This window comes from Tinamus guttatus, unplaced genomic scaffold, assembly GCF_059628265.1.
Source record: "Tinamus guttatus ecotype Peru unplaced genomic scaffold, ASM5962826v1 Tinamus_guttatus_pri_ptg000198l, whole genome shotgun sequence".
Taxonomy (NCBI): Eukaryota; Metazoa; Chordata; class Aves; order Tinamiformes; family Tinamidae; genus Tinamus; species Tinamus guttatus.
In genome coordinates, this window is record NW_028288732.1 from 4,567,510 (window position 1) to 4,637,583 (window position 70,074).

Consider the following 70,074-nt stretch of genomic DNA (forward strand, 5'->3'; position numbering starts at 1 on the left):
CTGGTATTTCCTTCATTAGAAATAGAATAGGTTATGTCTGTTTAGGTAAATCCTTTTCCTTCCTACTTGGCTCTATTTCAGTCCAGACCTTACAGGTTTTTGGCTGCACTGACATATCTCCCCTGAGCTCAGGAAGCTGTTAAGTCATTCTTTTTTTAGTTTTGGGAAGAAGAGCTCAGTATGTGCAAAACATCATCTGTTTCTTCTATCATAGAAGTAAAATCAGCCTGCAAAATTGGATCCAAACTTTTCTCTGCTTTTGGATTTGTTCCCATTTGAGCCATTTACAAAAGTCATCACACTCCTCAGAACCAGATTTCGGTCTTTCTTCCCTGGAATGTGGGATTTCAAGTCACGTTCCTCTGCTGTACTCCATAAAATTTATTTTAATTTCTGCATAGCCTTGTTTTTAATTAGTCACTTGTACTTCAGGTGTGCTGTGTTGCACTTTGAAGGGCTAACAGAATAACTTCTTGTAGCTTTGCAGCGACATCTTGTGGCTTAATTGACCTAAAAAATTATTAGAGATTCATCTTTAGGGTGGTGGACATCTCATATGGCTTAAGTCAAATATTTCATACAGTGAGGAGGTAGACTGCCTATTAAAGCTGTTTAGTTAGGTAAGCGACATTTTCAATATGATAATAAATTTTACAAAAAAATAACTTAGAAATCATTTCAGATACTAACTGGAATTGGTGTCCTTGATATTTTTGAATTTTAACAAGCACTTCTACTATATAAAAATATTTTATTTTTTACCTGTTGGTATATGAACAACCTACAGCAAAAAAAAAAAAAGGAGAAAATGGCAATAGTTAAATCTACTGTAAAACTGTAAAAAACAAGTATGTAATAAATATTTGTATGTATTTTTTCAGTTTAAGTAATCTGAGATGTTATGTATTAAAGTAGCAAGTAAAATCTTTTTGAAATGAATATACTTTTTTACATTGTCAGGAGTGTTTTAGCTAATTTCGAAAAAGTAAACACTTTTTACCAAATTCAACATAAAACCATCCAAATTTCCTCAGTAAGTTTTGATGCTATGAAAAAGTATAGAAAAGTTAATGAAGAGACTAGAGGTCAACTTTTTAAAATCATTTGAGAGAAACAAATCCAAACTAATGGCCATTCTAAGGATAATAATGTTGTTGTACTTTTTTTAGAGAGTTTTAAGGAGTTGTATTTAAGCTTTCCAACTTAAGTCGTAATTTTACTTCTTCTAAACACTATCGAGTGTTCAATGAACAGTTTCTCTATTAAAGATGCCCACAGATGATGTGTAAGATGTAATCCAAACTCTCATGTTAATGGAAAGACTGCCATTAATTTCACTGATTCAGAGATGGTCAGCACTTCACATAGAAGGAAGTGACCTCAGGGTCTGTCTGTAGATCTGGAATGTTTTGCTGCATAGCATATCATGCATTTTCAGTGGGCCTTCTTGGATTTTACTGGTTAGCCCTAAAACCACAGATCCTTGTTATGTTTATGGGGAACTATGCACAGACCTGGGCTACTGTTCTAACCTGTCAATTAGAGTTCATGGCAGTTTTGAGTGGAAGCAGAATCAGCCTTAGTCTTTCTGCAGCAATAATTTGCCCTTTCAGGAAAAAATTTTGCCCTTCTCAAGATTGCAGAGCAAGGACAGTGTAATAAAAACATCTTAAAGTTACTGTTAACAACTTCACTCATCTGGAAGATCAAGCAAAGCAGTTTTAAATCCTGGCAATAATAATGTTTCAGAATAATCAACATGGCTGTTACAGTAGTCCAGGATTTCATCTGTGTACCCTGTCTATATCCTACGTACCCTCCCCAGGCACTTAAAAAGGCTTAGTTCTAGAATGGCAATGAAATATATGCAAATTGCTGAGACTAGGATATATTTCTCCATATACTGTGGTTAATTCTGTATGTTCCCTCTGAATTCTGTATATATTTTGCCATAGACTTGAATAGAAGAAGTCAGCTATGGACTGAAGGGAATCTGTGACTTGTCCTTTTCCACATACTTCTCAGCAGGCAGCAGCCCACAGGAACATGCTTAAACATGGTACTCCTTGAGTCTCTGACAGATTTCACTGGTGTCACAGGACTTAAATTTATGAAACGCTAAATCTAGCTATTAAAGATATTGATGTCCTTTTCAATGAATTGCACTTGAAAATAATTGCACTAATATTATTTATTTAAAAGCATTATTTAATGCTTTTAAAATACCACACTGCACCTTGCTGCATTTGTGGCTTATTTCATTCAACCACAATCATACAGAGGTTTCAGGCTGTAACTCTTCCCCTCTAACACTTTGTAACTAGAAGTTCTACTGTATTATTGAAAACATTTTATGTCCTGGACTCAGCTCAACTCTTCTGAAAACTGATCATCTGGAAGTCAGCCTGATTTCCAGCTGTGTCACATGAATTTTCTCTGCCATCTGAAACAATTGGTTCCGCTGTTTTTGAAGTTTCTGGGTCCTGAGAGCAGGGACTATCCAGTGCATCCCCACTGCTGTTACAGTGAAGAGGGGAGGCCATGTCAGAAGGTTGATCGGAGGATTTGCCTGGAGCAGGTGGCAGGGTCATGGACAGAGGAAGATTCATCATGTAGAACACATTGCCCAGGCGTCGAGACACCTTTAAAGACAAAAACAGAATTATAGCAATTGCTTCTTTAGATAATTAGTGCTTAGCAAAAGTGCAGATTTTTTTTTTTCAATTTCCTCTATTGCCTGTTTTGCACAGGTTTTTGTGGCAGAGGTTGGGCAGTGCTCAACATAGCCTATCTGGGAAAGGGCTCAGTGTGCTGAGTCCTGAAGGCAGCCTCCTCCTTACCCTCTAGATGCTGCAGCACCCATGGGAGGGAGGAGAAGTGTCACCCGAGAGCAGGGAAGCTGTTTTTAGTGAAAGAGGAGTGAGAGAGAGCTAGGGGTTAAAGGAAAAAGAAGCAGGCAGGCAGTAGAAATATACAGCAAGTTGGTATTTTTGGATGAAATTAAGAGCAGAAAGTTTTCAACAAAGGCCAACTGCCTGTCTGTGAAATGTGTAAGATAATATTCCCAGAAAGCTTATAGAAACTTATGTGGGATGCGTTTTGAAGGATAGGTTGAAGCAAAAGCAAGTATACAACAGAGTTGTTCCTACAAACTGGGAAGGGAGGAGGGTCAAAACTGAGTTAATCCAGCAAACACCTTTCCCGTTTCTAACTTCTAGTCTCCAGGCCTGTTGCATTCTAACTCCGATTTAAGTATTTCTCAAACTGTAAACCATAACTTCTCTTTTAGTGTCTCTCTACATATTACTGTAAGACAAAAGCAAACCATACTGGAGTTACACTACTCTTCTGTAGTGATGGAAATCTTTCTCCCCTAGTATTACTGTAATTATTTTCTCAGTGAAAAAAACATGATTTAGTTTGGAAACTACTCGTTCATATCTCTATGACTTCCCATTTCAGTGCATTTCATGATCGTACCTGAGAGCGGATTTTCAGTGCTGGCCCAAGTTTTAAGCCCATTGTGTCCAAGAGATGTTCCTCTGTTAGAAGTGGAAGGGTTTCTCCATCTATAGCGTGGTCTTTAAATATCTTATAAAAAAATAAAATGAACATTGTGGTCTGCTGAAACAGATTTCAGTATTCATACTTTATACTTAATCCTGAGACACAGACAACAAAAGGGGCAAGTCATATTTTGAAAGTATTTTATCTTCAAACTCATCTCTTAACTGCAGTGTGCTGTCTCTTTTTTGGGTGAATGGACATCACTGCCTGTACTCATGTACTTGCTCTCAGCAAGTCCGAGCTTTGTAATGCTGTGATGTTATTTAATTTTTTAATTTAAGAACAGCGATCAGCCTGCTATCAATGGAAGAATGGGTTCATCTGACTAAATCTTTCCCAGGGATATACAGAATTTTGACTTCTTGCTTACATTACTTCATTTTTAAAAATGAAATACTTCATTTTTAAAATGGAATAATGCTCTAAAGTGCTTAGGAGGGTAAGCAGGTTATACCTATATCACAAGAATGCAGAATTGCTTTCATCTGTATATAAATTGTGCAGGGCGTGTGGAGTGCAAGATGAAAAATACTTTTCTTCTACCATTGCTATGCTGATAATCTTGATGTATGTGATGACCAAAGACTGCAGACTGCAGCACTGTGCTGAAAAGTAGTAACCTGAACTGCAACTGTTTGAGCCAGGGACTGGCTCTTCCATTATGGCTGCAAGCGGCTTCGTATGTTGAAGCATAATTAAAACTACTGCCAGGTGTGTAACAGGTACAAACAAGTTCTGCTACATAAAATTTACCAGGTGGCCATTAAATCTAGAAGGTCCTAAAGACCTGCAGTTGTAGCTCTGATGAATGTTTGTAGTCACCTGGGCATAATCCGAACAGCCTGGAAGGCTAATGATGAAGTTGTACACGTCGTCAGTCGTCCACTTGCGAATGTCCTCAATGGAAGAAATGTCCTCTCCATTCAGGATCAGGCCGTGTGCTCCTTTGAGGAGAAAACACAGAAATGTTTGTAGCACTGTGCTTGGCAAATCAATAGGAAAACATTGTCAACATAAGAATTTGTATAGTTCTAGAGAAGTTCTTACATTAACAACGCTGGCACTAACAGACACTAAAGTCACTTGGTGATCAGTTGTAACTGATTCTGCAGGGCTTTCTTTGGATTGTCTTTACTGGCTTCTTTTGTTTACTCATGGTACTGTACATACCAGTCATTACGAATACCAATCTCAGTGCAGTATTTTCTCTAACAGGTACATTAACCAATGCTTTTGATTCTTTGTACCTTACTGTTATTTTCATCTAATGAAAATTCCAATAGAACAGAACTATGTTAGGCCATAGTACCTTGTGCCAACTAGAAATACTTGTAGAAAAGGGCAGAAGGGAGAGACTAGCTCACAATTTTATTCAGCAGTTTTATTTATTTTAACTGGAATGCCTTTTGCAGAGAAGTGAATGTTTAGAGTACATTATTTGTTTTTCAGCGATACAGTATGTCTTTGGTAGGTGATCCTGAACAAATATCCCATCCATCAGTGCATTTAACGATAACTGAAAACGTTTAGAAAAACATGATTCTTGAGTGGTGGCTGGAGAGACCTTTGAAAGACTGAAAGGGCTACTTAATATACTGAAACTTCCTTTATGCCAGCAGGGAAACCACTGCTTTGCTGACTGGGATCTCTCTGGTCTTTACTGTTTGCAGCACATGAACTCCCAATTTGATTTCCGTGACTATATCGTAACATGAAATGTGCTTAAAGCAAAGGGAAGAAATAAGAGAGCAAATCAATAAAAATAAACAGTATCAAGATGTCACTCAAACTAGTTTGGAGACTTGACAAACCTGAAGGTAGTAATGGGTTGCTGGGTACCGGGAATCCATATGGTAATGCTGAGAATGGGAGTGCAGAATGGTACATGTACTTGTCGTCAAATGCAGCACAAGAGTTACTAGAATCCTTCTCATTTGTGTTGTTGCAGCTGCTGGTCTCAGTAGGTATTTCATGGGTAGCGCAGTTTTTTCTCAAGCCCTGTTCAAACTCTTTACAGTTTTTGGAAATTGCAGATGCCTCACTCTGGTTTTTGCTTTGTTCGTGCTTGTTTGGTGTCTCCACCTCTGCTTCTTTCTTGTCGTCCTTCTCATCATCTGCTGCAGCAGAAGCAGGATCTGAGGTCTTGTCTTCAGCTTGGTTCTTGGTGCCGTTGGTGTTGCATTCTGCCGTTTTGTGATTCCCAGCTCTTCTCCCTGGCCGACGGCTCCTCTCCCTTTGCAGACTGCTGACTGGCGGGTATGGGCTAGTTGCCATGAGCATAGTGTTGCCATGAATTTCATCAAGGGTGGTACGATGCACATACAAGTCACTGGGAAGGTGGCTTTCAGGTAGCCTTTGTCTGCCACGGAAAGCAATAGGAGTAGCTGGCATTCCGTGGTAAAGGAAAGGTGCTTCCAGGCCCAGTAACCCTTTCCGATGAGCTTTCTCCATTTCTTTTTGCTGAAAAATAGCGTTCATCTCCATTTCCATCCTAAGAAAGACGCAGAGCACAAGCAGTCAGGGCAGCTCACTTCCCTCATCATATCTTTTTCTCCAGTGGCAGATTAAAATTAAGACAATTGACTAGATAAGAGTAGTGCTTTCCTTCCATCTCATCACTGTGTGTGAGAACTCACAAACACAGCAGAGGCAATGGCAAGCCTGGCTATATTTAATGTGTTTTCAAATAAACAGAACAAGCTAAAAAGATGAAAAAATACATATTCTTTGTGATGACTGGTTAATGTTTCAGACAAAAATGTTATTTATACACATTTGCAGTCATGGTGTTCTCTTCAGATTGGAAGAATTGTCTCTAGTGTCACAAAGGCTAAAGAAAACAAGAGACTTACATCGTTAATCAGTAAATTATATAGAAAAATGCAAAATGGCAGTGTTACTGTAAATGTTAACTCAAAATATATTATCTGTGGAACTTGTGTATGTACCCAGAGCAAGCTCACACGAATGAGTTCCTCGTGGTGTCTGGGACCTAGAGCATAGAGAGATGAGTGTCTGGTGCTGAATACTCCGCTGATCACCCTCCGGCAGGAGGATGCAGGCTGTGTGCCAGCCTCCTCGCCAGGCACAGGAGGGTTTGCCAGTGAGACGCAGACTGTAGGAGCAGTCTGTCTCTGTTGTACCAAACTTTACTGGCTTCAGCTTTCCTTGGAGCCAATTGAATGACCAAACAGAAAGCTATAGCTCTAGGTCACAGCTCTGGTGGAGCTGAGAGCTGAGTAAATGGAGCTGTTCTGCCAGGCACAAGCTGGAGGAGGGTCTGCCTGCCTTTGCTGTAAGGCGTTTTCAGTGACACTTAAGTGATATGTCTGTGAGAGAGGGCAATAGTGATTGTTTAACCAGCTGCTGATTACACTGAAATTGGTACAATTCACCAGACCCCTTTTAAGTCATCCTAACACCAAGACTGTTTGGTTAAACTAGGAAACCTGCTCACCCACAGAAGGGTGGAGGCATTTCCAGTCATCCCCAGGGTCCAGCCGTAGAGGTTCAAAACATTGTGTGTGGTAGGATACAGTTTTAAAATCTGAATCCATTCCAGACCTTTTGCAATTTCAGGGTGTTTGGATCCAGGGTGCAGGAGCTAGGTGTGAAGTGTGTAGTTTGTTTCTTTAAGTGATTTTTTTTTCCCTTAAATCATTTTAAACCTAAAAGCAGAATAAAGGAGAACAGCAAGTTCAATGGTACCAGGCTTTGCTTCACTGTTCTGGGTCATTTAAGAATGTATTTCAACCACTCTAAATTAAAGAAACTGCAAGTCTGTGACTTAACCATCCCTGTACCTCAGAGGAAAGCGTACAGTGAATTACCTGGCAATATTTTGTTTTTGAACCAGTTCCTGCCTCCTGGCCACAGCTTCCATAGATTCTGGCTGGAGAAAGCTATATCCTTAAAAGGAGGAGGAAAAAATACTTTAAAATTCTTCTAGCAAATGCAGAAACCTAGCAGCAATGAATAGACATTCTGAAATTCTCTTACAGACATGAACTATGTGTTTCTCTGGAAATCAGTGTACTTAATGAAAGTTAGGTGAGTATCTTTAATTTTAAACTGGTTAGAATCTCTGGTAGGCAGATTGTGTCTTTTTAGTCAGACTACAGAAGAAATTAATAAAAGATATCTATTGACTGTACTGATAAACTGATAAAACCCTGTCAGGAGCTGTTCACTTTCTCAGTGGCGTGCAGGCACTTTGCAGGATGCAGACGGTGCTGCCTTACCTGGGCCTGGGTACACGCGGTTGGACAGGATGGTTGGCACGTTTGTGTGCTGCGGGACCGCGGCTCCCAGCTGCGAGGCCATGTGCATCTGTCTCGGGTCAGCTGCTGCCATCATTTCAGTTGAAGGTAACAGATCTCTAAAGAGAAAAAAAAAATCAGACATGCAAAATACATTGTTTAGTTATTAATAATATAAAATCTTTATATACCACATGAGCAGTCATTCTTTAACTGCGCTATGATAATAGAGAAGTGGTGGAAAATACCTGTCTACCAAGCGAGGCTCAAACTGAGAGGGAATCGCCTGCATTCTCTGCTGGCCTGTGCCCATTAGCTGAGGGTTCACAGCCATCAGCTGGTTTCTCATTAGCATCTCTTGCCGCTGCCGCAGTTCTGACACAAAGCAGATACAGTTCTGTTGTGAATGTAGTAAAGTAGAAAGTGATTCTGCCCACAGTACAAATTTACCAGAAAAAACTCGGTGTTTTTTCTTCCTCAAATACCACCATTTTAGTGCTTATGAGTTAGCAAATCATTCTTTTTTATAGCAACAACTAAAAAAAGACTTCATTTACACCTGCCTTAACTATGTTGTTTAAATAATAGAGATTTATACAATCAAACTGCAGCTAAAATAAACAGGATATGCACAGCCGAATGAGTGAAAGGCCAATTTACAGTCAGTGATGATTCATATATCACTATTGAACAGAATAGTCGTGAATATTAAGTTCTCTGCTTGAGGCGTTTTTTTGTTTCGAACAGAATTTAATAAAAAAAAAATCTTATTAGCTGGGACCTGCACTAGCAAGTCCAAGAAAAGCAACCTGTAGTTGTGAGTAAGAGCCTCATAATGTCCAACTGTGGCTTTTGCTGCAGAAATCCTCTGTGGCCAGGGTTGCTCTTCCAGATGCTTATCCTCTCTTGAACAATTTCTGAATACCAAGAATTCCCCATGTTAACTTATAGTGGCCTTAACAGACCGTATTTCTCCAGTTATTCGTAAAGCTTGAGGTGCCTTTTTAAAGACGTTAAACCTGTTGCAGGTTGTTTCTCATGTTTTACATAGATGTTGGCAATCTTATAAACAAATGTGCAGTTAGAGTTTTCCCTGCTTACCTCCTGCTGCCATGCCACTTGCTAATCGGTATAAATGTTTTTCTTCTAGTGTTCCTTGCTCCCCCAGTATGGACATTTTTCTCATGTGATCCCGTGGAGTCATGCTGTAAGGAGACAGTGACAACTGTAAGACATTGAACAGCCCAGGTTATACAAGTTACTTCTTAGATAAGCAGGTATCTTGTGCCAGCTGCAGCTGTGACCCTCAAGGCTTGTGGGCACTACTGGTTATTGTATGGAATATATTTAGTTCTTAGGACAAAAAAAACAGTTTCAATTTTATATTGAGCTGCTCTGTGTCTTCGGATCTTATTGTGCAGGCCAAGTGAGGAGACTTGTGAAGTATCAGCTGTCCCAAGTCATTTATCACAGCAGCCCTGAGAACACCGACATGAACTCATACTCAGGAATAAACAACTTGATTTCGGAATTGTAATAGTTTTGAGCCCTCTCTACTCTATAGTAGATTAAGCATATAAAAATAAAGGGCAGAAATAAGATGTTCCAGATGAAATAATTTCCTTAAGACTGTTTAGTGAAGTGAAAAATTTGTAAGAAGATGCTTTGTAGTGATAAATTTAATTATCCACATATGTACAGGTAAATAAAGCCAGATGACCAGCAGGAATCTAGCAAAAGCTAACGTACTACAAATGTATAGCTGTATTGTTGATGTGGATTGCATCAGGATTTCCAAGTCTGTCCAAAGAAGCAGGTGGCTAGATTAAAAACAATCCTGGTACCAGGCAAATGAGTAAGACCCTGCCCAGAATTTTGGGGAATGACCTACAGCAGGGTTCTTTGTAGAGGCAGGTTATGACACAAATTAAACCTTTAAGTCACAGCCTGGATGCTAAAAAGCTGTCCTGTGGGGAATGGTTTAAACTGAAGGGTTTCTGGAGGGCTTATTCTAATGGCAGCAAGGGCACCTCACATTCATCTTAGACCTTTTTGCATAAGAATTAATTTCTAAAGGTAAATTGAATTTAGAGAGTTGAATTTCTTCCCCTCCTTAGCTTTGAACGGGATTGTTTCTCTCTTTTGAAAGATGAAAGACATAATGCTCAAGTGTGCACATCCTGTAGATAGAGAGTTCATTGAGTTCTCTTTGGTGCCTGTATAGATAACAGAGAGGTACCTTGCAAATACAGGGAGAAAATGACAGAGAGTTTACCAAAACCAGAGAGCCCAAGTGAATCGTGCCTGGAGGAGCCTTTCCATAAAGACAGCAAACAGGAGTCAATGAGGAGGAAAACTGCAGAACCAAAGGAATGGCTGTGCTGCGACGGGGAACAGGCTCCTGTCTGCTGAAGTGAATCTCGGGGCAGAGAAGCTGTCACTGACAAACTCCCAGACAGCAGCTGCCTCCCATTTTGGGCTACTGATCGCTCTGCAAAGATGTCATCTCTAAAATGGAAATGACCAAAAACAGGCAGCCCTTTAGATGGTTTCACTCTTTATGGCTTACTAATCGTTTTCTTTTTTTTTTTCTTAGCATGTTGTGTTGATGCTAATAAATTAAAATGCCAGCCGTCATGGGGAATTCCGTTAGCTGTCTTTCACTCAGATCTATTTCTTGTGTATTTTCACAATTATGCCAAACTTGCTTGCTTTGCAGACTAAAACATGTTTTCATTTTTTATACTATTTTCTCCCTCTTAGACCTCCTTTTATTGCATTTGACCTATAGATGAGTTGCAAACACTTTAATCAATCCAATCCATGTGCTTCAGGGCCTGACTGTTGTCTTGGTGCATATAACTGGCCTGAGCCCCAAAGTGAGTTTTCTGAAAAGCAGGCAAGTTAGTCACTTCAGCCATTCAGACTGAGGATAGAAGTCATACTTGGGCCAAAAAACACTGGTGTCTGCTCAAAATAAACAATTCTTTACATTTCCAGAAGGTGGAAATGCTAGATTCTGTTTTGGCCAAGATTGTGGCCTTCTTGGTAGCAGGCAGCCCTCTCAGGTCCCCGAGGAACAGCACTCTATCCTTCACTTCTGGACATATGTCTCTGAACACGTGCTGTTGGACACATTTCCATTTGTTGTCTTTTTAGGATGCTTTAGTCTTAAAGCGGTTTAGGATGAGGGGCACTTCATGAAGAGCATTTGAGCTGGCAAAGTGCTTCTGAGCTGCTAAAGCATTTTAAAGCTCAATACTAAAGCGATTTAGCACTGAACTAAACTTTACAGCAGCTCAAAAAACGCCTGGCAACTGGGGAGGTGGTAATTGCCATACCATGTGACTCATTTAGGTGGAAGAGTGACCTGTTCTGGATGCTTCAGAAAACAAAGCTGCAGCTACTAAACGTTTTTGTTCCTGGAGCACTGGGGTGGGGAATGTGAAGTTGCAAAGCAAGCAGCCATAGCACACAGAAATAGGTGGAGAAAATAGGAAGCTTTTTCCTATTTCAATTTCAATAAATGGGAAAAACAAAAAAATGTAAACATTAATAAATTTTGTCAGATGACTGGAAAACTGTATTGTTTTTGTTTTTAGGAGCTGCTAGAAAGCTCTAGTCTCCTGTTTCAGTCATGAACTCACTTTGTTCTGTGGAAGCTGTCCCTGTGTTGCAATAAGTTATTCAAGTAAAAGACACTTCTCTTTTTCAGGCCTACTAGAACCTTTACACCTTCGCTGTAATAGTATCACCTCCAATCTCCCCATAAAATCACACCTAAGACTAAACATTATCTAATACAACTTCAAAGGGTAGAATCATGGAAGAGCTCGTGAGAGAGGCCTTGTTTAGTGTGACCCAAATTCATCACCTCACTTTGGGATCAGATTTACCCAGCCTGTTTGACAGTCACTTGTCAGCAGCTGTCAGTAACTGTGATTAGAAACCATTAGTATGTCACTGCGTTGTTATTATGTAGTCTGAGTGATTCTCAAAACCAGTAAGGGTTTTTGTTAATGTAGTCTTGGATGTAAGATATATTATACTGTCTTGTTGGCAGAGAGTCTCTTGTCCATTAAGAACTGAAGTAGAGTCTATTTCACACCTTTCCTTCAAGCTTCCTCTTGAGAAGTAAAGTTTTCTCTTAATTGCTGGCAATTCCATTGAAAATAGAGTTCCCTATGCAGCAGCATACATAGTGCAGTTGATCTGTATGTATAGATAGATCATTATCTGTTCAACGACTAAAGAAATACTACGATCCGTAGAGCATCACTTTATACAACATTGCATAAGTAACATTGCTTGCAAAGAGATAGACTAGGTTGTCTATTGATTTGGTATAGAACAAGCATACTATAGTACTGAAAAAGTGATGGAATAACATGACTTAAATGTTCAGTGGTATCTTCTTCCACTAATGCTGTCACTTCCACTGGCCCAGGTTTTGAATCATCGTGAGAACGAGGGTTTGATTCCTTAATAAGGTTTCACTCTGCCAAGTTATTCTAGTTTTTGTTGCTGTGGTATCTAACTTGTCTTTTTTTTTTTTTTCAGATGTATGTTAACAAGCAATTTGATATTTCTGGCAAAATCAGGTAAAAAAAAAATCACATTTCATCTGAAATTTGAATCTGCTTCCCAAAGCTGAACTTTAGAATATCAGTGATGTAAATTTTGCTCAATGGACATATTTTGTACATAGTATCTGGCTAAATATGCTGTCTGCATTGGTTGTTTCACTTCAAAAGAAATATGGAATATATCAACTTGGACAAATATTTAGCTTAATAGCCTAATACTAAGAATAGTATGTGACCTTATGTCAGAAGAAGATACTGGTCTTGATTAACTGACTTATGTTACTTACATGCACAAAAATTCTTTTTTGGGCTACTCAAAAATTAGCTTGGGCTCTGATTTGCAGATCAAAATTAGATATTTAAGGTAAATACTATTTTCATAATAATTAGCATATTAAAAACCAACATCTGTGAAAAAGATCTCTGAGAGAATAGGGAAAGTATACTCCTGATACATATATTAGCTGGGATTTGAGTGGAACTCAAAATCTTGTAGCAGGGCACGTATGAAATCATACACACCAGCTGTCCAGCGTTACGTTCATATATGGCTCGTCTTTGATCCTATTGCACAAATCCTGGCTGTACAGCACATTACAGGGATGAAGACAAGTTAATCTCTACCTTTAGAGTCTTACCCTTAGCAAACCCTTCTTGGCAGCAGGCAGAACTACTCACCCAGTACTAATTCTGTCTCAATTTATTAGATGAGAAGTTACAAGACAAACTTGGTGAAACAAAAGCATTTGCAAATCTAATCATGCTATATGCAATTTCAAAATGTCTGTAACAGTTCCGTGCTATTTATTCATTCATTTTGGCAAAATACAGATCATCTTATGTTTAAAATAGACTTGGAAGACCTATTTTTTTGTTAAATACATTAAGATGTCCATAATTAATAGTACATAGGTAATTAGGATTTTTAAAGATAACATTCTATTTAGGTTTACAGTAGCTTCACAGAATCATTTTAAGAAGCTGAATATTGTTTAAGATGTTCAAGTAAATTTATGTCAGTGAAGTCAGTTAAACATATACATATAACATGATCATGTATACATGTTTCTGAGTAAGATATATGAGGAAAAGAATGCATAGTCCCATTTAATTTTTCATTTCCTTTTTATAAAAAGTTCAGAAAAACTCCTGATTACTTCAGAAACTAGGTGATGTTTTAAAGGATAAACAAATATTCCACTATTTTTAGTATTCTAATATTGTTTACTATAATATCAAGGGTTCTTGTCCTGAAGCTATACTGGAAGTCCTAAAGCCAAAGATTATACTTGTTCAAGAACTTACAGTCAACAGAATGAATGACTGTTGGAAAGCAAGAACACAGTTATACCTACACAGGAGCACGAAGTATGTCATCTTAACTGGGGTAAGGTACCATCGGAGAGGCCGTATGGCTGAATTCTAATCCTAGATACGTGGGTGCAGACTGCTCTGAGACTGAGATTAGAGTGTAATCCTAAAACTGGATTGAGAACGATACATTCCCTCAAGAAAGGAAAATAACTATATTTATACTGTGTGTGTCAGCCAGTAGAATTTGCGTTGCATACCCTTACACTGAAAAGATGTGGATGTCTTCTCATTACTGAACTACCTAATTGTTAAGACTGGAAGCTGCATCTTATTCATATTTGGTTTAAACATACAATTCTCAGGAAGAAATCAAGGCCTAGTATTAGCAAATTCAGTCCCTCAGTAACTAAATTAAGGTGATTACAAGAATTCATCTTGTTCCAACTGAAATCTGGGGGCCAAGGGTAAACTCTTGTTTCTGCGTGCTACTAAGGCAACCACCAGCTTTATGCACTGACATAAAGCAAAGGTGGAGATGTGTTGTGCTGAGCCTAAGCACAGAGTAGGAGCCCCAGAAGCCTGCTAGGTGAGACAGACAGATGGTGGAGGAGCAAAGCAGCAGTCTTTCTGTCATTTGATGTGGCACTGGAGAGATCTAGATGCTCAAGAGCACGTAGCTGAGGTGGGAGTTGAGCTTAGCTCTTCTCCCTCTCAGCCCAGTGCTGAGATTCTTCTCTGCAAATCTGTAGTGCTGTTAATATTCAGTTGCATTTGTGACAGCACCCAGAGGTGCAGCAGGACCCCTGGGACTGAGCAGAGGGGTTGGTGTGCACACCGAATGCTTTAACTATTGCTTTTTACAAACCTGAAGGGAATAATTTATGCAAGAACTAAGGAAAAATGCTGTTCTTTGAGCAAATGTGCGTGCGTGCACGTTTCTGTATAATATTCTGCAGCCACCCTATCTCCTGACAGAGCGGTACGTGGCCAAGCTGGTTACAAGAATTGAGTTGCTGTATTATGTGGATAGGGTACATGGAGATAAAAGCATGCTGTCGTTTGTTTCCCTTGAAGATTTATTTCATAATTAGTGATGAACTTTGGCTTCTTCTGTCTGGAATATTATCATTATGTCTTTAGTTCTTTTAGAAACCTAAAGATTGCAGAGTGTGATGTAAGTGGGATCAGCTAAATAGAAACCAAACTCTGCATTTTATATATTTTAACATATAATTAAAGGATAAAGGAGAAGTTTTTTTTTTCATTTTTAATTTTTTGAATACTGGAAGTGGAAATCATGGAATGGAAAGCCTTCTAGTGACTGGGAAGTGAGGCTGGAATTTTCAGATGAAATCCAGTTGAATTTTAGGGGGATATTTGTCTTTTTTTGGACTAACTTAAGAACTAGTGCAAATGACAGTACTGTCAGTGCCAAAAGAAACCAGACAGTGGAAAGAGGAAAAGGCTTTAGAAAGACTGAAATTATTTTTATTTAACAACACTTTAACTTCACAGGCTAAGATTTTCAGTCTAGAAAACCTCTACTGAATGTTCAGTACCTTTCTTTTTTTGTTAGGATATTAGATATTGAAAGAGTGTCCCTTAGACTTCCCCAAAATCCTGAAATAAAAAACATGAGAAACTGCATTTGCTGTCTCTAGGATAAAACAAGATCATCCCTTTTTAACATTGATCTTTTCAGGCTTGCTTTACGACAAAGACAGCACAAACTCAGTTGAAAAAGTATTGACAAGTATGTTAAAATTTATATAGTTCTCAGATACCAGATATTCAAACCAATGTTATTTTCCAAATTCATATACTAAGTCACAGACTTTAATCGAGCATGTAATCCTGTTGTGAGATTAACATGTTTACAGCATCAGATCTACAATTTCACAATTTTGGATTTCAGTAGCTTCCACAAGTCCTGAACGCCTTCGGCTCCACACTTTGCAGTGTCAGACCGTGATGAAATTACTTGAGTCTGAGAGAGCCTTTATCTCTCCCTCTACTGTCTCTGAGACACCTGGGAGATAGAAATTTCACATATTCGATAACCGAGCAATTTGAAATTTTAGCTCAGGAGACAATACAATAGCCCTCAGGATGTTCTCAGTCTACGATTAATTCCTTTCATGTACAAGGAGCTCTCATCACATTATGGTGTTATTTTTACAGAATATATCACACTGCATACATTGCTGTTCCACAAAGCTGTTATGAATGTGGTTCACTACAATGACTGTGCATGTAGCATGCAATTTTAAATGCATAGAATAAATACAGGTTCATCAGATACAACATCCAAATACGTACGTGGTAGCCTTGGTCAATTCTCATTGAACACTGATTTAGAAAACACACCAGGATGCATTCGTAAAACTTTTCTGTTGTACTTTAAAAAGATAAATTCCCATGAAGATTAAGCTATATATATTAACAGCTAATTAGCTTTTAACAATATTTTGTTACAGTTAGACAAGACTGAAATGTTTCCTCATGAAAATTAAATAGCTCAGTACACATCCATTTTTTTCTAGAAGATTACAGCATGTGCAATGAATATCCTTCCCAAAATTAGAGCTCCCATTTATGAAATAGGTTTTTTAATGTTTCTAAAATGATCAACTGTATGTTATAAAAATGCAGTTTCCTCCTGAATATTATGGAGGATTATTATGCATGAGAACACATATAGAACATTGTTAGGAATTCAGCACATAGTCAATCACATATTTTACCTTTTCTATATCTCTGCTGCCAGTTCCTAACGTTACTCTATCTGCATTCCAGTGCTGCTCTTCAAAAGCACCATGGAAAAGGCTGCTTTGACCCGTGCTGTTTCTGCTGTGAGGTAAGTCTGTTCTCTCAAAATCTGAAATATCATACACTTCTCGGCATTGCTCAGCAGTCATTGCACTGCCATTTATATTAAAAACTAGAACCGTTTGTTTTTATTTCATGTATACTTACATCTGTTATGAAGACCTTAGTTTTGAGATAAATGTAGACACCATGAGCATCCAGGACTGTGTGCCTTTGCTAAAAGTCTTCTTCTCAAGTTGCATCAGTCATGTGATTGGCAGCTTTTAAAACACATCAAGATTAATATGTCAAAAACTGCCTTAACTAACGCTGACTTTACTTTAAATACAAATTGAACTTATCTTGATTAGCCCTCATCTGTGCTTCTAAGCCCTTCCCACTCTGACATCACAAGCCCTTCTCCAATACCATCCTTTAACCAGGCTCTAAAAACATAATTACAAGAAGAGCACTGCACTGATCTGATAAACCTATTTCACATTTAACCTGCTAATCCGTTGTTAGCCTTTAAGATGCTTGGTGCATTCACTTAAAATCGTCCTGTTCTGAAAAGAAATAAGAGAGAAGGTTAAGAATTGCATCAGCTCTTATGCCCTGTGTTGCCTGTTTGCACTGACTGTTAGAAAGAGCCTGTTGCTCAGAGTTGGTGAGTGGTTACCCCAGAACTGTGCTGCCCTCGGACTGTGTATCCGATTGGATTGGGGGGAACTAGGGGATGGAAATCTTGTTAAGCATATTGTGAGGCTAACACAGGGATCAGACGGTTATACTGCTCAAGCCGACAGTTTACTCTTTAATTCTCACTGTGAGTGAGTTAACTCTCTGAATGAATGCCTAATAAATGGCAAATCTAACATGTCAAAGTTTATTCTAATATCCGTTAGAAGAATGCATTATGTGAACGTTATTTGTACTATCTAGGGCAGGATTATTTTAAAAATTCTTTCTGATTACTTGGACTAGGTGATCCCTAAAGGTCCTTTCCAACCTCAACCTTTCCATGACTGTAACTGTTATTTTTGTAAACACAGATATTTCGTTGCTGTCTGGACCTTTTTCATAAAGAAGAGAATTCATACACAGAATCATTATTAGAAAGAATTTCCAATGCCAGGTTTTAAACATACCAGATTTTAACCAATACTAGTTAGTCCTGTGCCACGTGCTGTTAGGTGACCCTGTATGTGCAGGGGGGTTGGACTAGATGACCTCTAGAGGTCCCTTCCAACCTTAAGCATTCTATGATTCTATGGGGTTTTCTACTACTTTTTTTTTTTACTCTTTATTTTTTAATCAGAGACTAGGTGACTTAACATGACAGTACGTTTCATCTCGTTGTCCAGACCTTTGGGCATGCAGGCAGACAATGAATCTAAGTAGCATTGTAGGCTCAAAGATAATTTTTGTTTGTTTGTTTTCAACTCACTTAGTGTGTAGCTATCTACCAAACCACGTGACTCGAAATGTAACAAGTCTTCAGAAGAGTTCCCTTTCTTGAGTATTTTGAGACTGTTCGAGTGAGACTGAAGCAATACTTTGTAATACTTTTGGTTACCAGAGTAAATTAAAAGCAAAGTCGTGTATCAGAATAGATTTTTTATCGGGTTTGTTATTACGTATGAATCAGATTTCTTGGAAACAGAACAGAGTTTAATACCAGGAAAAACTGCTTTCTGAGGTGGAAACAGAATCAGCAATATAGCTGGGATGCTGGGAAGTTTGGAGTAACAGAGTACTGCTTTACAAGGCCCTTGGCATCCAGGCTCTGGTTTCTAGCAGAGAAGCAGGATTGCTGTGTGCTGCCGTGTGTGTGACACCCACAGTTCATAAAAACCCTTTAGCGGCCCTGTCAGGAGAAGGTCTAGCTATTCCTGACTGGATTTCAATGACAGCATTTCTGAATCATGTGGTGGTTTCTCTCTCTCTCCCCAGTTCTGCTTCACAGGGATGTGGGATGTGAGTTACAAGCAGAACAAGCCAAGGATGAGAGTATCCACTGGGCCTGGGCCTTGGGCTGCCCGTCAGCATCGCTGTTAGCTAAGATGACATAGAGCAACGTGGTCCCCTGTAGCCCCATCACACAGAGGGATCTGAGAAGTGTCCCCATTTGCCAAAGGCAAGGACAGGTGGGGCTTAGCTGGTGAGATATATAGGTCATGTCTTCAAAAACAGAAGGCAAAAAAAGTTTCATTGCCAGTTCAGGAATTACATTGTTGATGAAAATGGAATGGCGGAGTGGGCTTGTATGTCTAGAGAAGCTGCCGTGCTAGAATCTAAGCAGGTCTCTCTAATCCACTGTGTCTGAACACTGCCCATGTCATAGGTGAGGAGTCTATGGAAGTGTGATCCTGTGAAAGAGCTATTCCTTATATCTTCTGCTTCCAAAGTTCACCGAAGCAAGATTTAATTCCTTGGAGACTTATTTCTGTATAATGTAGTGAGCTGGACTGAAAAAGACCTCCGAAAACAGTTTCTTTATTACAAATCTTCCATCTTTTCTCACAAGGAGATCTTTCTTCAGATGGCCAAAATAGAAAAGACATAATAAAACTTCTATTTAAAAGCAGAATTAGAAAAAGTAATTAGACTTTGTGGTGGTACAGGTGGCTTACAAACACATGGGATCCTGCCTTTGGCTCCACTTGCGAGAAATTAAAAAATAACTAGTGAAGGTAATGGGAAATTTGTGTGTCAGAGCATCTGGCACAATCTAATTAATAACAGAGACCTGGGCTACACAAAGAGAAAGCTGAAGCTTCTGAAATGTATTCACCATGGTTGATCTCAATTGCAAAAGCCAGTGGGTGAGTCTAAGGGATGCACAAAACATGGCTAAATTAAGGTGAAGAGCCTGGATTTCCATACAAAGCATTGTAGGTTTAAAGAATGATGTCTATGAGTCAAACAGTTGAACAGGTCTGGATTTAAAACCATACAAATCAAGTTTATGAAGACCTACATTTTTGTTTGGTTAACTTTGTATCAGACTTTGTATAACTGTCAAACAGGCTAGAGGCTGAAAAAGCGAATCTGTTGGTAGAATTGCATTACCATTTTCAGGTAATAAAAACTTCTGTCTGCCGTGTTTGTGTCTTGCATGGAACTTCAGTCTTCACTCTGGAAAACATGCCTTGTACATTTCAGCAAATGACAGTGCTGAATTTTTTTTTTATGAGAGACATCTGTTCATGTTTGCTTGTTTGGAGGCTTTTTTCATTAGCCTCTGTATAGACTTAGGGTATTTTCTGGATGTGTTAAGACAAATTTCAACTGCATTGGTATCCCGTTCAAAATAGAAATTGTTGACTAAACATTCTTTTTTGAACTACCTTTTGAAATAAAACCTAGAAATATAGGGACTGAGATGCTGTCGTTTAGGATGACTATAAGAATGCTCTGCAACCAGATAAATGTCAACATAAACTTCTTCTCTCTGGCAAAACATACCCAGGTTAACCTTTCCCAGAATGAGATGGGGAGTTGTGATGAACTATACAGCCAGATGGTACCGTATGGAAGTAGCACTGATCCTTTGACTCTGTTGATTTCTAATTAGGTTTCTAGTAATTAATATAGTTTTCAGGCCTTGCGTGAACTCTGCAGATTACCCATTCATGTAAATGATTAACTGAAAGGGGATTACTGCTGGCATAAGTTTAACCAAAAAAAAAAAAAAAATTCTAGCCCTGAAAAGCTGCTGCAACAGACTAGCAGATTGTAATGGAGAATGAAATATTTAACTTATGTTTTGGTCATTATTTCATTTAGGAGTGACTTCATATCAGAGGACTAATTTTGTGTGATGCATGTTATAATCATACTCTCAGCCCTTCTGCATGAAAAATCTCCCTGAGTTTAGTGGGACTGTTCAAGGTTGCTCAGAGGGATGTGCATCTGTGACCCGAGGCTCGTATGTTCTCAGTGCCTCTTCCCATCTCTCCTGGATCACTCCAAGGTTATACCTACATAGTAACTGAGGGACTGGCTTTAGTTCTCATAATACGATGAAACTTGTTTTAAACAACTGCCGCAGTTGCTACTGAGGGCAGATTGTCTATTTAAATAAGTAGGTCAAATATTTATTTTGTGGGAAATGATGGGGATACTTGGAGACTTTGGACCAAATTCAGTCTTCAGGCGTGCATGCATGTAGGGCAGTCTGGAATGAACAGGGAACAGTGAATTGTTAATGTTGAACAAAGTTTCTGAGAATATAAGGAAAAAGTATTTGTGCAGATGGTGCTGCACTGCTGAGCTCTGCCTGGAAGTCCAGGTGTGTTTCCCAAACTCTTTTGGCAGGACACTTGCAGCTTGTCCCTGGGCCGGGGCCCTTCCAGCCCTCCTGCTGTTCTGAAGGATTTGGTCTGGCCCTGGGGCTGATACTGCTCTGTGAGTTGCCTTAGTGTAAATATAGTCCACATGAAACCAGTGGCTGGCACAGCTACCGTGAGGCTAGTAGCTCGCCGTGAGTGCCAGCTGCAGGCATCTCAGCGCTTTAGGCAACACTGAATTTTGGTGCATCTGTTATGGTTCAGAACTGGGTCAAAGCAGAAGAGGGAAGGGAAGGGATAGAGCAGCAGAGCCAGGAGGAGGGAGCTCTCCAGAGAAGGGCTTCATCCTGCCGCTTGTGCAGCATGGCTGGGAAAAACGAGGGCAGCGAGTTGTTAGAGGAGCGGGCCGCTCTCCTAGCCGCACCTGGCAGCAGCTCTGGTAGGTGTATCCCGAGCCCTTCCTCGCACAGCCTCGCGACAGGCAGCCCCGCCAGGCCCTGGCAATGCTGGCAGTGGGGTAGGAAGAATTTGTCCTTCCCCAGCAAGCTCTCGGCCCACGGCAGCCTGACACAAGCCCAGCAAGCAGGAGCCCCCCAGGCAGGGACAGTCACACAGCATGGGGAAGCAGAGCAGCAAAGAGGTGTGCCAAGGGGAAAATGAATAACCTCGTAGTGACTCATTCTACTTTTCCTATGGAAAACTCTGGAAAAGTTTCTTGTGCTGCGCTCTGAAAGTTAGCAGGAACTTTGCTGCTGCCTTCTGTGGGTGTGAGCAAAGCCGAGGAAGGGAACAATCTCATGTGGAAGTAAACAGGTGTCACCGTGCTACCAAATGGCACAGCCCCCAGAATATGAAACCCCCCTAGCAGATAAACACCCAGGTTCCTACGTTCTGTGTTAATATTGAGCCAAGTGCCTGCCTGGCACAGCTGCAGTGACTGGGCTACAGCAAGGCAGGACTTGGCCCAGCATGTTTAGGTTCTGTATTATTTAAACCAGCTGCTTTGGGGGATTGTTTTTCTTTAATGGATAATAAGAGCCATTGAAAACAGAGTTGTTGCTTTGTTTGGGTTTCATTGAAAGAGACACTACTAAAGGGAAAGAAATCCCCAAAATGATACTCAGTGATTAAATCCATAGAATATAGGATTTCAATGTTTGCAAATCCTTTTTTTCAAATCAACTTGTGGCACTAATCCTCTAATGGCATTATTTCTTTGGAATATATGCCAGATTAAAGAGTCACAATGAGGCAAAGTACAAAAATCCACAGTAATCTTTCACCGGTGGATGCTGTGTGGGAGGCAACTTTAACTATATTGTTCCAAAATCGATTCTGTTCCCATCCTCACCCCAGCTCTACCCAGGAAGAAGAGCAGATAGATATAAACAAGTGTGACACTGAGAACTCAGCAGATGGTCATAAGCCATTTAACTACATAGAAGGGGGAAGGTGCTTATTTTTTTTTTAATGGCAATAGCTAAGCTTGTCCTGTGCTGTGCACGACATGCTGCAAATGTGGGTGCCCAGGTCCGTGAGGCAGGAACTGAACAAATGTTCACGAATGTAACCCCAAGGGACAAAGAAGCCCCGAGCAGGGCCAGTCTCGCAGCGCAGAGGGCACAAACTGGACTGCTGCGAGGTAATGCTCATGTCTGCAGCCCAGGGCAGCCTCCTTGCTGCAGTCATTGGGCTTTTCTTTGGGATAACCCTGCTGCCCCCTCTTTCTGCTTGGATATTGTAAGCACAGGCAAAGATTTGCTTTCTAGGAAGAGGAGACTAGGCCACTCCGAAGCAACGTTTCCCTTCCCACCGGATTGCAGGGATGTGGTCATGGTGCCATGAGGTATTTTCACTATCATTCAACAGCCTGAAGTAGAGAAAGAATTTCTGAATGGGCAACACATCACCTAACACGCCAATGACAGGGCATTCAGGTTAGCCCAGCCTAACCACTTTAATCAGTGCTTAGGGATTTCCCTGCTTCAAGGGAGCAGAGATTATCAGATACTGCCCTCCCACATCTCCTTGAACTGTGGTGGGCATCGAGCCTCTCAGGCCAACATGTTCCCATGTTGGCATGTGTGCCCAAACAGGGATCTCCTTCTCTCCATTTCATCCCTGGCCATGGACGAGCACAACATGGAAAGTGGGAAAGAACTGTCAAATTCAGTGAGTTCCTCACTGGCAGAAATGCGTGGGGTTTCAGCCCGTTTGTGTAGCTGAGGTGCCTGAAGATGTGAAGTGAACCAGGACACGGAGATGATCTTCCCTGGAAGATGCAGAGCTGTAGCAAGGTGCAAGTATCAGAAGCTAGGACAGGGCCAGCACTCCTAGTGCCCAACACCCAAACCAACTTGGAGGTGCATTCTGTTCAGGAATAGGCACATGCACTCCATTCCTTAGGGAAATACTGTTCATCACTGCGTTTCTGTGGGTTTTTTTTCCTGCCATGAACATTTCCCAGCCTGTTACTTCTCATGGGCAGGAAGTTTTTTGCTGATGTTCGCTTTAAGGTTTTCTTCTTCTAATCTAATCCCGCTGTCTCCTAGCAGCAGCCCATGCCTCCCTGCATCGTGTCTGCATCGTTTGTACATAGACACAGGGAGGCCAGACCTGTCCCCACTGCCTGTGTCTAACTGGATGCTTTCAAACAAATGGCTGCAGTTTTATTGAGCAGCTTTAGCATTTCCTGACAAAAGCACTCCAGCTTGCACATGTCCTTAGTGCATGTGGATCAGTGGATGGTTCATTGTGTTTAAGGAAGTATAAATTAAACTGCACCAGGTGCAGACAGAGTTGACCAGGAAAATGGTAAGAGAATTGGAAAGCGCATAAGACAAGAGGAGTTTGGGTGGCTTAGCCTGCTAAAATGAAGATGTAGATTACAAAGAACAAATGAAGCTCAGCAGATCCAGGACAAATGGTCATGAATATATTTCAGCTAGAAATCCAAACATTCACCATCATGGAAACCAGATTCTTGGGCAGGCATACAGAGCTAAACCAAAAAAAAAGTTATGATGAAGTCTGACACATTTCTATGATGTATTTATTTATGATTGTATCGCAATGTTATATCATGCTGTTGCCAACAAGGAGATTGTGCCCAAATAACCTGTATCTCCTGTTTCCCCAAAACGAATAGCAGCGAGTCCCGTGGTTTCCCTCCTCACTGAACTCTGCTCACTGTGAACAACCTGCTGACACACAGGAGCGTTGCTCGGCCACCAGCCCTGCACCTGACTCCTATGGACAAAAGGGGTGGGAAAACAAAGAGCTTGTTCTTCAGGTAGTTGGGAAACCTGATCTGGGAGGTGACTCAGCCCTTTCCAACACCAGCTGTTTCAGGGCCCTGCAAGGGCTGGAGTGCAGCAGCCTGTGCTGCTGCTTCCTGATTTCTCCCTGGTTATGCTCTAAGTGGGGATGTGATCAGAGCAGTGAAGGGGATTTCTCAAACTCTCCTAGGAAAGAGGGACCAGGGAGAGCAAACTGTTTGGGGAGGCGGAATTGAGAAAATTTGGGAAGTCTCTTGTGCACAGCTGCTGATAACAAATGAAGACAGAAACAGCTTTGAAAGAAGAGTGCATGGAAAATCCTGCTAGGGAAAGAAGTGAGGTTCATTTGGATGTCCTAGCTCGCCTCTCCTGCAAGCCCTGAGTGTGAAACACATCTGCAAGGGTAACAATGGACAAGACAGGTATGTTTTCTTGGCTGTTTAAAGTAATACAAAACTGGCATTGCTTTATAGCTCAGTAAATGTGCACGTACACCTATGCACGTTGCTTTGTGTGGCTTTTGTACTTTGCTCATGAGACATGTGGCTGTGACAGGCTAAGAGCAAGACTTAAAACAGTGCATCAACTCTCTGTATGTGCTCTGTCCTGAACACTTGTATCATGGCAGGCAACTTGCTACATAAAAGAAACCCAATATATATGTATATATAGCTATGTATGTGTGTGTATATGGCTGTGCCAACACTCTACGCTTCATTTTGACATTTGGTATAACAACGTGAAAACAGTCTGTGAAAGTCATAGGGTTTCTGATACTATTCTGCACATGTGTTTTCCTTATGAGGAAAGTTGATGCTGGTGACATTATTTTTAACAGACTGATAGTAAAGCGAGCAAGTGCATATGTTCTGTGGATGGCATGGGCTTCTGTGTGCAGGTCTGTACAGATGATGGGGACATGAGCACCATGAGCACAGAGGTGTGTTTTTGAGCTCCGATGTGTTTACAGGATCAAGATCTGAGCTCACAGAAATCCTATCTGTGAGCGCAAGTTGTTTCCCCTGCAGTCAATGGCAAACAGTAAGACGTGAATCATATCTCTTCCATATAGTCCTTGCATGTCTGCTTAGTTCATGTGACTGCCCAATTAAAAGCCTGTATGTATGTGCAAATGCTAGAATTTAAACTAAGGATTAATTCAGAGAAAAATAAAGCGGCTGCGGTAACCGGGCAATATATGCTAGTGTATTACAAACAGCACCAAGGATGGAATGTATAGATTATTATGAAGCTAGACTTACATTTTTCTGAGAATTAGTCACTGAAGCTGATGTCATTGTAGTATTACACTGTTCCAAGCAGGCTGAAGGGCTTGTTTTCTTCCAGCACTGGCACACTATGGATGTTTGTCACTTCAATAGGTAGTTGTTTTCTGCACTATTTCAGCTTTGCTCTCAGGTTAATGGGGTTTCATTTGCATGTGAGCTTGTCCCCCTGTCCTGAGCTTGGGAGCGTGTGACAATGTTTGGGCAAGGGTGTCCTTGCCCCTCTCTCATGCACCCCCTCCTCTCATCTTCATGACTGTTGGACAAGTCTTTGCATGAAGAATCTCCCCTTGATGCCAGGTTTGCCTGGGCTCCCCATGGAGCAGGGATGTCTGAGCCTTGCTGCTTTAGTTTGGCCACAAGACCAAGCACAGAACTTGGAGATCAAGTGACAGGGGAGCCAGCAGGTTAGCTCTGCTACACTCAGGGACCTGGGAGGTGGCATTAGGAGCCGTCTGAATTAAGAGGGCACAGGGAGAGATACTTGTGTCCTTGAGCACTGGGACCCCGGAGGCTGCAGTGCACATACGGAGTATTACCCGGTCCTCTCGAAGGAGCAGAAATGAGTTTAGAAAGCGCTAAATAGTGCTTTACTAGTGTGTGAAGGGACAAGTAGGAAAATCTCTATGTGCCTGGCATTATAAAATAGGATAAACAAGAATGCTAAAAATTCCTCTCATGTCTGCTGATCTCTTGACAGAGAATGCTCAGATCTGCCAAGATAAGTGTGAAGAGGATATCCCGAAGAGTTCCCCGTTTGACTTTGTTAGAAAACAGTTTCAAGGGAAGAAATCTGCTGAAAAAAGAAAAGAGCAGCCTTCAGGCATCAGAAAATTCTTCGGGGGCTTTGACTTTGGCAAATTCGAAGCCAAAGGCAGAAAGGAGACTGAAGAAACAGAAATAAACAACTCTAGAGCTGATGATCAGAATGAGAAGAAAGATCTCCCTATAGAAGGTAATGCTGGTACAATAAAGAAATAGATGCACATGTGTATGTATCCTAATTTCATTTGCTTTACTTGGTAGCCAAAGTGCTGTATTTTGTTAACTCAGACTTCTCCTTTGCCCAGGACTTGCTTCTGATCAGAATATTGCCAAGGATGTGCTCTCTGATTTGACAGCCAGCAAAGATCCGTGTTGCTAAGAGGGGCAGAGGTTTTGTGTGACCTCCCTCCCAAGCTCTGCTGGGTGACACCAGTGCTGGATCAGCTCGTTAGTCACAGAGCTTATGTTGGAACTGGAGCTTCAAGCAGTAGCTTGGCTTGTTTATGGTTAAGGGCCATCCACCCTGCTGCTAAAGCAGTCTGAAGGCAACAAGAACAGATGTTTCCCACCACTTGTCACTGGTTAGGGGGAGGGGAAGGGAGTGGGAATTCGCTGTGTGTGTTGTTTTGTGCTCACAGGGGTACTTTCTACTTCCGCACCAGAGAAAATGAGGCTATTTTCATAAAGGTGCTGGAATATGAGATTTAGGGCCTCATCCTTTGAGAGTTTTGGCTAGGAATGGGAAAGTGATGAGTGGGCAGTTCTTGTGAGCAGGGATGACTGTTCTGTGCAGTTTTTGACGGCTCACTTTTGACTGTAGGCATTAGATGATACTAGTGAGACTGTTTTGATTGATCTGCTAAAGGGGTTTAGAGAGGAATGTAAGCAATTTTCCTTGCTGTGCAAACTGCATTGAAGAAGAAGCTAAATGGGGGTGGCTTTGCGAAGCCAAACACAGCAGTACTGCCTTGAGCAGAAAATGCAGGAAAATGGACATGGGCTGTCATGGAAGAAGGAGCAGGATCACTGCAGAATCACAGCTCCGCTCAGTGCTAACTGGTCAATGTGGTCCGTATTGCCACAGAACAAGAAGGGCACGGAGCTGGTTAAGTGGTAAGTTAAGCGTCCAGAACACCTGCAGCCCAGAACTTTGCAAGAATTCCTTGTGCAGATGGCTGCCCTTGTGCAAATACCCAAAGTTGCTGCTGTAAAGTAGTTTCAAGATGTGCAACAGGAGATTCTTCTGTCATTTAGTATCAGCAGCTTTGTAGTGATTTAATCTACAGTGGTCTTATCACTCAGGATATTGATCCACTTTGATGTGGTCCTCTGAATCAAAAATAGAGCCGTGTTTACTGCCGAGTTTAGTTGATTTTCTGGAATCTTCGTCTGGCATCTGCAGACAAGGTTTTGACACTGTTAGTTGCACTGTTAGTTGCAGAGGTAACCAGAGCCCTATTTCTCTGTTACACAGATGGACTTTCACATCTTATTTGTGAAGCAGAGTCACCATCTGGTAAGCAGAGATTTAACCAATTCATGCAGAAGCTGGGAAAGAAACCCAACAGCGAGAATCTGGATCTAAATAATTGTGCTTTAAGTGCAACAGATGTAACAGAGCTGGGTAAATATACATTTTATTCATCTATACACAATGTCTTTTTGTATTTCTTATTTGCCTATTCATATATTCACTCACTTCTTTGGCTTTTCTTTCTTTGGTCTCAGTCCTGAGACTTCTGCTAAACATCTCATCTGGTGGTCCAGCCCCTGAGAAATGTTCATTAATGAATTAGGTCCTCGTACAGGTCTGTGAAGCAGGTAATGTCTTTATGCTCCAACTGCAGATAACATGACAGATAACTTTTTTTTTTTTTTTTAAATAGCTTCTTTACTGCCATATCTTCCAAAGCTGGAAGAGATCAGCCTCTCCTGGAATGGTGGTGTTGGAGGGTCTTTGAAAGCTCTCACTACTCAGCTCCATCATGTGAACCTATTAAAAGTTCTTCGACTTAACAGCTGCAGGCTGACGGCTGAGGATGTCACTTCCTTAGGTACAGACTGGCATGTATTGGTACATTTATTTTCTGACTGTGTGGATCTATTGTATTCAATCTCATTATTTCCTTTGTTTTATGCCTACTGGTTACTGGACAATATAAACTCCCAGCTGTGAAGTAGTAGAAAGTACCTGGACTTATGAGTGACCTTATACCTAAGAGTAGCTCTGGCAAGGTCATTGGTTGGGACATAAAGCTTGCACAGGCAGAAGGGAGCAGAATCCTGTTCCAGATGGGAAAATGCTCTTTCCTGAAAATGGATTAGCATTTTGTGGACTAACTTTCAAGTATCTAACAGTAGACAGAAGAACTGGAAGACAATTATTTAATCATGATAGGGTCAGCTTAGGTAGGTCTTACTACTGCATGGATGGATGTAGTGCACATCACACAGAATTTGGTGAGTTGAGGGTGTCTGGAGGAAACTAAAAACCTAGGAAGCTTTATGACTTTTTTTTTTTTCTCCCAAATCTGGGAGATCTGCTTGCATCTTTGTCTGGAGTGTCTGCAAACAAAGTATGAGATCTGAAGGTTTTTAAGGTGGTATGAACTCAGGTCCTCATGCTGAGTCATTTACCACTGGGCCTGGAGTTTACTGCTGGGGCGGATCTCTGCTATGTGTCTAGAAAATGGACAAACTCAGTGAACTAGATATTCTGAAAAACTTCTGCTTATTCTGCAAGCTCTACAAACTGGTCTGGGTTAAAAAGCTGGGTTTTTTATGTTATGCAACTTCAGTGGTTTTTCAAGAGAGATTCAGGAATTTTGGCATATGTGGTCTTAAGTCAAAAGTAGCTCATATTGTCTGCTGGGGAGGAAAATCCATCTCTAAAAAAGCTGGTGAAAATAATTGGTCTGTTTCTGATGAGGGTCAAACCTGTGTTTAATTTTCTATGAGTTTTTTGCATATTTATTTTTATTTTCAAGCCCCTTCCCCCCCCCCTTTTTTTTTGGTTAACTCTTTGTATTTTACCCTCTACATTTTCAATGTATTTCTTTGCTGCCCTTTCTTCTCCTTTCTGGATTCGCCTTTGCAGAGACACACATAGCTGATCATGAAAGTTTCATTTCCATTTTGAGATGTGGAACAGCAACAGTCGACTTGCTCTTTTTTGGCTGCAGTTTTGAGGAGTATGTGTGTTTAGTGAGAATATGTTTAGATCAATAGTGCCTGCTTGACTATGTCCATATCAGTCTGTGGAAACGTAGGCGTTTGTGGACTCGGTGGGTACGTTCTGCTCAGAAAATAATGACCTCAAATATAGTCATCGTATCAGCCTGCCCTGTGTAATTGCTCTGAGCAGGTGCTGTGAGAGGCGATAGGAGAACCATTCCTTGAGTTATATCCCTTTATTTATCTTCTGGGTGGAAAATGTATCTGGAATGCTAGTCCGTTTGTCAAATAGAAACAGGCAATACTCCAGAGGTAAAAACACTCAGCTGTAGGGCATTGTTCAGAGTTCTAGATGGAGGCAACTATTTTAAATAAAAACAGAAAAAAAACAGGTAAAATATAAGACATGTCCCTTTCAAACCTGGAAAGGGACACATCCCTTTCTCCACTGACAGAGCTAATTATTTGTAAAACTTTTATCAAAAATTAATTCTGAAAACACTCAGACATGAAAGGGTTTTCTTATTAAAATGTACCTCAGTTATTAGGCCGATGACAAGACTTTAGATCAAAGATTTGCTGTGTGACACTTTGAAATTGCATTTGCATATGGTCTGGTTAATTGGTCTGTCTTGGAAACTAGTTTATGCAAATATCCATCTTCCTCTCCCTTCAGCAGAGGAATTTAGGAAGCTGGATCTTGCAGTGGGATATTCGTATTCCAAAGAGTGTTAAAGCAGTTCAATAGCAGGAGCGTCAGGGCTGGAAAAGACTATTTTTCCTGAATGTGCTCAAAATTGGTGCTGTCTTTGGAGGTCATAGGAAAGATAGTTTGGCTCAAAATAGTGCTCAGTTTGATTGATTCCTTATGAACGGAGTCAGAGTTCTGTTAGAAATCAGTTTTTTAAAGTTTAAGACGCAGCTATGAGAAGACTTCTTTCATTCTGTTCAAAATAACTTGTGTACACCCTGCAAAGGATGCTGTAAGTCTGCTAAATAAAAACAAGCAAAACTGTATGGGAGAGTAAATTCAGACTTGCTGTTTCTATTGCTTTCTTCATGGAATAGACTTTCTGGATCCTCACACAGGTCTACAGTGATGGTCAAACAATCCGGTGAATATTTGAGAACCTGCATAAATTTAATGTGCTGTGTGTGCTGTGACAATGATTTGTGATCTATATTGTTCCTGTTGGACAAGGCGAGAATTTATACAACATCCCTGCAGTAGCAACAATTCATGGCATATACCAGTTTTTCTAATGAAAATGTTATGTTTAGAGAATTAAATGGTTAACTTTCCCCTTTTATATTTTCTAAAACTGTATTTTTGTCTTGTACTGAATTTGGTAGGTAGAATGAATCACCTTAGACTTCTTTCATAGGAGAAGCATTTGAAATTGTTCCTCAGCTTGAAGAACTGGATTTATCATGGAACAGTAACATAGGTGGAAAACTATCGCTGCTGACAAAAAAACTCCAGAAAGGCTGCAAGATAAAAATTCTGAAAATTACAGATTGTAACTTGACAGCGAAGGATGGAGAATCCCTTGGTATGTGTATCCACACAGCTGACCTGAAATCCTGGCTTCACCAAAATGTAACTCATTTGACTCAGCTTATGGCCATATTAAACCCAATATTGTTTGAAAGTTCTTTCACATCAGGCTCTGCATTATAACAGTGATTACCATGCAGTGTTGGTATTTGTTGCACTTTTTTTTCCAAAGAAAAGTGGCTCTTTCTAATCATGTGAGGTAGGATTGAGAAGAACTAGATCTAAACTGCAGTCTGCCTGGCTCAGTGGTCCAGGGTTGCTGGATCTTTTGAGACCTTGAGCAAGTCATGTAATAGAGTATTTCCAGAATTGATTGCCTCAAGTTAAATAGCTAAATTTGTTGTTAGCTATAGGGTGTGAAAGAAGGAGTGAGGAATGGGAATTTGGGTGGAGTTGGCAACCACTTTCCATCCCTCCCTTGTTCTTACCGTATCTTAATCCTATGTGCTCATTTGAACTAATTGTATATTTTTAATAAATTTTCTCCCTAAGAGAAGCCCCTGTTCATGCTTCTGATCTCCAGATCAGAACATGAAGTCCTGTATTTTTTTATTAGATTTTTATTTTGTCATCCTATTTCTTCTTTGTATTCCTGCCTTTTTTTTTTTTTTTTGTCTCTGTCCTTACTCTATCTTCCTACAGGTTTTTCACTGATTTATTTGGAGTCCTCTCTTTGTTTTGCTGTATTTTTTGCTTTTTTTTCGATAGAACCGGAACTTGGTAAGTCTAAACCACACATACGGGCAAACCCAGCCTATCTCTTCCTGTTTGTCAGAGTGCTCTATTTTTTTCATGTTCTCTGACTATACCAGACAATTACTAATTCTGATTTTCTTTTCTTCCTTCCCAGCTCAGATTCTAAATGTGATCTCAAACCTTGAAGTGTTAGATCTCTCAATCAACAAAAACATTGGCTACAGTGTGAAGATTATTGCACAGGATCTGAAAAATGTGCCAGGCTTGAAAGAATTAAACTTGCATATGTGTGGGTTAAAGCAAGACAGCATCCAGGCCTTAGGTTAGACTTTACATTCAGAAAGACTTTCATTCTGCATAAACAGTACATGTGAAACCCATTTAAGAGAGGCAGCAAGGTGGCATTTTGCTAATGGTTTGGCTCTTTTTATGGACAATGATTCTTTCCTGTTTGAGGATGGATAAAAGATGACAGAGACTTGCAGTTATCTTCCCTGAACTCAACCGTGTGAAAGTCAGTGGGGAGGGTCACCCTTCACGACACTTGTCTGAGACCCATCTTAGGGAAGGTTAACAGCTCTCTAGATGTGCTTGCACTCCTCAGGCAGAGCACAGAAGAGGGCACAGACCTGCTAGCTAGCTTGCAGAGGAGCAATCCCACCTTCAGAAGGAATTCCAAATTCACCACTCTCGCTTAATGAATGTCCAGTGAAGCTGGATGAAACAGGGTTGTTATCTGTTATCTGTGTCTGTCCCAAGTGGAGATCTTATCCTTAAGACAAAAGAACTGGCTCGAAATAGCACCCCCAGTAGTAATTTCTGCAAGAGGCTGAAAGTTGAATGGATTTAGAGGGTGGACTGTTCTGACCCAGTGGATGGGCTAGCTTCACCTTCACCTGCTCCTTTGGAGAAGAATGGAGTTGCAAACTTTGTGGCATTTCTGTATAGCTGTTGTGATTATACCCTGAAGCTTAGCCTGAAAGATTTGCTTTCAATACTTTGTGCAAACTTTGACATTAAAATAAATAAGTGCTAAAGTCATGACCTTTGCTAGTGTAACAGCCATGTTCACTTTTCCATTTCAGACTCTGCTTTAGAGCACCTGGCAGAGCTAAGAAAATTAGACCTATCATGTAACAGAGAGATCGGTGGTGGCTTTAAAGACTCAACAGCTCATTTGGCCAACTTGAAAAATCTTGAATTCCTTGATCTGCACCAGTGCTGTATAACAGAAGAGGACATGACTATTTTGTGTAAGGGCATGTTCAAGAAATCCTTTAAGAATGCATGTTTTTGACTTCAGAAAATTGGCAGAAGAGATTCTGGACAGCCTAGTGTAGCAGTCTCAGTACTCTGGGGTAATGCTGTTTTGGGCAGTTCTGGAAGTGCAGTGGGGAGGATAGATTGCTCAGCCAACGCAAAATGGTCCTGTGCTATATCAAAGGGAGTCACACAGTGGCTGATGCCGTGTAGAACCAAGGGCCTGAATCTGCCAGGGTTCAGCCCCCTGATGTGAATGTAGGAACTGCCACCAAGAACTGGTTTTGAGCACTGCTTTTGTAGAGCACCAGTGATTTTGGAAATATCCAGAGAAAGTTCCTCTGTTGGTAAAGATCGGCCTGGATCCAGAGGGTCCCTGTACATGGAAATGTAGCTGCCCAATCCCCGCTTAGTGAGCACTATCTAAAGTACAGAGTGATGTGAGGAGCTCTTTTACTGCTGCTACTCTCTGCTTTATGGAGAAGCTGAAAACTACAGGCTGAATAGATCAAACTGCTCGTAACTACGAGCAGCTAGTAGGAAGAAGTACTTGTTTCCCATTTAATCACAGACAGTTGATTTTCTGTGTACTTTCCATTATCACAGCTATTCGACATGGTCTTTTACTCTTTGCAACAACATGACACAAAGCCTATATTGTCTACATATTATTTGCCATTATTAAAAAAAAAAGATAATTCAAAAAGCTGCTGCTGAAGCAATGGGAAACACTGACTGTTAGTAATATCGATTATGGTTTATTTTTAATCTCTTACACATAGTAGACCTAAGAGAGAATAACCACATTAATAGACAGTAGCAGCGAAGACTTTGGAAATATATCCCCTACTCATTTAATGCTAACTGCTTGACCTTGAAAATTCCAACAGCAAAGCCACACTCTGACACCCTTCCACACAGTGCATAGTAACTACTTTCCTACATGTTCCTACTGGGAATGAGTAAAATGTTATCCACTGTAAATTTGAGTGTCAAAACTTGGCCTTGATTTTTGGATTGATTTAGAAAGAAAAGAAATGATGTCAAATAAATATATAGTAACACATACTTTTTCTAGATCTGTGACTATCTAACAAATATTTCATGTTTTCAAAGCCCAGGTGATACCTTTACTCTCCAGTCTTCAAGAGCTGAATTTATCCTCGAATAAAAATGTAGGAGTCTCATCTGATCCTCTTCTCAGCAGGCTCAGATTTCTACCAAAGCTGAAGTCTGTGGCCATCAGCAATTGCTGTTTACAAGAAGAGTCCTTCTCGTCACTAGGTAGGAATGATTTTAAGTAGGACAGAGCACTTCGTTCTTTCTCAGTTGGACTCTGAAGATCCATAATCATATTATGCTACAGGTCCTGAATAAAAAAGTAATCACCTTGTTCTTGATTCTGGTTGTCTTGTGACAAAACCAGATTGCAAGGGATAGCTGAGCACTGGGAATACTACGGGACCAGCTGGAAAACTGTTGTAAGTCTTCTGTCATTCTGCCTGACTGGGTGAAGTCCTTTTAGTCCTTTAGTCCGTTTTCATAGATTGCCTAATTTTAAAATAAGAACCACCAGAATGTGATTTATATTCATATTAAGTTTCATGTTATGCAATTGATATTATGCTGGAATTATAGTTTGGTTGTACTGCTGTATTTGCAGCTTGCTAAGGTAAAGCCTCAATTAACATTTTTTCACCTCACTAGAGGTAGTTTCAGTAGGAATGGAAACAGTGATTGCAGTAATGGGGGAGAGATTGCATGGCTATGAAGAAAAGTCAAGCTATGCCCAATCTAACACAGGATATTTAAATTCAGCTTCATTTGACTGCTTATTGCAATCTCCAGGGGTTAGTGGCTACACTGGGCCTTTGATAGGGGGTCCATCTGGCACGTAAAAACTACATACAGAGAAATCTGTTAGTTACCGTGTGTTGTGCAGTTGGTGTTTATTATTCACTGTTTATTAGTTGTATTGAAATTCACAGCAAAACTTGACTGCCTTCAGCAGACGATTACTATATTTATATCATTGCAACTATATAAGATTGTTGTCTTGGAAATCAGTGTAAAAATATACAGTGTGTTTCATCTTACATGATGAGTTCACAGCAAAAATTGCTATCTTTAGATAAATATTAAATAGTTTAAAAATTAACTCCTTATATTAAATTGACTTGAGTGGGGTAAAGCCAGGCCAGTAACGTAGGCAGAAACAAGAGAAACCTCTTCAGAGATCCCTTAAAACCTGCTAAACAGGCTTTTGTCAGTGTTACATTCTTTAAAGAGTTCAAGAGATTTTTTTTTTTTTTTTGGTCTGGCTATTAAGATTAACTAAGTCATTCTAAGCTCAAGCTTGTTAGGAACCTATTTACAGGTGAATTGGCGGTGAGGTGTCTATTGAGGCCATGCTGTTTTCTCTTAATAAGCAGAAGTTACTGGTCTTAATCTTTTCAGCTGAGGCTGCCCTTCACCTTCCTGAACTGGAGATATTAGACCTTTCTTGGAATAAGTGCGTTGGTGGGAACCTAAAGCTGCTTTTGGAAGCGCTAAAGCTTGCGACGGAGATTCAAGTGTTAAGACTGAGCAGCTGTAACTTGGTGGCTGAAGATTTGGCACTTCTAAGTACGTATAACATGGTATTTACTAGCAGTCAAGGAGCCAGGGTATTTAAACCACAATTCTGAAGGGACTTGTTCCATGGACAGGGCAGGTTCTTGCATAAATGACATGAAAAGATGGAAAACACGGTAGTATTTTTCCCAGAAAGAGATTTCATGTTGCTGAAGGCTGTATGTCATATACATGCAAGTAATAGAGTCATTACCAGCTTTCAGTCCACTAGGTGCAACTCTGGAGTCACACAGTGATGGGAGAATTAAAATGGAAATGTTCTAGTTCACTTCTTAGCAGCTGCTGAGAAATGCTGGCAAATGGGAACCCAAAGAAAGAAAATATTCTAAGATCCTTTAAAAAAACTGTTTCTTTTAAAAACATTCTTGTGAATCTGTAGGCCCAACTCACGGCTGCTGAGCGTGGGAGGTTGGTAGAAGTTCTGTGATAGCTATTAAGGGTTGTAGTCTGAAGCCTGGGGAGATAGAGCCTGAAATATCACCTTTGCTGGGTGGCTACTTCGCCAATTGTACATTAAATTCCCAGTTCTCTTGGGGGAAAATTAGGCCCACTACCTTCCCACAGTGCGGTTGGCTGTTGTAATTGTGTGTCCTCATCTAGTTTCGCTTTCCTATTTCTAAATCTCCCTACAAGACCTGCCTGCCTTTCTCAGGTGGCACTGGATACTCCCTACAACCAGCTGACAGGTTTTCAGGCTGCCACAAACATGACAGTTTTTAACCAGATGCTCTGTTCCTTTTGAATTGCCTGTGCTTTAAGTACACACACCTTCAGCCTTTCTGAGACCAATAGCAAGTGACTGGCACGTTTTGTATTGCTAGGAGCTGAAACGTGCTGTGTTTGAATGTTGAAAGGCCTTGAATAATATGATATTAAAATACCACTCTTCCGTAACCTTTTAAAGCAATGATTTGCTCTTTTGTCTGTCATTTCTTTCAGCACTACTGACACAGGGTGGTCATCTAGCCAGATTACGGAAGCTGGACTTGAGTTATAATGACAACATCTCTGACGAAGGGTGGTCTGCCTTCTGTAAAGGTTTGTCAGTATTCAGAGGACTGTCAGAGTTAGATATCAGTCTTCGCCCATCGTCTTGCCGTGACTGTGGGATGTGGTTCAGTGAGTTGTTTGCAGCACTGACAAAGCTGCCAGCACTGGCAGAGCTGGGGATGCAAAGATGGGTCCTTTCGGAACCGCAGTGGAAACGACTGGAAAGCTTTAATGAAGACAACAAAAGAAGCGTTCGCTTTGACTGGTGACGGAGTTTGGAAGTTCCTCATAGACCTTTCGAAAATACCCGCATGTGAACTAAGTATTTTATTTCTCTGATTTTGAATACTCTCCCATTTTTAGTCATCTTTTCTTTCGAGCTCTTGAAATAGTTCCAAAATTATATAAACCTGTTATTTAACCTTCCAAATACATGGATCCTTATATTTAATAACATATTCTTTCCTGCTCTCTGGGCCGTGCTTACATTGCTATGCTGAAACATTACATGGGCTTAATTTTGGTGTTGTGAATGCTGCAATGCCTGATGTTAGAAGAGCAGTGGACATTTCAGATGGGGTGTCCCAATTCGTCAGCGGAGATGAGCACCTGTGTCGTGCACTATCACATATGGGTGGGCAGTATGAGTATGAGTGTGTATAACGAAGGTGCTTTTATATTCAAATACTTGAATCCAGTGTGTTTTAAAGTTCAGTCTCTTCTCCGTCAAAACTTTTGTCTTTTCATGAAAGTATTAAAACTACATAACTGAGAGCTTTGGAAACCATCCCAGTAACTCAGGATTATGTATTAGTCCAGTAAGGAGAACACAAGGGGAACCATACCAGCTCAGCTCTGGCCCTTGCTGCCTTCTGGTGGTATAAATGAGTCCTGGATATGGAATCAGCATAAAAATCAAAGTGAGGAAGAGTTGACTGGTGTCTCTGTAGGCCCTGAGAGCCAGGGAAGTTCTGGAGTACATTAGATAGAGTACGTCCTGGTATATCAGCAAGAATTCTGGATGCAGAGCAATCCATAAATGTTCTGGATGAGGCTATGCAAATATTTCAAGATACTTTCAGTGGTCCTTCTTATACTGGACTGTTTCAGCCTTACCCCTTTTGCACCATCTGACCCTCTTAGGAAATACATCACAAAGTCAAAACTCCAGGTTTATGGGCCTCATCTGCAGCATATCAAGGCCCATGGCAATCCCCTTAGTGCCTTCATGCTTCCTGCATTCAGGATTAATCCATTAACCTTAGCAACACCTTGTGAGGTAGGCAGTGTTCTTATCCTTGCCTTAAAGATGGAAGAAATCAGCCCAGGGAAGCAAAGTCTGTTATTCAAAGCCCCAGGACAGCATCTAGCCAGGAGCAGCACTCTGCTCTGAGCCTGGGACCCATTAGTGCAAGCACCGACTCGGGACACTTGTGTGTCTCTTTATTAGATAATTTCTTTGGGGGGGTTTTATTAGATTTGCTTAAACAAAGCCCAAATCTGGCATAATCACCCATGTCATAGAGCATGTCAGCCCACACGTGGATTCAGTGGCTGCAACGGGATTATTCATTGGTAAGATATTTTAGGAAGTAAAGATATTAGATCTGCCCACTGAGTGAGGAGTCTTAGAGAAATCCTGAGCTTGAGGGATAAAGCCCTCAATTAGCCCTGAGCATGTCTACATGTTGCAGCAATCTTCTGGAGGAAAGGCACAGCAGGATCACTCAGTGGCACTCTCCTAGTTTCCTGGGACCCTCAGCAAATTCCCACACGCAGAAACAGGTTAATACTCAGTTTTCAGACTCAGTGACTCTTCCAACATCAACTTCTGACTGGTGGGGCATAGATAGCAGCTAAGCATGCTGTGCTCGTGCTGCTACTTTGCTTAATCCCTGATTTCATGTGAAGGTCTCCTACAATTTCCTCCTTCCAGTTTCAGTTCCACTGTAAAATCCACTTGGCACAACCAGCTCTGAGAAACGTGAGATGGACCGGAGCGCCTGGTCAGAGGTATCAGGGAGGTGCTGCAGTGTGTGATCAGCTATTTCCTGCAGAGATCCTCATCTTCTGGAAGGAAGCAAAGAGTTCTGGTTTCCGTTTCATGCGGGGCTGATGTTCTTGGAGTCTTTCAAGTGGTGAATCAAGCCAGGAGAGTTACTTCTAATGCAGAAATACTGCTGTGTCTATTAAACACTTGCACACCAATCTCTTCTTGCAGTCACCTGCCTTTTCTTGGCTCTGCTTAAATAGACCTTGGGTTCAGCTGAGAAAGTGTCTCTACCCATTCTGTGAGAATCTCTCTGAAACATTCCTGTCCCATTTGAACTGGACTTGTAAGTTTAGGAGTGTACTTGGCACACATTTAATGTTAAATGTCTGTTGTAATCTTTCTGCCTTGACTGGACATCAGTGTTGGGATTTCTTGCTGTGTAATGCTCTGGTTCCTTGTTCTCGGCTCCAGAGCACCGTACAGACTCATGGTTAGCATGGTTAGCTCCCCACTTGCTTTTTATGATGTCCTCCTTGTCCTGTGTCATGATTCTGTCATGCCTCTTGTCCCAGTGGAAAGCTCTCTATTCACGTATATGTACCTTTTATCTTCAAGTCTTCTTTGAAATCTCTCTTCCAAGGTTTTCCTCGTCGGTAGTCCCTGCCCGAATCATCCTACCTATGCCTTCACTTAGGGTGAAAGGTTTTCATAAGACCCCTCCAACCAATCAAAACAGCATCAGTCACCTAGTAAAATGGAGAATTTAAAGGTAGAGCAATCCTCGTTTTCTTCAGCTGAAGTCCCGAGCTCTGTCCTAACTGGCAGGCACATTAATGAGACTTCAGTTTCAACAGATTCAAGAGCCAAACAGAAAATAGATCCATACCCTGGGTGCAGATGCAGCTCACCTCACTCAGAAGAGCAGTTTTGGAGAAGGAGCTCTAGAAAGAGCTGTGTATTAGTGACCCTGCAGTCACCACCTATTCCAGCGACCAATTTCTCTTTCTTTGAACCAACTCAGACAAGGTGAGGAAGCAGGACTGCAGTTCTGACAAGCAAATAAGCTAAATAAGAGGTTTTGCACCCATTTGTGCCTTTTGAGTCTGTACAGTGAGTGGCTGCTCACAGACTGGCTCTGCACCTTAGTTCCACTGCTAGTAAAAATGTTGAGGGTTTGGGAGAAGCACTGAACAATACTGAATAAAAACTGGACAAGAACCAGTCTGGGACAGACTGCTGTCTGCGAAGTGCCCTGGAACAGTATGGCTACGTATGTATTCTGCATGCTAGACTTACAGCAAGGAGCATCTTTTGAATAGCAGTGGTGTTACTACATGGCAGGACCCAGAATCATTGCAGAATTTTGCATTCTACAAGCTCACTGTTTTCAAATAATCTTGTTGTACACAGACAATTTACAAGTCGTTACCAAGATATCTCACAGATGAGCTATAACCCTGAGGACCTGACAGCTTGCAGTCGTGCAGATTGCTATACCTACATGCAGCCAAAGCATCATGAGCATTTCTGCAAAAGTGTAGAGATACTTTTAAAACTTTTTTCTTTCTTTTTTTTTTTTTTGACACCTCTGTGAGACAAGATGGTAATACACATTCTGATAGAAGTGCTTGCATTCTCACTGCCTAGAATCTTCTATGTTTCCAAACAAGGAATTAATCTTTTCTGATACAGAAGAAGAACTACTGGTGTATGTGGCTGCAAGTATTGTTTCACTCTAGATACAGATGTACCTTGCTGATCAGAAACAGATTTCTAAGAATTGTATATAAAATACTTTGGGATTCAGAACAAAGAACCAATCTCCTACAGATCAGATTCATTTCCAGTTAATCAGCTGTCAGTATGCTGGGAGACAACATGCATTCAGAATGACAAATCTCAGTATTTCAGAATCAGCCTCATTTATCTGGAGTGAATGTTGATAAAAGCACAAAAACAAGCCCCAAAATGATCTGTTTTCATTGTAATATTTGCTGATCCAAATGCTTTAATGATGTTTGTTCCCTACTTATCTCTGCTCACATCTGCCCTTCATGTAACAGGAAAGAGCTCTGTATGCTTTGCTGTCCAAATATCACTTTTTGGCTTTTGCTCCTTTTACAGGATTTTTTCCTCCCTTTTCCTTTACCTTTTCCTTTCCCTTTTCTTTTCCCTTTTCTTTTCCTTTTTTCCCCTTCTTTCCTTGTTTCATTAGTGTCTTAAGTGCCAGGAAAGGTCTAATCCCCTTCTTGACCATCAACCCACGCCACAGATTCCGGACCTGAAAAAGGGAGGAATAGTCTGGTTACCTTGAGGAAAAGGTAAAAGCAAACATGTGGAACAGTATTACTAATGGTTGTTATTGGTGCAAAAAGCCAGGCATATTGTGGTTTCCAAAAAATCCCTTTTTTAAAAAAATGAGTCTACATTGGCTTCAGCTAGGATGGACTGCCAGCCACCTGCCTTTTTACTCTCTAGCTTTTTTTCTGTGTGCTGTTTCTTCAAGGGAGATTCATTATCAGAGAAGACACTAACACTGTTGTTTTCCAGACCCTTTTATTAGAATAGTGAATGACCGTGTCTGCACATCTCAAAATGACACTACTTAGCCCAGAGTTTCAAAAAAACAGTTTGGGAGAAATTCATTATTTCACGGAATAATCACAGACATTACAGAGAGCAAGTTGAGAAGAATCAAAAGTTGAGAGTTTGCCTTTTCTTTCCAGCTTTGTATTTATTCTAAGTAATTTTAGTCTATGGCCCACTAGTGGTACAAATTGATCTTTTGGAAAAGAAAAAACACACAAACAAGAACAAAAAAAGTGTGTTTTGTTCAATGTGGCTGCACCCTGGAACACCAACTCTGACGAGCTGCAGTCAGCAAGAGCACAAGATGCCACCTGCAGCTAACTGCATCTTTGCATTAGAGACTCCACTCAATGTTTGGGCACGCTAACATTCCTTTCCACAGCACAAGGACCTAGGGAAAGCTCTGTAGCAAGCTGCGAGGACTGTTCTGCTCACCACATCATGGTGGGGCAGTTAGAGCCTCCTGTTCAGTTTGTGAATGATGCCCAGTGCTGCATTTCCAGATGGCTCCGTGCCCTAACATGATCAGTAATAGTCACCTGCTTCACAGGTGATGCATGCAAAGTTTTAAGATGTTTTTTAGAGTGCCCAGTAGATTGTTCTAGTAGATATCTGATTACTACAAGCTCAGCTCTGTCTTTTTGTTGCACTGACTTTCTTAACCCTTTTACCTTCAGGATCACGGCCTTCTTACGCCTTCTTTCCCGTAAGTATTCCAAGATGGGCAATGTCCCCTGGCAGCACACTTCCATTGGAGGTTCGCTCATAGGATTCCCATCCACAAGCACCAGCTCCAGCTGCTGCAGAGTGTCCAAGTCCTCGGGCAAGTGACTCAGCTGGTTGTTCTGCACGAGCAGCTTTTGCAGAGCTGGATACACAAAAAGCAGAGCTGCAGTGCGAAGAGCAGGACTGGTGCGAGATGCTGCTGTGTGTTCCCCATAAACCAGCATGTGTGAAGCCCAAACTGTTCACCTTGTGCATGTAATGAGTGTGTGCACTGAATATCCCTGCCCACTTCTAACTTCCGTGCTATTTGACCCCCTTAAAATTTCTGGATGTGCCCTGAACTATGCACTGCATTCCTTCCTTCCCTTCTCCCTCCTTTTCCTAAAATGTTTACTGGAATTTGTGGCCTTGTGGCCACAAATGCAAAGACTGTATTTCACCTTGTATTTGGCATATGGAGTCCGGGATCCGTTTAAGGCAGTTGTTGCGACAGTCGAGTATTTCCAGGTTGGTCAACAAGCCGATGCCTAGAGGCAGGTGCTCCAGATGGTTGTTCTCGATATGCAGTTCTTTCAGATTCTGGAAAATATATGAAGGGAAAGAGTCAGGAGCCAAAGCATTTGCTTTGTGGCTCACTACACCAGGCTTTGCAGTGCCTAGTCATGCAGTAGACGGTGGGGTTTGCCATTGTGCCCCAGGAGCACACAGTCTGTGATTCTGACCAAAGACTATAGTATTATGAAAATAAGTAGATTTTGCTTTCAAACGCTTGAGTTTTGATGCTATCCCTATTCTGACAGCCTTGGCCTGCTGCTGCAGCCTGTGGGCTCCTTGAAGGTTCATTGCCTTAAGAGATTACAAGAACCTCCAGTGCTGTGTTTGGAGCTGCTGAAGTCCACAGAAGTGCCATGCTGCAGCAGTCCAAGATCTTCCCCCATGTCTTGTTCCTACCTGCAGTTCCTTGATGTCTCCGGGCAGACTTGTGAGTTTAATTCCTTTATCTTGTCCCAGGTATAATCTCTCTAATGACTTCAGGAGAAATATTTCCTTCGGAAAGATACTGAATTGGTTTCCAGACAGGCCAAGGCACTTCAGATTCGCCAGTTCTTTCACCTCTGTGGGTATCTAGACACAGTCATTAAGAAGATACATTATGTCAATTAAACAGTAATCTTGGGGATTTCATATTGAGGGAAGCATCTTGAGAAAAAAGCTATGAAGCTGCATTAATGTTGATGGAGGTACATGGAATATTCCATTCATTAATACAACATTATATCTCACAGTATGGTGTAAACTTTGGCAAAAAATCCATGTTGTTTCCTCTCCTGGAAAGATTTCCTATGTGGTTAATTTTATTTCTTAGCAGAAACATTTTTTCTGCTTCTTCACTGTCTTTATATGTTCAGTGCCAGGGAGAGTAATTTAAATGACTGAAATCTGAAAGTGATTCTTTTTCATAAGAAGAAAACAGCCCAAGTGAAAATCAAAGGGAGGTGCATTGTGAGCTCTATAAGGAGGATGTCCATGATTATTGTCATTATAGCTTTAGGGTATGCAATTGTTTTTTATCAAATGAGCAGCAAATGTTAATTGTGTTAAAGGTATTAACAGCATCCTACCCATTTTCAAATTGCCCTCTGCTCTGTTTCAGTTTGTGACACATTGATTCTGCACAACTGCAACTCTTTATTTTGAAGATATGCAGAAAAAGACACAAGAAGCCTGAGCCCGTCCCTTCAGTCAGTATTTCATCCTTTCTGCTCAGTGGACAGGTCAGAGTTTCCACATTCTTTCTTTTCTCTCCCTTAGTTGAGTACTCTGTGGTTGTTGCCAAGAAGTTACGTAGGATAAGGATATCAGGATTAGGTAACAAACTGAGTGCCATTGTAATCGAGGTCCAAGGACTCCGGGGCTCTAGTGACTTTCGCAGTCATTTCAACAAACAACAGTCAGCAAAGCAAGCCCTAAAGTGCAGGATATACCAGTGTTCCCTTACTGATAATATGAGAAAGTGGGCAAATAGAGCACTTGCTGAGAAAAGCATGGGTCTTACCCATGACCCATGCATCCGCACTCAGAGCTTTTGGGCCTGATGGGACTTAGGTGACGCTTCCAGAGAAAATGCAGGGACTAAGAAGGCACACGAGGCAGCCACATACTGCATGGGTAAGTGTATGCTAAGGAAGGAGCTGCATCTAACTAAGCTGAAAAGGAGAAATGAATCTCCCAGACCTTGGACAGAAGCAGTATCATCCCATGTTGGTAGGGAAAGGTGGCACTCAACTGAAACAAAGAACACAGATTTTGAAAAAGGGAGGAAATAAATAGAATAAAAATGGAAAGAACAAATACCTCATGTATCTGATTGTCATCCAGGGCCAAAATTTCCAGATTTTTCATATCACACATTCTTTTAGGAATCTCATCAAAACGATTTTCACTCAAATCTAGTATCCTGACACTGGTTAATCTGGTGAAGGACTTTGGTACTGTGCGCAGTCCAGTGTTCCTCAAGTAAACAAGGGAAAGGGACATCCAGCTGCAGATCTCACGTGGGAGCTTCTTCAGACTGTTACCAGACAGTCCGATTTCTTCCACTCCAGGGAGATTTTTCAAGCCCTCGGGAAGCTTGTGGAGAAGATTATGAGACAGATCCAGCACGGTTAGTTTCTGGCAGTGTTGCAGTGTGTCAGGAATGGAGGATAAATTATTAAAAGCTAAAAATAGCTTAACCAAGTTTGTCAAAGAGCCAACCTCTTCAGGGATGACGCTGACTAGATTTTGTTCCAGATCTATTATTTCTAAATTAACCATATGACAAAGCTCCAGGGGAAAACTTTCAAATCTGTTTTTTTGGAGGTAAATCTCTCTGAGTTGTGTCAGGTTCACCAGTTCTTTGGGCAGACGCTTCAGGTGATTGTCAGAGAGTCCGAGCAGTTCGATATGATGTAGGTATTTGCAGATCTGTACTGGGATTTCCTGCAGGTTTACGTTATAGAGCCTGAGCTGACGGAGGGCCTGCAACTTGCTGATAACAGGCAGCGAACTGTACGACAGTGGATTGTTACTTAAATCTAAGCTCTGAAGACATTTTAGCTCTCCCAGTTCTTCACATATCTCTTGTATGTGATTCTGGTCCAGGTAGAGAACCCTCAAGTTGCTCAGGTGGTTGATGTCTTTCGGGATGCTTTCGATCTGGTTGCTCTCCGCGTGCAGCTCTTCCAGATCTTCCAGCCTCAGGACCTCCAGTGGGATGGTTGTCTGCTGCTTATTGGCTAAATCAATAAAAAATACCCTGTCTGTGACATGCATGGAGGGAGGAGCTGCCTCCTCCGGCACCTCGTTTGCTGGCATTTCTTGTGCATCCTCAACAAGGTTGTTCTCAAAATGGACGGTCCTGGCTTTGGGGAAGCGAGTGCCCTGTATGCCGGAGCTGCCTCTCTGCTGAGACTCAGCCATCTCTGCTCCTGATTTCCACTTTAAGAAGAGAAAAAGAGAAAAAGTCAACAGTACTCCAGCATCTTCCTACTCTGAATAAATATTGGAAGAGCTCAGTGTTCAGGGACAGAGTCCTTGCAAAAACCTGCTGTCCTTCACTGAGGGCGAAAGCTGAATGCACATACCCAGTGCAGAGCTCTGAGCTGCTGTGCCCCAACAAACAGAATTTGGATGGTGACATTGTTTAAGTCTGGGGCCGGATGAACTCTTGGTTCTGTATACTGATGATAAAACTGGTGAATTTTATCATGAAACGGGGGTACCTCTGTCTGTGATATGTGGGTTTCTGAGCTACAGAAATGCCAGTGAAGGGGATAAGGGGAGGGCTGGGGGGCACAAGAGATGGAGAGGGGTGACACGGAGCTGTACAGTCCCATCAGGACATTGTGCCAGGTGCTTTGTTTGTCATTAGTTCTGAATTCTCTTACTCAGGAACGACCCCTGCCTGTGGTTGGAGGTGGAGACCGTGAGTACCCAGCCCACACCCTGGACACACGGGCCATGCTAAAGACCCGGCTTTCCCAGACAGTCGTGCAAGGCATTGACCCTGCAGACGCAATTCCCCTTCTGAAATGGTGCCCCCGCATCAAAGCGCTCAAGAGGGGATGTGCGGTGCCCCCGGGCGGCATCTCCGCCTCTGGCCGGCTGGTAGTGCCACATCCTGAGGCGGCTGCATGGAAGCCTTGGGAACGCCGTTGTTTTGGGAACGCTGCCGCCTTGGGAATGCTGTGCCTGGCAGCAGCCCCCTGTCTGCGCCTCCCACACAGGCCGGGCCTCCCACTCAGCCCGTCACCGGCAAAAAAAAAAGGGCAAAAGGGAGGATTTCGCCTGGAAGGAAGGCAGCGTCGCCGTGGCGACTGGAGGGCAGTCGTCATCGTGCTCTGCCCCACACCTTCCTCCTGGAGACAGGTTGGCCTTTGCCAGATCTCCTTGGATCTGAGCGGAGCAGCTCCCCGCGCCCGCTGACGGCGCCTTCCTCGGGCAGGGCTGCTCACTAGCAAGGCCGGGTGGTTTCAGTGTCCCGTGCACCCCGTGCCGTGCGCGGGCCAGACCGGTTCGGGTGGGTCGGGACGAGGCTTTGCTCTCTGCTGGAGGTGGCCGGCCGGGCTCCGGGCCCTGGTGTCAGGTTCTCGTTGCGTTTGCATCTCCGAGGCCCAGAATCCGGCCGTGCGTTTGTGAGGAGCCGGGGGCTGCGGCCCGTTGACGCGGCGACACAGGGGGAAGATCCTGTCCAAACCCTCCACTTGGCCGCGCTCACCTTCCCGCTGCCCTGGGAGGCTGCAGCCCTCGCAGTGCGAGCCCGAGGGGAGCCCCTGCGTGCCGGTGAGTCCCGACTGTGCCGCTCAGCAGGCTGAGGCCGACCCCACAGCGCCGCGTCACGCCGACCTGCTCAGGTAACCGCAGCGGGCGCCCGATCCGCTGGCACAGCCCGTGGGGCTGGATCCGCTCCGTGAATACTCATTCTGTATTAGGCTCCAATTCAGCATGATGGCAAATCAGATGTATGTGCAGGAGCCTGCATTTGGTTCCCGTGTTTTCTCCACATATCTGCTGTACCTGTTATTTTTCTGCAACATCCTGAGACAACTCTTCTAGGACCAACCCATTTTTTATTGTTATGCAGCACCTGGCAAAACAGTTTGGGTCCTTGGAGATGTTGCTGAGCTACCGTAACGATACGAGCAGTAACAGTTTGTTTCTTTCTTGAGCAGGTCATGCCGCGTCTTCCAGGTCTTCACCAGCAGTATTTGCAGGCCTGCCAGAGCTTGAGCCAGCCCGAAAACCCCTTCATTGCTTACATGCTTCAGGAAGCTGATAAACATGATAAAACGTAAGGAAATAACACACAGCGTGATTCAGATGCTTTGGAAAGCCTTAAGCAAGAGAGTAGGAGAGAAAGTTTGTGCAATTTCAGGCTTGAACACAAATCAACCTTAGCTTTTACTGCAGAAGTTCTGGTTTAACTCATCTTGACATCATCTTGGCAGGATTTTTTAGCTATATATCCTTTCTAGGCAGCTTTACAAGCAGTAAAATCAAAAAAAGCGAAAAATGTACAGGATGGTGCCTTTATGTCCCTTAGAGAAGCCAAACTCAGTGTCTAGTCATCCCCCTAGTCTAGTCAACTCCCTTCTGTCTTGCTCCTGTTTAAAAATCTTCGGCTGCATCCATTGGTTTGCATCTGGGAATGCTGCCCTGAGCTGTCTCTATCCTGCCGTGAGCCCCCCAGGCTGTATCTCTTTATATGGCTACATAGACCTTCCTCAGAGGTGCTTGTAGGGTCAAAGCTGGCTCTTCTCTGCAGAAAGAACCCGAGGAAGAAATGTTAGTGTTGCCTTGAGGCACGATAGGCTGAATGAAAGGGAACAAGTAAAAAGGAGATGATGAGGAAGCCCCCAGGTTGGTCTCCTTCACTGCCACGTGTTCTCCCCTCCTCTTGCTCATTCCTGCTGTCGGTGTGCAGGGGCTCTGTGTGGTCAGAATATCAAAAAGGGGAACACTGGTGTGCAGCCTGACTGATGCTGCCCGTCGCAGGGCAACCCAAGCTAGCTGCACACACTGCCAGGAAACGTGCCAGGGAGGGCGAGCATAGATAGATACCCTGTCTGGAGAGAGAATTCATTTTTCTGTACAATTTTCCTTCTCCTGAGGTCCTTTCCTTTTCATGTTACAGCAGATGGACAAAAGGGATTACATTAAAAATAGCTGGAAATAATCGTTTAGTACCAGTGCAGAGAGTTACAGATGAAGATCTTCAAGCTCTTGTTGCTGTCTTACAAAATACTGTGTTTGTCACAGGTATGTTTTCTCATATTTGCACTATGACTTCAAACATACATGGAAAAAAAGAAAGCAATCTTGTTTTCAGCCTGAATTCATGCTTGTTTATTTTTGTTTAGAGATCAGTTCCTTGTAGATATGCATTTGTCGCATTCTTCATCTTTTTTAGGCTTGGACCTGCGTTATAATGTATTAACTGATGATGGAGCAAAGCACATGGCGAAATTCCTTCAGGTACCAGAATGATGTTCATCTTTCATCAACGCGTGATTTATTTGGCTATGATAATATTTATCTGCAGTGCGCTTGAGACAAGAATGCATTGTATTGGCAAAATTCCATTAATTTTGACTTTCACATCTAAATCCATCCCAGTATAATCTCAGATCACATTCTCTGGGGAAATTTGTAATTTATTTTCATGTACTGGTAGCAGAAGAGGCAGTTGTTTGACATTGTCTGGTGTGTCATGGGAAAGGAAGGTGAAATAAACGGGGGAAAGGAAGGTGGAATAAACGGGGAAGGGGGTGTCAGGCTTGCAGTTGAATTCAGCAAAGGGTGAGGTGGTAGTGTCGAGTGTGCCAGGGCCTTTGCTTTAGATACTTCATCTCTGTCTTTTCGTGGATCTAAACACTGGCATCTTCAGTGCTGCCGTCCCACTACTGAAAGCACCAAAATCCACCTCTAAAAGGTGATTTGCCGCTCGGTACCTACGTTAGTAGAGTTCAAGGAATACCATTAAGTTCACAAACTGCCTGGGGGTTTGCACCTGGGCACGAGTGCCCGCCCGGTCTGGTAATGTGGGTAGCCAGGCAGCTGCTCTGAGCCAGGTGCTGGTCATAAGCCCCAAGAGCACCCACAGCCAACACAGTTTTGTGTCTCCCTCATCATCTGATGCACGTGGATTTCTTTTAACCACTTCCACATCAGGGGTTGCCTGAAAGGCATGGAAAAGCAGAAGCTGTAAGCTTTTTCCTTTTTGAAAAGTGCAGGCATTCTACAGGGGGGAAAAAAATAATTGCTTTTTGTCACTGTGTGTTCCTTAGGAGAACTCAACTCTGCGCTACCTTAACCTGATGTTTAATGATATTGGCACGAGTGGAGCAGAGCTGATAGCGAGAGCGCTCCAGGTGAGTGTTAGTCTGCACCAGCAGTGCAGATCTAGGTGATCTGGGCAGTGGCACCTAGTTTGCTATTTTTTATTTCTGATTAACAGTACTAGATGCCCTGCCAACATAAAAGTTGACTTAAAATGTCACTCTGTCTTCAGACTACTGCTATTACACAGAAGTAATTTGTTTTTCCACAGCAGACCTCAGGGATCAGATTTCAGACAAAGTTGTTCTCTTCAGTTGCTATTAATACTTAATTATCACAACTATCCTATATCTGGGTTCTTCTGTGTGAGAAATTTGGCATTGTTTTCTTTATCAAAATGAAATATTTCCTTAGTATCCATAATTTCCAATAGCCCAAACTGCTTTTTCTTTCTCATTTCTGATCTAAAACTGCTCAATAATGCTCCGAGCTTTTTCCTTTGAAAAACTTTGTCAGTGCTTGCCTCGATTCAAGCCACCTGAGACATGTTTTCAAAACTTTGTATCACAGCAGCAGCATAAAAACATGTTATTATTTTAGCCTGGTTTCCTAAGGAAATGAGGCTTGTGCGTAAGGTTTGTTGTTTTTGTGAAATGACTCGCGTGAGCTCTTTCTTCCTCCTCCGTGGTGCTTGAACCCTGAGCTAAGTTCAGCTAAATCTGAATCGGGTCTCCAGAACACTAAGGTTCTCGAGAGGACGGTGCCACGTTGGGTGCACATGACACCCCCAGCGCCAGCTTTTCTAGATCTCCCAGGGCAGTTCTGGGTTTTGCTGGGGAGACTTGACTCCTACTAAGATGAACACATGGGCTTGACTGCGCCAGGCAGGGCTGCTATCACTGCCCTTGAAGGCAACTGCCTTCGCTGGGCCTTGGTGGCTCTGGTTAAAAGCCTCTGAAAAAAACAAAGCAAACTCCTGGTTTCTAAAAACAAACTATATTTTTGTATAAAAGCACATTTAATTGATGTAAATCAGTTTTAGTATAACTTGCATTTCAGCTGCCTATTTTGGCATAAATTTCTCCCTGGAGTATATTTCCAAGCCTGAAATTCGGGAGCCCCCATCAGAGGAACAAAAGTTCTCAAATAATCAGGCTTTCCATCCAGACTGTCATGCTTTTGATTCCGCTGTGGGGAGCCTGAGCCAAGTGCTTACTCAGCGCCATCAGCTAGACACTATTATTGTGCAGGGATGTTTTGTCTTTGTGTGACAACCGGCAGGATTCACAGGAGATAGGACAGTGTTGCTGTTCAGGCCATTGCAGAGGAATTAAGTTCTTTTTATTTATTTTGTCTAGCGGAATGAAACACTTCTGTATTTGAGAATGACTGGAAACAAAATAGGAAACAAAGGTGGGATGTACTTCGCCTCAATGCTGCAAATCAATTCAGTCTTAGAGAAACTAGATCTTGGGGACTGTGATCTGGTGAGTAACCCAGGAAAATTATCAGTGATGAGATAAGTAATAGTATCTCAAGGGTATTGCCAAGGACCTGCAATGCTTATGTAGGGGGGACAGGCCATCTGTTGCCACTTATTTTAAATACTGCATATATACTGCTGCAGCATGTGCTGGAAGGGTAAGGTGGGTTTGGGAGAGCGCCCGTGGAGTCGGGTCCTGTGACGTGGGGTCACGGCACCACTTGGCATTGGCGCTGCTGAAGCTGCCGCTCCGAGGCCGGACACCTCCCTGACGTGGTTTCCCCTTGTGGGGTGACCTCAGCGGGGCTGCAAGGGGAAGTGGCTCCCTTCCCTGCCTGGGCTACATCCTTTTTCTTGCCCTGCTGAAGAAAACCTGCTCTAACCAACCTAGAAGTGAAATTAAGTTGCGGCACTCAGTCTTCCTGTTAAAACTATTCATCCTTTGGGAGACAACAGAGATATGTTGGGCAGAAGAAGTAAGTTTGACTGTAGTCCAAGTGTTGTGACTGTATCTGGAAGCAGGGAGAGACCTGGGGTCAGGTGATAATTTTATTAAAAATGTTAGTCTCCTGAAATTACAGATTTTTTTTTTCTTTGCCAAACTAAAGCAGGAATTGTGCTTTAGAAAATGTGAAAGGTCTTGCAAATACCTGAACAAGGAAAATGTAGTCAGTGCAGATAAGATAGTGGATTTAAAGTAAAATAGCTTTAGGCATAGATAAATCTAATTGTAAAGTAGCCTAAATATAAGTTAGTAAGCAAAATAGAAGAAAATTCAAGAGGCAGGGGGAAAGATTGGCCGGTATCCTAGTCTGTATTTCATTAATGCATTTAATATGAATTTATTTAATGGATAAAAGCTAGCCAAAACTTCTACCAAAGACCTTGGAGAACATGCACAAACCCATTCTCCCATAAATCAGATGAAAAAAACTACATTATTAACTAAATGAACCAGGATTTCCTTGAGACGCATTTTTTTTCTTGCTTTTTTATTTTATGAGTTGCCGAAGCTCCTAGTCATTTATACCTCTCAGTCTGATTCCTCTGTTGTTCCATAGGGCCTGGTGTTGTCAGAAAATACATTATGTGTCTGTAAATACTTTCTAATGCACTTACACCTCTCTGAGATATGTGGTGTCAGAAGTAAGAGTATTTCCAGTCGGAGCCCACTTGACAAACAGTTCTGAGAAGTCATCGTAATTTTGTAGCTTGGTCTCTGTGTCATGGGATGGGTTTTTCTAAAGAGTTTATTTTCATTTTCAGGGTACACAGAGTCTTATAGCAATAGCAACAGTCCTCACTCCACACGAGTCTGTCAAAGCAATAAACCTGAACCGTCCCTTACTGCACAGCCAAGCGGTGAGTCAGTAGCTAGATGCAGTGGCAGCCCAGTCCGAGGTGTGTAAGTACAGTCTGTGCAGGAGTATTTGAGAACTCCTGGACTAGGGGCTTCCTGACAGAGTAATTTAAGTGATTCCAGGAAGACCTTTTCTCTTTCTGCCCCAAGCCTTGAGCAGTTACAGGTTGCTTTAGTTTAACTGAAGTGTCTGTATTTCTTTCTTCATACGTGTGTATTTGTCAAATAAAAGGCCAATGAAGATACTAATATTGGTGAACCCAGTATTTCTACTTGCAACATGGCGAGTTTGCACAATGCTCAGCAGAGTGAGGGAGAAATGATGTTTAGCAGGAAATAAAGAGAAGAACCAAAGCCTGCTGCTTATCTGAGCAGTGCACAGCAATGGCCGGGTCTCAGAGCCCCCAGGAGAGGGGCCGGCAGGCTCTGCCCTTCGCCAGCTTCAGGGTGCTCTTTGGTTTTGTTGTTCATCATGCGGACTTGAGAGCATAAATCTAGAATTTACTGCAAATGTTAACGAACCTTACAAAGCAAAGGCAAAACAGCAAAGCACTAAGGAAGAGTCGCCAGGGCTGTGGCTGCTGTGGGGGTGAGCGTGAGCACAAGTGCCCGAAGACGCCAAACAGCCCCGGGGCTGCTGCCCAGTGCTCACTGCAGAGCTGCCGGGGGATGTCTGCACCAGACCCACAGCAGCTTTCAGGTGTTCGTGGGACAGACAGTGTTTGGCCTGTGGCAAAATGAAGTAATTAAACAGTCTCCCTATATCCCCAAAGTTTTTAAGGTTGATGAATTTCAGTTGTTTCTTTCCTATTGAGGCAGCCTAAGCACTGTTTTGAAAGTCGATTTAAACTATTGCTACTGAAAATACTGGCTGTTGATTTGTTGAAGGCTTCCTCCTTGTCGTTAGTCTCACCTTCAACTCTTATCACCGGCCCCTGGGCTTTTGCCTTATTTTTGACTTAGAACTCATTTATTATCTTAACTAAATGTGACAACTTCAGAATGAACTTGCTATGTTTTACAGTGACAGGACATATTTTTTTCCCCATAGTTAATCCTGTTTCTTTTAATGAAGTAGTAGATCTGTGTCATGAAAAAAACAAAAATACTTTTAAAGTTATCAAAGGTTTACTTGAGCAGTTTTGTAAGAGTAGTGAGTGATGGAAGGGGAACAGATTAGACATAATGGTTCAAATATTGATGCTCCTGATATTTGCAGGAATGTATAGGGCTATAAATCTGGAATTATCTTTTTGGTATTTGTCGCTTTTTTTTTCCAGTATCATCACAAAAAGTTTCCAGGCTAATTAAGATAGCTATAGTATATGTAATAGAACGCTATGACAGATGAGCAAATCCTGCAGTTATTTGTGTATCTCTTGCTGAAGCAAGACTGGATCTTACACTTGCTTTTATTAAACTCAACTTAATGGTATCTTTTTAGGAAGAGACCACAGTTCACATAGCTCTGATGCTGAAAACTAACTCTTCTCTTGTGGAATTACATTTGCGCAAGCATGAAATGAAAAAATTTGGTGTAGAGAGACTATGCGAGGCGTTGTATGAAAACTGCAGCTTGAGATATCTTGATCTTAGCTGGTAAGAGTTACTACATGGCATAGACCGTAGGTTAACATTTGCTACTTTTCTTTCTTAGTATCTCATTAAAAAAAAAAAAAAAACGAACAAAACAACAAAAAAGCCTGTGTGTCTCTTTCAGTAATAAAATAACTCGTGATGATGTGAAGATTTTAGGAGATCTGCTAAAACGGAACCAAACCCTGCAAATCCTAGATCTTAATTCAAACCGAATAGAAGATGTTGGAGCTGTCTACCTGAGTGAAGCCTTGGCGTTGTGCAACAGGACCCTTCAAGCGTTAGTATTAAACTTCCCAGAAACTCTGGAGTAACACTGAGCAAAAAAGAAACAGTGGATGAACTGACCCCAGAACTGAATTTTTGGAACGTTCCTGATCAAAATAGGAAAGTAGGACAAAAAGCTCAAAACCTTTTGGTCTGAAAAGGCAAAAATGAGCACAGCAAGCACAGTGGGATTCATATCCCTGGCATAGGTGCCTTGTGCCATCTGCGGTGCCCCACGACGTGGCACGTGCACAGGGTGCTGGCAGGCCCAGCCGCAGCGCTGCGGCTGGTGGCCCCAGTGGGTGCTCTGATGCATCTCGAGGGTGCTGAGCCCTGTCCTTGGGAACTGCACGAGGCCCCTGCAGCTTTGCTGCAGCTGAAGCCCTGCCAACAAAATGAAGGGCAGAGACATGACATTCAGTCCGGGGTGTGAAGGCCTCATGTCACCTTCCAGTACTGCCAGTCCTATTCATAATTTTTATTTCCTTTTCCTCTCACCATCTTGCGTTTGACTCACAGCTTTCACAGTTTTTGCCCTTGTAAGAGGGAGGGGAAAAAAAGAGACAAATAAATAGATCTTAAGGGTTTGCTTGTTTGGTGTTTGGTGGTGTTGGGTTTTTTTGCATCCTGAATGCATAGGTCACATGCTGCACAAGGGTAACAAACCAACGTCTCCAACTCTTCCCAATATTAAGGTAATCAGATTCTGTGCAGGGATAAGGCTCTATATTTGTTGATTTTGATCTTCAACACTTAAGGCAATCCTGTGTTTAAGTTAGCTTCCGGGTGAGCCCAGAAGAGCTGTAATCCCTCTATCAGGGTAGGTTTTGTAGCCTGTGTTAAACCATGAGCCAGGAGGCTGTAAAAGCTGATCAAAGGTGTTACCTGAAGCTATTAGTTTAAGTAGCAGACTGAGGAGGTGGTGGCTGCTAGGTGCCTCTGAAAGCCTTCCAGGTTCACTAATATAAAAATAACTGCCACTCCACAAAGAGCAAAGCTTAACCTGGCTAAGTGCCAAGGCTTGGGCTTCAAAGCAGACTAAACACAAGACCTGGCCACCGTGCACTAAGTCAGTGACACTGAAGAAATGAATAGTGAATAACCTTGCTGCTTGAGTCAAGGAAGTGCTTTGAGAAATAGTGTAATTCCATAGTCCAAACTGTCTTAGCAGCCTGAGGAGGATATTTAGTAACAGTACTTGACCTGATAGATATGAATAACCGTATAAAAATAACGTGTGGGAACTTGGTGTGTTGGCACGTACCTGCACAATGACTTTTTCTCTTTATTAGGTTGGCAGTAGCAAGCAACAATATAAGCAGCAAAGGACTCATAGCTCTTTCAGACTCCATGAAAACAAATACGGAACTTTCTTATATTTACATTTGGGGGAACAGTTTTGATGAAGCTACTTGTATGGTAAGTGTTCCCTTCTGAATTCTTTTGGGAGGGCTGCTTTTATTTATTATACCAGCTAGTGTGTAAGATACCTGAGCACCCTTTTATTGTTACAATAGAGTGCTGTAATGACCAGAGATCCACTGGACAGCAATAGACTGGACTAATCAAGTACTTGCTAACCTGTTATCTTCTGGAGTCTCCTGGAGTCCAAGTGGATGGTAGAGCATCCTCCTGGAATATCTTATGGCAGGACTTTGTTTTTATTTGATTTCAGGCATTTTCAGAATTAATTCGCAGTGGCCGCTTGAAGCCTCATTGTACAGACGTGGAGCCATACGAAGTGGATGGGCACGTGCACCTCGCCGAGGTCTCCCACGGCCTCAGGAAGCATTACTACTGGACACCCAGCTGGGCAAAGGCCGAGGACAAACACGCCAACGCCAGCCTTGCGCTCGGAGCTGTTTCAGAATACTTGTGAGTAAGGTGGCAGTTTGACACACTCATGGATGCTTGAGGTTTTTCTCTCGGGCTTCTGGTAAAGTAGGCTAAGTCTACACAGTGGTTTTCTACAGCCTTCAGTATGGAAGGAATCTAAAAAGCACTTGCCAAGGGGGGAAAAAAGGCCTTAAAATATCTAAACGCATTTCTCCAGCGTCTAATGAGCTTAAAAATTGTTGCTAAACAATGTCCAACCTATTAAAAGCCTCTTGCTATGAAAACACCTTGCTCTTGCTGCAGTCCTGTCTATTGCATACATACACGCACAATCTGTCTTAATGTGATTAGATGTAGTTCTAGGGTTCCCTGGTCATAGATGAGTTGAGTGGAGTAACATACTAAGTACGTTACGCCCTTTTGAAAAGGGCTCTTCCTCTAAGAGTAGTACTGGGCATTCCTGGCAGCACTAGGGAATGCAACAGTCACAGACCACAGAGGTAACTAAAGGAGAGCCTGTGGGGGACGTTACTGCCTCTCTACAGCCTGCAGTAGAACCAGGCAGACAGGAACTTGTGCTCAGGGCAGCAGTTTTGCCCCCCAGCAAGAGAGGCTGCAGAACAAGATCCCTGGAGAAGCTGAGCAGGGCTGGGTAAATCCCCTTGTCTCTAGTGCTCTGTATCCCTGCTCACCTTTTACATGCTAATGAGCTGCTTATGGTCTTTTGCCAAAGGTGACTTTTTTTAAAAAAAAAAAAAAAATGTAACTGAACTTAAGCATTTAGTCAAAATAATGCAGGAATCTCCACTTTTTTTTTTTACTAATACTGAAGCTACTGAACATGGTTTGCTGGTATATTAATATTTTAATTAGCCTGCAGCACAGAGTTGTTTTTTGTACTATAAATTCAAAACTAAACCAGGTGTCCTGTTTTCCCTTGTCTTGGTTTAGAAAGATTCGTATCATCACAGTCAGATGGAAACACTGACACCTGAATAAGACAACATGTGCACATGAGGGTAGTTAAATTGTTTAATGGTTTTTGGATACAGCCTTTTTAAGATTTTTTTTTTGTGAATCGCTCAAGGTATTGTTTCCTTTTTTTCCCCTGCTTACACTGTTCACACCTGTAGAAGTGACCAGATCTATGCCCTAAATAGAAAAAAGGGACCATATAGGACAGCAGTGGTTTGCTGAGACTTGCACTAGTGCAGTCTTCTGCATTCCTGTACAAGTGAAAAATGAAGAGTAAGTAACAATCCCCATGTTGATAGAGTCATTCCCTCACCCTCCTGGCCTGCCAGAGCCAGCTGGGAACAGTGCTCCCGAATCCAGTTCACTCCCTGGAGCACAGGTCCCCATGTTCTCCTCCAGAGCAGCCTAACAGCTGGAAGGGGGACATGCAGAGCAGGAGCCTGGGAGCGAGTTCTCTGTGCTCTGCAGAGGGACCTCAGAGCTAGTGCTCCTTCTTCCAGTGCATCCCCACAGACCTGTGGTCCCACTGTGTGGGAACCCTCTTCTGGACTGTAAGTCTTATAAGAAAGAGCAGTGCAATGAAAACAAGTTGAGGATACACAGAATTTATTGTCTGCATGCTGTGGAAATTTTGACTCTTAACATACGTGTATTCTAAAATACGTCTGCATTATCAAAGATTTTGGGGCGTTGCTCTTGGGAGCACTGCAGATTACACCCCGAGTTGTGGCTCCAGGCTGTGTGCTCAGCATCCCTACTCTGATTAGGGAAGTTCTTGCCAGAAAGAAAAGGCATGAAAGTCATACTAGGGTATAATCTTCCCACACATCTTTCCTTCTCTTGTCTGGACTAATTTCATTGCTCAAATTAAGTCTTAAATTACATTTATGAAGGGCCTTACTTTGTAACTGCCCCCTTAAACTGCTGTGGTAACAGGGAACTAGCAGGGGTGGGGTTGTTTTTTTTTTTTAGAAGATGAGGTAAGATGGCCACAGTATCATACCAAAATATCACAGGATAAATGGCACTGGAGTATGATTCTGAAATATTTTTTTCTATATGAATAATTATTTAGCAACTCAATGCTTGGCTTCTGCTCTAGACAGTCAGGGCTTTTCTTTCTCTCATAACCAAACCCTCCATTATTAAAAGCTGCATTTTGTATTCTTTTGAAGGAGATAATTTTACACAGTCTTGAAATTCTTACTGTGTTCTTGTAAATGCTGCTCATTATTCTAGCAGCCAAAGCAAGGATAGTCATTTTCTGAAAAGAAACAATGCCAACTACCACACATCTGCCTTCAGCACTCACAGCACCTTGCAGAAAAGCAGCATTTTGGCCTCATTTAAAAGGGAAGAAAAATGACCAATTCAGCAGGCCAGAGGTAAAACCCGGGTCCTACTCTCTGATCTAGCCACCAGACAGCAGTCACCTTCTGTAAAACAACACAACTTGGAAATGCACTTAACATTGATTTTAACCTTAAAGATACATCTTCAAAGCAGGAAAAACAACCAACCTCCACACCCCAAACCTTAAAACAACCCTGGGGGAAAGGGAAAAAGAAAAAAAAAAAAAAAAACCCACACCTCCACCCCTCTAACCTTTCACCATTCTCAAAAGCATTTACACTAGATTGCATTCAACTTGATTTGAGCAGACAGAATATTTTGTTATTAGAATCAGGTATTTTTCCTGCCAGGAATAAAATGTAGCAACCTTGCTGTGTTGCAAGGGCTGCCCTGTGTCCTTGTGACTGGTGCTTGGAGGGTGGTTTTGTTAGAGGGCTTCCCTCCTCCTCTCCTTTGCTCCCCCTTGCAGTTACAAACAGCAGACACAAGGTGAGGGAAAGGTACAAAACAACTTTATTGAAGTCTAACATAAAACACTTCAGGCTAAGTATGTACAACTCCCTTCCCAGGGATTATAAAATTGAGAGTTGAGCTATATACAAATAACAGATAATTTGTATATACATGAAAGATACTTCAAAAATAACTTAAAAAAAAAAAAAGCTATTAGTCCTTATCTGAACTTAGTTCTGTAAGGCTTATCAATAGCCTCTTCAAAGTCACATATGTGAGTGAAATCCTTTGCCTGGGACTTGTCCATACTTGAATGTTTCTTGAAATGCATTACTTCAGAAAAGTTGCCATGCTCTGTGCCCCCATCTAGGCTCAAATTCTGAAGCGAGTTAGCAAGGACTTATTCTAGCATAAATATTGCAGAATAGCTAATTCATAACCTGGTCAGACAAAACTTGCACTGACTTCAGTGCAAATTTGACAGAGTATGAAACAGTGGTCTTGCTGACACAAATCATTTGATTTTCTCCAATTTACAGATCCCAGAATTGTTACTATTCCTTCTTCCTTTTGCAGGTAGGTCTCAGGAAGCAGAAGTATGCCTAAAGAGATTCCGTGTTTTCCCATAGTCATCCCTCATACAAATTATCAATACTGTTTTAACACCTTGTACCTCCAAAAGCGAACCTCGAACCCTTAAGTCTATGAATCAGATGTGCAGCTGATTTCTGTGCATCAGCAAAAGCTACAGTACAGACCTGCTTCTTCAGGTCCTACAGCACCCAACCTGAACACTCCTACAAATTATATATATATATCTAAAAATCTATATTCTAGGAAATGAATACAGTTAAAAAGGAGACCATACCTCAGCAGCTGAGATAGCTTCACAAAAGATGAAGGTAAGAATCAAGACTCTCAGATGGGGACTTGAGAGTGCAGGTCACTAATTTATTGCTCCAAGACAAAAACTACAAGTCTGTGTATTCTATTAAGAAAGATTAAAATGGTTGTCTTGTAAAAAATAATGATTATCTTCTTGTTTATAAAGAAATTTAAATGAGTTATAAAGCAAATATTACTGTTACAAGTATCTAAACAAGATCCTGTATAAATCTAAGCACTGTATTTTTTAAAAAGTCTGAAATCTAAGAATACAGTAATAAGCTATAGTTTTATAAATATAAAAACAAACAAAAAATGTTATGGAATGCATTTTCTGTGTAGGAATGTGTTTTTTTCTTTTTTTTTTCTTAATCTCCCAGAACTAATTGTCACGTGCTCATATATCCTGAATATCTTGATTTTCATGTACTTATCCTCAGCAGCCTATGATTAGTTTATCTTCCACAGATGTTTAAGTGTTTAATTTAATAATTGCACAATGTTGGTTCTTTTTACAGTATTCATGACTAACGGTATGTCCGTCCAAAGATCATACTACATTTTCAGACAGAAAAGCTATGAGGAAGTATAGTACAAGCTACATTGTGTTACCTTTTGTTAGCTAGAGTCAGGATCCTGATCTCTGTGATTCTTCAGTTGTAAATGAAAGCTCCCAAGGAGTCCTTGAGGTACCACGCGAACTATAAAGCTTTAAAAAGAAGTGGTGGGGGGGTCTGAATGGCTGCCTAACAGAAAATCAGAGAACTTCATCCCTTGTCCTTTGCTGGAGTTATAAAGGGTATCAGCTGTTCAGAGGGTTTGTCGTATGGGTAAGCAAAGAAAATAAATCTAAGAAAGGAATGGCGAGAATCAGCTTCAATGAACATAGTTATAGATGTCTGTGACAAAAATTTTCCTGGGTAATGGGGTTGTGCTTCATGTTATGCACAGTAGACTAGCAGTAAGGTTAAAGCATAAAATGTGATTAAAAAGCAAAAGTTTTGTGTGTGGCACAACCTGGGATGATCAGCACAAAGAAGTTAAAGGTCTTCCTCTTTACGAGTACCACTGGGCAGGAAAAGAAAAAAGTCCAGTCACGCTCACGAGTCAAGGGACAGTTTACAAAACATTTAAAATGAAATCTTCCATATTTTTTTTCACAAGGCTGTTTAATTAAGGTGCAGGTTAATTATTACTTCATGTAAAACAGATTCAGAAAAGAGGTATTTTCTATACTCTTCTATTTATCAGTATCTGAACACAAGGCATCAGTGGAAATAATATGCTAGCACCAAGTACCTAACCAGCAAATACGTCTCTTTAAATGTATTGTTGGTACAGTTGACTGTCTCTTTACTATTTAAGGATTACTTAAATAAAGCTCACATTATGCTAATAATGGCACAAACTGGAAAATGGAGTATAAAAATACTGTTATTGTGTGAATTAGACTTTAACCAACAGCCCTATCGGACACTAAAAATGTTGTTATTTTAAAAAAAATCAAGAGTGCTGGTAATAAAACATTTTACATGGGTCTTGCTAAATAACAGTTTTATGAAGTTACTGTGGATAAGTGACAGGCAATGCATTTCATAAATCCTTCAATTAAATCAGTCACACTGATAAATCCTTGACCAGAGGAGTATCTATCTGCTCTGCTGCATTCCTCTTTAATGACCCCCCATTTAGTATTACGGTAGTATTTGCTCAGTGAAGACAGGGATTTATTTCCTCTTTTGTACCTACTGTGTAACTGAACCATTCTGTGAAACACTACTGTAACAGAACTGATTGTTATGAAACTGTGATCCATGCCTCACAATTAAGTTGGTGCATCTTTTTGTCTCTTCTACAATACTCTTGTTCCAGCTCTTTTTTCATGAACTAGGTATTGTTCAAGGGTATTGAACAGGATTTTAGGGAGGTGAAAAGTAAAGCTGGGACAAGGTACAACAATGCTGGCTTTGCTTAAAAAAAAAAAAAAAAAAAAAAAAGCAGGTGACATCTTGGAAAGAATTTTTCCACTGAGTACATATGTCACTCTGTTACCTTGCCTTGTCAGGGACATTTTCCCAGAGTTTTCCTTCCCTGCTTAGGCCAGACTCCATCCGAGGCAGCTACTTCTGGCAGAGAGCAGTAACTCTTTGCAAGCCCCCCACCACTGTCCTACTCTCCATTGTGTACTCCTCGATACCACCCTGGAATGCAGGAGTACAGGCTTGTTGGGACATCTCAATTGCCATTTTTCCCCCCTCATTGAATTACAATTATTTCCCCCTTCATACATCTTGGGTTAATATTCTTAAACTAAAGAATATGGCTTGAAATATGGTGACAAATCAGATGATGCATTTTGGAGATCTCAGTGTTCCTGCTCCACATATTTAAGAGAGAATTCTTAAGGCAGATGTTGCTGGAAAGGAATAATCTCCTGGAAATCAGTGTCAGCTGCAATTAAAAAAACGTGATTGTAGATTAGCGCAATTCAACAAGAAATGAAAGGCAGCACTGCACAAAGGAGATGCCTTACAAGCCTCTTTACACAGAGGGGGAAAAAAAGAAAAGGACCAAGTCCAACTCCATAAAGTGTAACTGCTTGAATGATTAGGTTCACCTTACCAAAGGATGAGAGTTCGCTACTGATTACCTTGTTGGCTCCATACTGCAGTGTCAATACAACTGCTGCAAGAAAATAAACTGAGGTTCTGAATATCCAGTCACAGCAGATCTCAGTAATGTTTCTGACGAGGGAGACTGACTGCCCGTCACAGGGAGCAGCATCTGATGGTCTTCAGTGCCGATCGGAAGAGGAAGTGGTAAAGACATCTCAGAGGGCTTCACATCTACAGACTCCGATAAAGGACTTTTCTGAACGGATTCTTGTTCATTGAAAGAATTCTCAAGTGTATTGGAATCAGGGGGGGTTTCAGATCCTGTGGGGGGGCAAAAAAGTTTGTTTTTCTTAGTGCATTCTATTTCTCTTAGTGCAATTCATATATGGACAAACTTTGTGGAAAAAAAAACTTTGCAGAAGAACTGAGCAACAAGACTAGAAAGAATGGAGCGAGTCATTCTTACTCTTGGCAAACATGAACTGCAATTAGAAACCTGACTCTAGATAACACAGTTTCAAGAGAAATGAAACACATCAGTACAAGTGTCCTTACACAGAAGAATAAAAATAACAAGTCCAACTCAAAAAATATAAATGTTGAATGACTATGATCATCTCAACAAGACTCTGAGAGTCACTATCAGATTGAACTTGCTGGTTCTAGCCACAGTGTCATCTCACTAACCCTCACAGCTCTTTAGAAGCACCATCCCCCTAAGGAATAAAGACAGACTGAAAAAACATTCCCAAGCTGTGATGCAAATCCTGAAAATCCCCTTCACCCGACTGTCTAAACAGTCATTTGGTGTCTCAAAGTCTGCCTGGGCATTTGGGCCATCAGTGACTATCACCTCAGCACTGACACCATGTTCTCTGCTGCTTGCAGTATATCAAACAGACACATGACATTCCAGCTGGATCTCCACTTGACCTGGCACAGAAGAAACAAATCCTTAACAACACAGCAGAGGAGCTTTGGGCAAAATGTAATCAGGTTTCTCTCAGATTTTTCCACCAGAAAACAATTTCTCCATAAACTTATTCAGAACACCACAATTCTGTTTTTATCCAGTCACTTGGAAAACAATCTTCCATTCTGAAGGGAAATCCCTGCTAGATTCTTAACATCCTTCCTGTTTGAACACAGTCTACTCCCACTTTGGAAGGCCACAAAGGGCATTTATTAATAACGTGCTGCAAGTGCCCTCCAAAGCCCTCTGCTGCAGGGCTCTTGCCTTGCCTTGCGTGGGCTCAGCACTTCCATGGGCTTCCCTGCACACTGCATCCTGCCTGCGTGGGGCTGCACGGAGCCCCCCAGCTGCCCCTGCCCACAGCCCTCCCGAAACTGCTCCACCTGGCCCACTCCAGACACGGAGACCCATTAGTTCCTTTTCCATATGGCACAGGCAGGGGAATTCTGCTTAATACACTTAAGGATGGATGGATAATGAGGTATATGCAGACAGTGTGGAAAGAGGCTGGTTCTATTATCTGAAATCTCTGCGACCGCAAGCAATATACCAAATTTCTTCCTAATCAAAATTTGATACCTAGAATAGGAATTGGATGTATTCGAAAAGTCTTTTTAGGACAGCATTAACAGCTGGGAATGTTGTGTCAGCTCTCTGATCATGTGTGTTTGCTAATCCAGCTCAGGCTTGGATTAATGTTGACTGAGAATATCTATATTAAAAAAAAAAAAATCTTTCACAGTTACATTAAAATTGTTTGGACCTCAGAAAGCAAAGAAATTCTTGCAGCTAGTATGCCTTGCTCACCTCAATTACATCTTTGTAAGGACAGATTCATTCTAAAGTAGTTAAGAAGAGATTAAAAAAATCTACAATTCAGACTATACCTTTATAAAAAAACCCTCTCAGTTTACAAGAACAAGAGGGTAAGTGTTTATATAGGAAAATTCTTATTAGTAGCAATCTGCTTCTCTGATGATTAAAAAGAATTTCCTCTAACAAGGCAAATGCTTTGTCTTGAACATACTCAGCAGGTGCTTTGTACTTTAAAACGTTTGGCTGTCTCTAAACTACCTTTTTCTATCTAAATTCAGTCCTATTTGATGGAGAAAAAAAAAAAAGTTATCCAGCATGGAACAATACAAAACAGCCAGTGCAATGTCTTAATCTTTCTTTACACAAAGAACTCACCTGTGTGAACTTTTGTTTTGTGCTTCTTTAGATTTTTTATATCTGTGTAAGAATTTCCACACAATTCACAGATAAATGGTCTTTCACCTAAAAAAAAGAATGTGTTTGGCAATTAGAACTGAAAAATATAATTATGAAACTAAGAGAAAACACAATTATATATCCAGGAGAACAGATTTTGAAGTTATATTTTAATATGTAACTTTGCAACTGTAAGTTATTTTGTCTGTGCCTGTACTTTATAACAGAAGCATTTGCAGAAAAATAGATGCAAAACAAAAGAATCTCATGCTTGAAGTAAAGCCATGTTAATACAGCAATGCCTAAGCTGTTAGGCACTAGTCTGAAAATGCAACTTAAATCACAAGCACGTTCCTTAAATTATGTTTAACTCACAGATACACCATTTTCAAGCACAGCACAAGTCCAATGAATGTAGGAAATTATTTATTTAACAGGAAACAGCTTGTCTGGAAACTGACCTGTATGGGACCGAAAATGTTTATTGAGCTCTCCAGAGGAAATAAAGCTCTTTCCACAAATGCCACAGATATATGGCTTCTCTCCTAAAGGAAACACAAGGAGTTTGTTATTACAATATATCAACCAGAATAAGCAAAAGACAAATTAAAACCAACAGAGGCACCATCCAATGGGAAAAGCAGCCCCCAAACTGAAGTCAAAGGGAAAGCACGTAAGAAAGAAGCTGATGGATGGAAACACCAGTGGTAACTCCCAGATAATCCCAGTCTACAACGTTCCTGATCATCGCTGCTCTCTGTCCTCTCTGCCAGGGAGCACCTGGGTGCTCGGCCTCTCCTTACCTGTATGTTTTCGGGAATGGGTGATGAGCGAACTGGACACGGCAAAGGCCTTCCCGCAGGTGTCACACACGTAAGGCTTCTCCCCCGTGTGGCGCCGCACGTGGTAGGTGAGCGTGCTGGCCTGGGCAAAGCGCTGGCCACAGCGGTCGCACACGTAGGGCTTCTCGCCGCTGTGCTTCCTGCGAAGGAACGCGCGTTACGGAGGACACCCGCCGTGGCGGGAGCTCGCGCGAGGCGCCTCAGCCAGGACTTTATCCCTCAAGCTCCTGCAGCTGATGTTCTGTGAACTTTAATTAAACAAACACACGCCACCACAGTGACCCGGAGTCTGGCCTTGAGTTTGCAGTTTCTCACTGAGTTAATTCACTGTCTGTTGACCCTGGCAATTACAGTATTGATGATTTCAGTGGCAGCTAAACTGAACTATGGGCATTACACTTGTAACGTGCAGCATGAGAACTCAGCAAGTTTGGAAGACGATATATTGCAAGATACAAGGCTGATTCCTAATAGAAGAGCATAACTTGTGCTCCTGCCAAAAGAATACAAACAGTCCCATGTAGACAGGGGAACACAGTGAGATCTGTTCTGTTTCACTTCTGGCCAAGGAATTCTTTCCTTGTCCGTGTTAAAAAGAGATCAAGGAACAAAACAAAAATCCAGACATTGACATAAAGACATATTGTGAATGCCACAATATCCATAAATTGCAAAGCACTTCCCTAGTGAGGGAGTATACAGACATACGTACCTATTATGCCGTGCAAAAACAAAACCTGAGAGCAAAGTCGGAGGAGAAACAACCAAGTTATGTGAATATTTAACTCCTGCTCACACTGAATTGTTCTCTCTGTTTAAATAAATGCACAAGTAAACATCTGTAGATCTGCAGGATCCCACTCGTGCCTACCTGGCGTGAATCTTGAGATTACTGGACGTTGCAAACTGCAGATTGCACACATCACACTTGTATGGTTTCTCTTCTCCGTGGTGCATCCGGCTGTGGAACACTAACTGGCATTTCTGGGCAAAGCCTTTGTCACACAGCTCACATTTGTATGGCTTCTCCCCTAGGTTAAAAAAAAAAAAAAAAAAGTCTACATACTGGCTTTCCAACCCATTTACCTGATCAAAGCTCAAATCTCTGTTCTAGTACTTCTTGCAAGTAACATCATGTAACACCTGATAACCAAGCCACTGAAGCGCTACCTGCCAAGAATACAGCACATACTAGACCATTTTTGAACACACTGCTTTTTGAAAGACAGAGAAAAAGTAATGCTTTTATAGCCCCATTTCCCCATATGCTGTTGAGAATCCTGCTACTACTCTTTCACACATTTTGAAAGAAAGATTTTGCTGATTATGTCTGTTTACGATACTGAATATTTGAAGTGACACACAGTATATTACCTACTTTTTTTGGTTTTGTTTTTTGCCTGTAAAGCAGCAAGAAGACTTTAGTATACCCTCTAGTTCTCACAAACATTTCATTAGCATCTGCTGTAGATGCTCCAGGTTGTTCTTGGTGGTCAGTAAGGTCTCATCTAGTGAACTGTACAATCTCCACAGTCTTAGATGATGCTATAAAGAGTCTGTGCTTGTATTCCTAGGGCAATGCACAAACAAGCTAAGAACACAACAATCCTGAGGCATGCTGCTTCCAAAATTAAACACAACTAACTTGCTGTCTAGCAACTGACCATTAAAATTCCCTATCTATTCATGCAAAAATTTCAAGTACAACACAGAAGTAAAAAGCACATCTGACTTTCCTAACAGGAAACTCTGCCTGAATTTTGCTCACAAACTTCATCTCACACATGAATCTTTCGTTAGTCACCGACTGGTAAATTTGCAATCCTCTCTCTTGGCCACTGGTCAAGGTCAAGGTGTGTATCCCAACACCTCCTACTTCACCTCTTCCACATCTTCATGGCTTCCTAGATATAGCTCCACTGTTGACCTCAGCTCAGAGTTTTCCAAAGGGGAGGAAAGAGCAAAAGGAAAAAGATTTTCATCTTTTTCCTTGTTAATTCAGAATTCTGAGAAACAGCCACAAAAGGAATAAAACAAAGGAAAGAAGGTCCCCCCCATGCTCACTAGGTTAGGCACAGCAGCAGAGGCAATAGCAGAACAGCTGCAGCACATCTGGTCCAAGACCCAGTTAACCTGAGGCCAAGTCTCCAGTAGGAAGAATGTAAAAACAGACAAGCAAGAACACTACTGCTCGAGTATGTCTTCCCAGGCTGCAGCAATTTGCTGCTCATAATCTTAATATTAAATGACTCATAGTTGATTTTAATTCCATGCTTTCTAGGAGTTCTGAATACCACACTTCAAGTAATGGGACTGAACGACAAGAGCTAACATCCTCATACTTTTCAGCTAAACATTTGACTACATGAAATCAAAATGTTGTACCGACTTAGCTATTTCTCCTACCTTTTTAAAAATAGACCTATGGAAAGAATTATCTACTTATCACAAGGATGCATCCTTTCTTCCCCTATCTGTGTTACCAAACTTCAGACTGGGCATTATAAAACAACAACAGAAATCATGGTTATCAAGCACACTGAGCTTCTCACGCTCTACTGGCAACACTGACCCTTCATTCCCTGTAATTCCTCCTCAAGAGAAAGAAGAGTCAATTCCCCTGAGACTTTCCAAAAATCAAGATGCTCACACTGACAGAGTCCTGTCTGGTTATTTAACATTTTTCAGCACTAAATGCGTTTCTATTTTGAAGCATTTCACGCTACCAGGGTACACCCCATATCCATACCTGTAGCAGACAAAATTTCTAAAGCAAAAGTCAAACTGCATGCAAAGATCTTTTTAGCTATGTATTCGCATGCTGCTATTGCGGATCTCAGCTGGAGAGGAGAAAGCCAAAAGCGGTTACCTGTGTGAGTTCTTACATGTGTCTTCAGCTGGTTGCACTGCGTGAACGCCTTCCCGCAGAGCTGGCACACGTAGGGCTTCACTCCTTTGTGTATTCGCATGTGGCGACGGAGGCTACTGGCTTCCGAGAAGACTTTTCCACACGTGTTGCACACTGGTTTGGCTTTGGAGAACTTCTGATCCAGCTCTTCCCCCAAGCCCTCCAGCTGGTAAGTGCTCTTTTCACTGGCTATGTTAGACATACAGTGTGCTTTCAGCGCACAGTTGGGCTGAGGTTTTCCCCGTTTTTGTTTTGCTGTAAGAGTCTGAACTAAGAGATCTTGTGCTGCCAAAGTTTCACTTTCCACCGCAGATGACAACTGTAGTTCAGAGTTATCACTGCCCTGGGCAGCCTGTTCCGTTATCTGTGTGGCCAGCTTATTCGCGTCTAAGAACATCTCAATGGACGTGTTCTCAGCCACATCATTCTCATATTGTACTGATTTATTCTGTATGCTTTTGGCGGGGGTAAAATTCTTCTTTCGCTTTTTGGTTTGAGCAGATTTCTTTTCTAAGGCTGCTTTCTTTGCTTGTGGTTGAACAACGTCTGCAGAAGCAGCATCTGCTTTCTCCCGATTATTGTAATCTCGGAGAGTCAGAAGGCAAGTTTGCTGATTCATTTCAATGTTCCCTGTGATACTAGATGTCTCTGTAGAAGATGGATTAGCAATAAAAGCAAAGTCTTCCATCTTTATCTTGCATTTAGTGACCACTTCTTCTACTTTGAGATAGTCAGCAGCCTGGTGAATTTCTTTAACATTCCAGCTGTAAGAAAATAAGACTTATGTGAAAATATTCCAGACAAAGCAAAAATGCATTCTGTATCAAATATATTAAATACAGATAGCAGAGCTATGGAAAAATTATCAGAAAACACAACTACGAGATGAATGTAGCAAGAGCTAATCTAGTGTTTATTACAGCAAGACAGTTACTCCCAAAGTGATGGTCCATGTCTACTAGGGTCTGGGGGTCTAGAGAACTACAAAATTTATTTGCATAGTTTTTGTAGCATCTTAAGTTAAAAGTCCAGTCATAATGTGGCAAGGCTGAATACTTTACTTGTTTGTTGGTCCAAAAAGCTCAGAAATTACAGTATGAAAGGCTAAAAAAAAAATCAAGAATAAAATACAAAATTATCATTCTATAGTTTTTCTGCCAAAAATGTTAAGCAATTCACAATGTATTTACCTCAGCTGTTCTGTGAGGCAGGCAGTAATCCTGTTTTATAAAATGATTTCCAAGAGTCTTTACTTTGGATCAACAACACACAGACAACATTAAGACCCATAAGTTCTTGCAACACAGGCCTCAGTGCTTTAGAAAAAAAGCTTTCTAAAGAAGGTAGCATACATTTAACATATACCACCAACGAAGTTAGGGATTTACAGCACCTTAAAGATAGATCAGTGGCAAACATCATCTTATCAATCTATCACACGCTTGGAAACGCCAAGAGCCTCCTCCGCACTGCTCCCGGCAGCGGCTGCTCCCAGCGCAGGAGCTCGCAGGAATAACCTTCCCCTCGCTCGCCGGGCTGTGCTCCTTCTCCTTGTCATCTTTTGCTTCTTCCAACTGCTTGCATTCGTACTTAATTCCTAACAACTTGGACTAGGTTATGTGCAATACTAATGTGAATAAAACAGATTTTTACCAACTCGTGCTTCAATTTCAACCTCTGTTTTCTTTTTCCATGTTTCATTCTCTTTCTTCATCTTATCTGCCTTCCTTTCCTGCCTTTTTTCTTGTCCACCTATTTTCTCCTCTCTTCCTGTCTTTCTTTTAAGCTTTCCTCCTTCAGGCCATAGGCAATAGTTACAGTAGCAGAGGGCTGCACAAGTTCCTAAAATCAACATCTTTAGAAGAAACAGTAGTAATAAGTTATTAACTTATCTCTTATTATAGTCCAAAGTTTCTTTGGAATACATTAAATGCAAAATCCAGTTACGATTCAGTGTAGTTGCACCATTCAAGTTACAAGCAACAATAATGCAACCATCTGTTGCATTAATTTGCTATGAGAATACATGGAAAGATAGAAGTTCTTATAGATATGATGCATAATAGATTTTAAGGACATAAAAAACAAAGAATAAAACCCACAGGGGATATTAACAATTAGATATCTGCAATAGCATGCAAATTTAAGCCTATTTTTGTAATACAACTATAACCAAAAGTACAAAAAGGAAATACTCTCAGTGCTGCAGAAATTCCCATTT

General features: G+C 41.6%; 5 protein-coding genes across 5 annotated transcripts in view; 2 read left to right on the forward strand and 3 right to left on the reverse strand.

Annotated features, from left to right (window-relative positions):
* Window positions 1-2,369: 2,369 nt before the first annotated feature.
* On the reverse strand, window positions 2,370-25,415 carry SAMD7 (sterile alpha motif domain containing 7). Its single transcript, XM_088523953.1, has 9 exons — window positions 25,367-25,415; window positions 8,928-9,031; window positions 8,075-8,201; window positions 7,809-7,945; window positions 7,398-7,476; window positions 5,379-6,058; window positions 4,390-4,511; window positions 3,481-3,591; window positions 2,370-2,642 (listed from the first exon to the last, which is right to left on the reverse strand). Exons 2-9 carry the CDS (start codon window positions 9,028-9,030, stop codon window positions 2,370-2,372), a joined length of 1,632 nt encoding a protein of 543 aa, XP_088380079.1. The 5' UTR covers window position 9,031; window positions 25,367-25,415.
* LRRC31 (leucine rich repeat containing 31) lies at window positions 24,331-36,750 on the forward strand. The gene is made up of 10 exons (XM_010220041.2): window positions 24,331-24,526; window positions 26,091-26,345; window positions 27,630-27,779; window positions 28,042-28,209; window positions 30,715-30,882; window positions 31,738-31,905; window positions 32,669-32,836; window positions 33,960-34,127; window positions 35,301-35,468; window positions 36,417-36,750. The coding sequence occupies exons 1-10, from the start codon at window positions 24,514-24,516 to the stop codon at window positions 36,734-36,736; spliced, it is 1,746 nt and encodes a 581-aa protein (XP_010218343.2). The 5' UTR covers window positions 24,331-24,513; the 3' UTR covers window positions 36,737-36,750.
* A 3,754-nt stretch (window positions 36,751-40,504) lies between these two features.
* On the reverse strand, window positions 40,505-45,159 carry LRRIQ4 (leucine rich repeats and IQ motif containing 4). Its single transcript, XM_010220045.2, has 5 exons — window positions 44,131-45,159; window positions 42,727-42,900; window positions 42,216-42,354; window positions 41,721-41,917; window positions 40,505-40,741 (listed from the first exon to the last, which is right to left on the reverse strand). Exons 1-5 carry the CDS (start codon window positions 45,130-45,132, stop codon window positions 40,556-40,558), a joined length of 1,698 nt encoding a protein of 565 aa, XP_010218347.2. The 5' UTR covers window positions 45,133-45,159; the 3' UTR covers window positions 40,505-40,555.
* Window positions 45,160-45,777: 618 nt separating this feature from the next.
* On the forward strand, window positions 45,778-55,680 carry LRRC34 (leucine rich repeat containing 34). The gene is made up of 11 exons (XM_088523819.1): window positions 45,778-45,924; window positions 46,989-47,107; window positions 47,954-48,075; window positions 48,227-48,291; window positions 49,104-49,187; window positions 50,454-50,582; window positions 51,845-51,940; window positions 53,383-53,537; window positions 53,659-53,814; window positions 55,094-55,220; window positions 55,477-55,680. The coding sequence occupies exons 1-11, from the start codon at window positions 45,778-45,780 to the stop codon at window positions 55,678-55,680; spliced, it is 1,404 nt and encodes a 467-aa protein (XP_088379945.1).
* Window positions 55,681-61,956: 6,276 nt separating this feature from the next.
* Window positions 61,957-70,074, reverse strand: part of MYNN (myoneurin) — a 9,693-nt gene continuing 1,575 nt past the window's right edge. The window contains exons 2-7 of the mRNA XM_010220043.2: window positions 67,815-68,617; window positions 65,817-65,976; window positions 64,907-65,085; window positions 64,565-64,648; window positions 64,083-64,169; window positions 61,957-62,239 (exon numbers count right to left, since the gene is read on the reverse strand). Coding sequence (XP_010218345.2) covers window positions 61,977-62,239; window positions 64,083-64,169; window positions 64,565-64,648; window positions 64,907-65,085; window positions 65,817-65,976; window positions 67,815-68,617 — 1,576 coding nt within the window. The 3' untranslated portion in view covers window positions 61,957-61,976. The remainder of the gene's footprint in view (window positions 62,240-64,082; window positions 64,170-64,564; window positions 64,649-64,906; window positions 65,086-65,816; window positions 65,977-67,814; window positions 68,618-70,074) is intronic.

Bases quoted from the DNA above. Each gene is read 5' to 3' on its own strand.
- SAMD7 (XM_088523953.1), bottom strand. From the start codon at position 9,030: ATGACTCCACGGGATCACATGAGAAAAATGTCCATACTGGGGGAGCAA. The intron at 6,059-7,397 runs GTAATTCACTGT...CGTCTTTCTTAG, and splicing joins CAAAAACAAAATATTGCCAG to GATGGAAATGGAGATGAACG. The intron at 3,592-4,389 runs GTGACTACAAAC...TTTTTTTATAAG, and splicing joins GCTGTTCGGATTATGCCCAG to ATATTTAAAGACCACGCTAT.
- LRRC31 (XM_010220041.2), top strand. The intron at 27,780-28,041 runs GTAAATATACAT...TTTTTTAAATAG, and splicing joins AACAGATGTAACAGAGCTGG to CTTCTTTACTGCCATATCTT. The intron at 31,906-32,668 runs GTTAGACTTTAC...TTTCCATTTCAG, and splicing joins AGACAGCATCCAGGCCTTAG to ACTCTGCTTTAGAGCACCTG.
- LRRIQ4 (XM_010220045.2), bottom strand. From the start codon at position 45,132: ATGCCAGCAAACGAGGTGCCGGAGGAGGCAGCTCCTCCCTCCATGCAT. The intron at 41,918-42,215 runs GTGAAATACAGT...TTGTGTATCCAG, and splicing joins CTCCATATGCCAAATACAAG to CTCTGCAAAAGCTGCTCGTG. The intron at 40,742-41,720 runs GTAAAAGGGTTA...TCCCTTTTTCAG, and splicing joins AGAAGGCCGTGATCCTGAAG to GTCCGGAATCTGTGGCGTGG.
- LRRC34 (XM_088523819.1), top strand. From the start codon at position 45,778: ATGCTAAAGACCCGGCTTTCCCAGACAGTCGTGCAAGGCATTGACCCT. The intron at 53,538-53,658 runs GTAAGAGTTACT...TGTCTCTTTCAG, and splicing joins AGATATCTTGATCTTAGCTG to TAATAAAATAACTCGTGATG. The intron at 55,221-55,476 runs GTAAGTGTTCCC...ATTTGATTTCAG, and splicing joins TTGATGAAGCTACTTGTATG to GCATTTTCAGAATTAATTCG.